Genomic DNA, 72,089 nt, shown 5'->3' on the forward strand with positions numbered 1-72,089 from the left:
TTTTTGAATCCTGTTAATTGATAGTTCGGAGCATAATAAACATGGGATTTTAGCGCCAGACTCGTTAAAATATTAGTAAAGTAATATTAACGAACGATGGTATCTAGGTAAACAAATTAAAAACATTTTATCGGAATATTGATTGATTCAAATTTCAAACCTGAAATGACCTAATCAAAATGGGATCAATTAAGTACATGCTTTATAAAATTGAATTTTAAAATTAGATCCTCTTGAGAATTTGGACAATTTGGTGAAGGTCGCGGGAAGTACCTGGATGCGGGCAGCGCAGGACCGATCTGTATAAAAATCCTTGGGGCAGGACTTTGTCCAGCAGTGGACGTCATTTGGCTGAAACGAACGAAGGAATGTTGACATTTCTATCTCCAAGTCGCCTTTAGGAAAAGTGGGAGTGGTCCAGTTCTAATATGCGGTATTGATGATTGTATGAAAAAGATAATCGGAGGGAACGATAAGCCCGTTCTAATAGAGCCTATCCTACAATCTCTAGCCTACAATCTCTAGCGTCAATAAAGCCTGCAGCTAAAGCAATGTATACGAGTAAATCATTTACTAACATCTCCCATCGCAAAACGTTTCTTCCAATCCAGAAATCCAATAGCGGAGAGTGGCGTGTGTATCTCAATTCTCAAATACCCGAAGTGCCCTGACTCTGCAAGGCTTACTTTTCGTGCCGCTTTGAGAGACGCCATGGAACTAAAGTATATGCCCTTTATGTGAACTTAGATCCACATATGAGCTGGTAACGTCTCATCGGGAAATGGATCTGTATAAATTTCAAATTTGCCGATCCTATGCAGCCCCGGATCTAAGGTTTTTCAAATCTTTTTCAAATTAGAGTAGACTTGGAATAGACGCGCCCCCTTTACAGAGTTTTGAGATAAATTCTTAAACACTATTGAATGGGTGGAAGTTTTTATATTTTAAATAAACAACTCGAAAAAATCGAACTGCCTAAGGCGGGAATTGAACCTACGACCTTCCGCTTGCCGGGCGACTGCTCTTCCGACTGAGCTATTTAGACACTGGATGAACTCGTCGAAATTTTCAAGCGTAATACGCTGTTATGGCCGCGTTTTTATAGTCTAAATAAAGAAGCCTTTCATATATTTGCGTCTACTGAATGCTAGTTTTCCACTGAAAACGGCGGTTTGCTTAAAAAAAAGAGATAAACCTAAAATAAAAGCAGATTTAATCATGTTTTTTAAGATTGATATTTGAAACTAAATCAAATTCTCCAATAATCCGATTCTCATGCAAGCTTCAATAAAAATACTGTTTATTGTCAAAATCAGACTAAGTACTTTACACCAACAAAAATAAGGTCTCATTCATCCATCAATCAGCGCTAATCTCATCTCTATATACCATTACCATACGGAGGCGATCCGATAGCCGAGAGTGGCGTGAGTCGAGCAACCCTATGCTCTGTATCGACTCTTTGAGTGAAGACGCAAGGAAATAAACTGTGAGGCCTTTAGTACTTTGTAACTTGGAAAGAGACTAAGGAAAGGCTGGTAAATAGATAAAGGCAGAATTGCCAAAATCAAGTGGCAGTGGGCGGGGCACGTAGAGATGATAGCCGTTGGGGCAGAAAAATTCTCGAGTGGCGACCACGGGCCGGAAGACGTAGTGTGGGGCCCCCACTAGGTGGACCGACGACCTGGTGAAGGCCGCGGGAAAAGCCTGCATGCGGGCAGCGCAGGACCGCGTTATGGAAATCCTTGGGGGAGGCCTTTGTCCAGCAGTGGACGTCATTTGACTGAAACGAACGAACGAAATAGAGAGAGATGTTTATTTTCTGTTTAATGTCTGTTTAGCTAACTTAACTACTAATCCGATTTGAAAAAATCTTTTTGTGTTAGCCCATTTATTATTCACACGAAGTCGCGGGCACAGCTAGTCTACACTAGTATTATAAAGAGGAAATCTTTGTTTGTTTGTTTGGTTGTAATGAATAGGCTCAAAAACTACTGGACCGTTTTTAAAAATTCTTTCACCATTCGAAAGCTACATTATCCACGAGTAACATAGGCTAAATTTTATTTTGGAAAAAATAGGGTTCCGTAAAATATGTAGATAATGTAGTCCACGCGCGCGAAGCCGCGGGCGGAAAGCTAGTGTTGTATAAAATCGTAAAATGTTTTTTTTTTCGTTAAAAAAATAAAGCAAAGACACCAAGGAAGTTAATCAGTGCCTCGATGACCTCTCCCAGCTCATTACCGTTTAAAGCCAAACTTCCAGCAGTCACTGTCCAAATTGAACTGTAAAAGTGTTAACTCAAGGCTCTCAGATGACATTGTTGTAAATTACGCTTCTGTAAGACTGTAAAAAGTTTAACTGCCATGGTGGAGTTACGATCAAGCAAGAGGGTTCCGTAGTTTAAAATAAAATTTATTGTGTATGAATTCAATTTAAGATGTTTTTATGATGTAATTTTTTGGGCAAATGTTTTTGTGCAGCAGTGAACTTGTCGTGTCTTTGGTGAAACGATGGTGACTTACCCCAAAGATATTTTTTAACAATTGTGATTCTGACAGTAGGATGTTTATTTACACGTCCGTATTTTAAAATGACGTCCAATTATTGGCCTGAATATGTTCTTGAGCGTATTAGATTCAATTTTGAGGGTATTTTTAAATTAAGAACTTTCCGATTTATATGGTGAAAAACAACTATGTAGTTACATACTGTGTTGTTACTGGTGTTTTGTCAGAGAAATAAATCCTTACTATTTTATTTAACACGTCATAATGTAAGCTTTAAAGTTTCCCAAGAAATTGATACGGAACCAAAAAATCACGGTAATATAAACTGGAGACCTCCGGGCCCTCTGTAGTTCTCCGCCCGAGGGACCCAACTCTTCCGAAGTAACTCAGAGTTACGTCCAGGAAAAACTGTCATTGCGCAGCGGAATTAAAATTTATTTCGCCCCACTAGGTTTCCAGGCGGAGTTTTAGTCGTGTCTACCAATTTTCAGCAGTTTTCAGGCCCGAGTTATAAAGCAATGATAAAAAGCTTAGGCTTTAAGCTCGAGCGAAGAATCTAGGCTGTGATTGGTAGAAATTAAATCTTCTTTAGATATTTCTTCTCAACACTAGCCAAAATGATTGTAAGGTATGCTATATTGGAATGCACGCAGAAGTCTTTGAATAGGGCATACCTACACTACTTTTAAAAGTAAAACTTTAAAAAAATATTTGAACAGGTTTGACTTTGGTTCAAATGAGCGTTTCAGCGAACTTGAAAATTCTTTTTTTTTCAAAAGTACATGTTTTGTATAGAGGAGCTTACGCTTATACACTGTAAGGCTGAGTTGCACCACCTAAAGACCGTAACTATTACGATAACCGATGTATTTTGTATGGACTAATGAAATTCTTCTGAAATACAAATATCTACTGGATTTTTGTATTTCAGAACTTGACCAAAATATTATGCCTTTTTACTAAATTAATAAATCAATCGAATTATGTAATGATGTTCATTCATATCCAACATCCAGATCGATAATAAAACGAAATTGACTTTACCTATCAATCGTTTAGTTCGCCCAACCAAAGTTCGCCGAAACCAGCTGAACCATGATTAAATTCCACGTAAGATCGAAATACACAGCGGAAAATCAAAGAAGATACACATAATCGAATCTCAGCGTCCTGAAATTCCAGAATATTCGATACTGCATTGGCGTGTATGTATATTAGATTCTGGAACGACTCAAAGCTTCAGGGAGCTTTTGACTGTGAGACCGTTTGGTTTGGATCGGGAGTCAAATTAAATGTACATCTGAAAGGATTCGTATGCAACAGTCACTCAATACTATTTAATCGGGACTGAGAGATACGTTGCTTAGTTACTTTTTAAGGTACGAGTATTAGTCTGGTTAAGGTGATTCAATTTGAACCATTTTCGTAGTTAGTAGAAACGATCAAAGTGTAGCGGCTGCGATTTTGTGGCGACTGGGGATCACCAATGTGAAGCAACCGTCGTGGTTAGTTGATGGGTATTTTGAGCATATTTAGTGGCATTTAACATCTCTAGCTTTAGATTAAAAGTTGTTACCAGCTAATTAGAAATATAAATATTTATTTGTCTAGGAATAGAAGATCGAAATATATTGTATAGGTAATTAAAAATAAAAATAGAGACCATAGGGCGACTTTTTCACAGCGTTTCGTAAACGCGTGTTAGTCGCATTTGCAACGCACTACAGAAGTGATGCCAACGCGCTACTAACGCGCTACTAACGCGCTATAGCAGCGCGACTGCATCGCTACAAAAAGTCGCCGTGGGCTGCGTGGGCAGGGCCCTTAGGGCGGTTGACGAATCGCCATATTGCCGCAAACATCTGATTGTAAGGTAGGTCAGTTAATTTACTTTATACGCCACTTGACTCTGGGGAATAGTGGAGAGCCTTTTACTGTTGCAGTTGTTAAAAAGCGCCTAGTAAAAAGTACAAAGAGAGAAAAAAGTTTTATTCAGTGACTGTGACACATAGTAGGTATCACTGCGCCGCGCTGGGAAAACGTGGATCAGTGTTGAAAAGTAGTAGCAGTTGTCAGCCTATTTTTAGTAATTATACAGGGTGGAGAATTTTGTAATGCCACCTGGAGGGAAAGTACTTTTAATACTGTAGATAGAAAATTTTACTGAAAGAAAACATTCTCTACCATTCCATACAATTTTCTGTAATAATAATTTAAGATTTCATGGTTTTCCTTTCATTTGATTTATCAAGTTTGTTAGAGAGATTTCATCCTTAATAAAAATACAGGGTGTATCCTTAATAAAAAAAATTTTTGAATTTCAGTTGGTTCGAATCCCGGGTGTGGCAAGCAAATTTTTGGAAATCTTTGAATGCAGTTCTATTTCTTGTAAAAAATAAAGGAATGTTTTCTTTGAGAAAAATTTTATATCTACAATATTAAGAGTTCTTTCCCTCCAGGTGGCATTACAAAATTCCACCCTGTATATTGAATACGAATGCGTTTTGTGAAATATAGAGTCAGTCCATTATATCATCAAATGTAGTGTATAAAAATATGAAAACTAAAATAAAACCCTCAAATCCTTATCAAAGCAATACGTCTTCACATTCCCACTTCCCCATAACCCCAGCTCAAATTGCGGAGCGGCACAAATAAAAGCCGTCCGTTCCCTGGATCGCGGGAATCATGTTAATATCCCGGGCCGCGAGCGCTCCCATGGGCGCGCGGACGCTGTGTATCGCAGCCCTTCAGCGAGATTGCCCGAGCTGATTGCGACACACGGACGCGTGAAATGGTCAGCAAAATAAGTATCTTTAGTCGTATTTTTTTGAGGGCATTATTTGTGTTAAATAATTATGTATAATCTGGGATAAGCGTCCCTACGTGATTGAATCAGAAATGAGGAAAACCCTCAAAGGAAGAACCCTGCGAGGAGATCCGCAGATGAACCAAATTGACCGACATTGCCCGCAGAATTGCTAAAATTAAGTGGCACTACCACTTAATATAGCTCGCAGAGCATGGCCGCTGGGGCAGAAAAGTTCTCGAGTGGCGACCACCTGGCCGGCAGACGTAGTTTGGGCAGGCCCGCCACTAGGTGGAACGACGATCTGGTGAAGACTGCGGAAAGTACTTGAACGCGGGCAGCGCAGTAAAGGTCTTTATGGAAATCCTTGGGGGAGGCCTTTGTCTAGTATAGGACGTCATTTAAATAAAACGAAATGCACCTATATTGTAACTTGTCTCATATTTCAGAGGCATTAGCTCGCCATCCTCCAAATCCGTATACCCCACAAATAACCTCAGATAAGAGGCTAGAAGTAATATCGACATTTGCTACTTGTTTGAGGATAAACAGCGGAGCTCATCACCATGATGGACTGGCTGGCTGCAGCAGACGTAGTGTATCTTGGTTTTATTAGGATACGCACGCAATTTCTTGAGATACGTAAATGGTTGGCTTAAAGATATACTTAGTTCTGGGCACGGAACTTGGGAGCTGAGGGGAACTTATGCTGAACGTTTTGTTGATGGTATTAATATCAAACTTGTATGGAATATGGTACTTCAATGGGCTGGTTAGCCAGTGCAATTAAAGTCACCAAAAATAGAGGTAGGTTATTTCAAATAAATCAAATATTTATTTTAAAAAGTGACTCAGGTTAGCGCTCAAGATCTGTGGCACTCTGGAGTCGATTTTTTTTATTAACGGGTTTAAAATAGGTTGAGTGTAAGTGTCTCTTTAGGTATCGATTGTTGTTTCAATAAATACTTCTCTTAAATCTGCAATCGTTAAGACAAATTATTTTTTGAAACATTGATTCATTAATTAGACATTTTTAAAACGTAGTATTGGTTCACTTTAAATTTAATGAGTCCACAATGTATTTAGGCATAATTAGGTGAAACTTGTACTTAGCATGAAAGTACCTAAAGAAAAATTGATGGAAAGTCTTCATATACAAAATCCATTACAGAATGAGCGCTGCGTTTATCAAATAATACCAAAAAGAAACCCAATTCATTTCTTATCATAAATACTTAAAGAGGTTCTGCAATTCCAATAGTAACCCGAGGGTCAAACTTGGACAGTTAAAGTCGCTTCGACTGAGAAGTGCTGTAAATCAGCTAAGGCATGGGGGCGACTTCACATAACGAGTTAGAAATATTGACTATAGCCATCTCTGTCACACATGCCAGAATCTTATGTTGAGAGAAAGAGTCGGGAGTTCAGAAACTATTCAGGATGGAAAGTTTTGTACGCATGCATTTGTGATCAAATCTTTTTGGTCGTCATGTTTTAACTGGCTGGTATTTGATACCATTTATTTATAAGATTCAATTATGGTTGGTAAATAGTACTTATTAGTACTTTTTTGACTATAAAATGAGCACCTAACCTAATGGTTTTTATTAAATACTAGCTTTCCGCCCGCGGCTTCATCCGCGTGGAATTTTGTCTGTCACAGAAAAACTTTATCGCGCGCGTCCCTGTTTCAAAAACCGGGATAAAAACTATCCTATGTCCTTTCCCGGGACTCAAACTATCTCTATGCCATATCAAAATCGGTTCAGCAGTTTAGGCGCGAAAGCAAGACAGACAGACAGACAGAGTTACTTTCGCATTTATAATATTAGTATAGATAGATTGTTTTCTATTCGAAAGGAGATGAAAGTACGAATATAATAATCCGTTTTTTTATAATTTTGAAGTGCTAATGAGATTTAAAAAGTATTGTTTAACCCTCCCGTAGTGAGAGGGTGGAATTCCCTCACCCTGAGCACTCCTAGCCGTTATTACTCCTATCACTCACTCCTACACTGACTAGGGGTACTACTAACTAGTGAATCAAACACCGTCTTGAGGTCAACTGAATTCAATTTTATTCTTTCCTCGGTTATATATAAAGGGCGGGCAAAAAATCTGGACACCGCGCGCTAATATTTTGCCTTAATCTAAGAGGTGCCATCTATTGGCCAAACTACGTGAACTACCTGTCATCTAGCGCGCGGTGACATCTATCGGTAAACCACAAAACCTTAAACCGACGTCAACATAATCGCCCACCAAGGACAAATATGCAATTTGTCCTTCCTTAACTAACAAAATAAACAATGTATCTACCCGATAACTGCTAACTTAAAAATCAAACTATTCAACTACCTTAGAGTATTTATCTTATACCTATTTACACATCAGTCTCTATTGGAAGCAGACACAACTTAGATATTGGGCGCTTAATTGTCCCATTTTTTGTTTTAAGCGTTATTACCCTTACTAACTTGTCCTGTCCCGGATGGACAGCATGAACTCTACCAACGACAGAGCGGTAATCCGTCCTCCTTCACCAACACGACATCGCCCACCTGTGGCTGAGGCTGCTGTGATGACCACCTGTACCGATTATAAAACTTTGTTAAGTACTCACGAGACCATACCTTCCAAAAATCTTGCAGCATTCCCTGAGTATACTGCCACCGCCTTAAAGAACTAACATTATGAGACTCGTGACTCTTATCAGGAGCCGTGACAATAGTCTCTCCCACAAGGAAATGACCAGGAGTCAAAACAAAATTCTCATCTTGGTATGTTAATTGACTCCAACAGTTTCAGCTCCTCCCGGTAAGTAAACCACTCATCCAATATATTTGTCGGTACAGCTTCATCCCATTCAATTCCTGCTAACCATAGCTTCTGAATTAGTAATTAAACTTCATGATGCTAGGTCCTACCCAGCCCAATGGATCATAAAATCGTGAAATGAGTCGTCTAGTTTCAAAACCCGCTAAAACGCTCCTGCAACTAATTTCTGTTTATATCTCTAAATGATGCTACTGCAATTTTCTCATCATACTGTTCAATCATTTTCGATCAAAATACACTAAAAGACTACTAAACTAGCACTTAAAATTAGGTTTGTGTTACAAACTCCGCTAAAACGCCGTCCGTTTCTTTCAAAACCCTCTAAAAGTTGATTGACCAATGGTAGCACGGTATTTTGGTCACGTGACTGCGAAATCAGTATGGAGATTTTTTTATAACGTGGTTGCTTCATAATTTGCACTTATCAAATCCCGCTAAAATACAACATGTCCGTTTCAAATCCCATTAAAACCGAATGTTCGTAACAAAATACGCCAAAATGAAAATAGTTTTCATTATAATTCAAATTATATTTAATTTAAAGATAAATAGCAATTACTGTTAGTATTGCCAAATGACAATAATAATTCGTATCATATTTTTTTTTGCCTAAGGCCAAAGCTATTATGGATAAGCGGTTTTTTTCAATTTCTCGAAATCTTATCAAAATCGTTTTAGCGGGATTTGAAACTAGACGCCTCAAATATCACTAATTATTTTCCTTTTAGTTACAGGTTGTTCCAGCGTCGGGAGTTTGACAGCGTAACGGAATGAATCTTCACTGCGGTCCCAGGTAAGTCCAACTATCTTCATGGTTTCATCCGACTTAATCTTCAATCCCTCTTGAACATCTTTCATCCCTGTTTCTCTTCTCATCTCTTCTATTAATTCATCGCAGTTACTTGTCCATTTCATTAACTCGAATCCTCCTTTTTCCAGGAATTCATTCATTTCTTTAAATATCTTGAATCCTTCTTCTTTGGTTTGACATCCCGTCAATAGGTCATCCATGTAAAAATCTCTTAAGAGTCTCTCCGCTGCCATAGGATAACTCCCACCCTCATCAATAGCCACTTGTTGCAATGTCTTGACAGCCAAGTAGGGCGCAGATGCAGTTCCAAACGTGACTCTTAGCATTCTATAGTGCTTTATCTCAGTTTCAGGGTCATCTCTCCAGAGTACCCGTTGATAATCCACATCTGATTCCGAGATCTTCACTTGCCGATACATTTTGGCTATGTCAGACGTGAGACAAACGGGGTACGTACGCCATCGCATCACCAAGTGCCGTAGCTCTGACTGTAAGGTAGGTCCCACTAGAAGGTTATCATTTAGAGACATATTATTCTTACCCTTACAGGAGGCATCGTACACTACCCGTACCTTCGTCGTTTCCCTGTCTTCTCGTATGACTGCGTGATGGGGTAAGTATATCGCCAATGGATTGTCAACTTGATCATCAGGTACAAGTTCCATGTGATTCAGATCTATGTATTCTTGCATCACTTCAGAGTACTTCTCTCTCAAGGCTTCATTCTTCATGAATTTCCGTTCCAACGAAAGAAATCTCCTTTCAGATATCTCCCTGGAGTTGTCTACACAAGGAGGATCATTCTTCAAGGGAAGTCGAACTACATATCTCCCTTCCTCGTCTCTTGAAGTTGTCTTTGTGAATATCTCCTCACATCTTTTTTCTTCCTCTGTAAACATTTTTTCTCTTTTTATTTCAGGTTCCGCTTCCAGTTCCCAGAACTTCTTAAGGAGATCATTTTCATCGATCAGTGCCCGAAATGATCCAGCCTAAAGCTGTAGATTGTGCAATCACTCCACCCTGGATACCTTTCCTTAATCCTTCTTGCAGAATCTGCCCGTACACATCTGCACCTAACAAAATATCCACTTTGTTGGGCGTGTGGTACTCAGGGTCAGCCAAGGTAAGTCCCGTTAAATCCAAACCTTCCAGGTCACCAACCTTTTTCGCTGGAAGAAAAGCTGTGATCTTTCTTAACACGTACGCCTTGACCTTGAACTTGATTTCAGGATTGACCCGAGACTGCAAGTTGATGTTAACCGTCGAGTTGATGATGACCTTTTTATCTCCTCCCAGACCTGATACAACGTTTTTCGTCTTTGTCTTCTTTAAACCCAAACCTTGTATCGTCGCTTCGGTCACAAATGACGCCTGCGATCCTTGATCGAGCAAAGCGCGTACCGTTCTCCGTGTTCCGTTATTAGCTTCAATATTTACCACAGCTATAGCTAATAGTACCTGTTTTCCCGTTTTATTCGCCGAAAAACACGAAGTAATATTTCCTTCTGCACCTCCTGCTTCTTCAGTAAGCGTACAACTGACTACTGCCGAAGACCCTTGCTCCTTATCCTCACTGGCTTCTGAAATAAATTTCCCATTAGAATGAAGCAGTGAGTGGTGCTTCCTTTTGCAGATCTGACACCTTGTTTTGATACGACAATACTTAGCTGGGTGACTTCTACCTAAGCAATTGAAACAAATATTATTGTCCTGCACGAAATCTCTACGTCTGTCAACTGTTTCTTTCGCAAAACCCGGGCAAAATGCAAGTGTGTGTGCTTCCTTACATAAAACACAACTGTGGTTATTTACATGGAGGGCTTTCAACTTATTTGAATTTTGAGTCACGTTTTTCCTAGGTGTGTTGGATCCAGAAACCAAACATTCGATTGCGCGGTATCTATTTGTCAAAAACTCCTGAAACATTGAATATGTTGGTAGCTGATCCGCCGAGCTATGACTATTCACGTAAAACTCCCAACTACGTTTGGTTTCTGTGTCCAATTTCTGACTCAAAATATGTCCCAGCTCCCCACGTTGACACCAATATTCAGTAAAGTGGACATACAATCATTCGTGGTGTCAATCAGTTCTTTGAGTATGGGTGCGGACTCATTAACCATGGTTTTCTGATTGAAAAATCTAATCAACGTTTGTTGGCATATGTACTTCTTATTATTGTATCGCTCCTCCAGTAATTCCCAACATCTGTCATAGTTACATTCTGCGGTCGAAATGTGCTTCACAAGCTGTTCCGCTTCGCCTTTGAGATAACTTTTTAAGTAATGGAACTTTTGAACCTTTGTTAAGTCATCATTATGATGCACCAATGAAGTAAACAAATCAAAAAATGTTGGCCATTCCGAATATTTGCCAGTAAATAATGGTATTACAATTTTGGGCAAATTAAGATGACTCGGTTTCGAAACCACTTGAGAAGCACCATCTTGGGAACAGCAGGGATTCAAGTTCACAGTAAATTTCAGTAAACTGGTTTTTAACTCACATTTATACCATGTATACATTTCTTCCATTTTATCATATAAATCATCTTTCACATAAGAGGAATCAGTCAATTCATCAGACCCTGCATTACGCATTAATTCCCGGTGGCCTGATGCAAAGTCTACCCATAACTGTTCAACCAACTCTATTATATTTTCTACTAGCTGACCCGGCGAACTTTGTTCTGCCTTAATGGCAATAAAAAGTATCCTATGTCCTTCTCCTGGCTCTAAACTACCTCCCTGACAATTTTCAGCTAAATCGGTTCAGCCGTTCTTGAGTTATAAGTGGAGTAACTAACACGACTTTCTTTTATATATATAAGATGTATTCCTTTGAAATTTGATTTGCCGATAATTTATTGAAATTTACTTTATTTTTCTCAAGACGTTTATAAATGTCATACTGAAAGCGCATTACGTTTTCTATTTCAGTTTTGAATTCCCTGCGTTTCGCCATTTTACGAAATTTAAAAAAACAATAAGCAATAAACAAAATAAATCTAAATTTAAAAATAAAGTCTTTAAAAAAGTAAATCGCTTGTCAAAATAAATTCGAACCGCACTGACACTTGACACTTGACACACACTGACAATTAAAATTTTACTTACAGTGACAACTTCACACGAATTATGCCGAATCGCTACGTAGAGATGACGAACCTCCTTCTCCCTCTGGCAGGAGGGCTGCTCTGAGGGCGTTCCTCCGTCCTCTGGTCACCAAACCTGACGCGCCGACTTGTTGCGCTGTCTGAGGTCCTCACGACCTCTGATGTGACCGGCGTCCTCCTCCAGCTGCAGCCTCTGTAGTAGGGCTGCAGAACTCCCCTCTGTCCTCCCACGTTACTGGATCCTGACGCGCGCCGAGCAGCAAGCCAAGCGCTGTCTGAGGTCCTCTTCTGGGCCTCTGAGTTGAACGTGGGGTACTCCCGTTGCAGCCTCTGAGGGCTGCCCGAGGACCCTCCTCCGTCCTCCGATGGTACCGATCCTGACGTACGCTGGCTACGCTCAGCGCCGTCTGAAGTCCTCCTGCGGACCTCTGGGGTGCCCCACAGCAGCAGTCCACTGCTCGTGGAGGAGGAGTCCACTCCTTCGGACACTAGTACTTCCTCACTAGCATCCGGCTCGAAGGACCATGTTTAACCCTCCCGTAGTGAGAGGGTGGAATTCCCTCACCCTGAGCACTCCTAGCCGTTATCACTCCTATCACTCACTCCTACACTGACTAGGGGTACTACTAACTAGTGAATCAAACACCGTCTTGAGGTCAACTGAATTCAATTTTATTCTTTCCTCGGTTATATATAAAGGGCGGGCAAAAAATCTGGACACCGCGCGCTAATATTTTGCCTTAATCTAAGAGGTGCCATCTATTGGCCAAACTACGTGAACTACCTGTCATCTAGCGCGCGGTGACATCTATCGGTAAACCACAAAACCTTAAACCGACGTCAACAAGTATTAAATTAATTCTGACGTTCCAAGAACAACACAACATGTCCGCTCCATGTACTCTCATGTTGTTAAAGTATCGCACCCATGGTTCAAGTCACAAAGTTGTTTAACTTTTAATTAGGCCCATGCCACCCCATGGAGGGTTGTGGATATACTGACCTCCGTAAACGGATTTACGCTGATTAGATGTGAGCTAGTCAAAGATGAACATACTTACGCCCGTATTCACAAACATTACTATGAGGTCTCACAGTGCGCGTGGACGTACAGGGTGACACACGAACTAATGACAGAGCTCTATTTAGCGCTGTTCGTTCGATTTGCTGCTTCAATTAAGCAAGTATCGTTTGTGAATACGGGCGATAGCCGGGTTCTTACTATGTCATTACCTACCCAACGAGGGCTATCGTTTTTATACTTAACAGTTGGCACCCCTGGCGATTGACAGGACCTTACTCTACAGTGGCGCCATCTTGATGAGTGCAAATGCGATAGTCCTCCTACCACTTTCGCGCTCACCAGTTGGTGCCACTGTCTTCGCTACTAGCAAGTGACAGGACCTTACTCTACAGTGGCGCTAACTGGTGAGCGCTAAAACGATAGCCCTCATTTTAATGGTTTACCATTGAATGAACAATTTAATGCAAAACTATCATATTTTTGATGTTAGAAGGTCGATCTTGGAATCAAACTCCTCTTAATTTCTTCTTATTAATTTAATGTTAGGGCTCCAATGACAGTTTTTTCTTTGGGACAAACTTGGCTTCCACAGGGTGGGTTTATATTAGTCAACTGTAGGTCCTGGCTAAATACTTATACTTACGAGTCGCAACAGTTGAAACGATATATGTGGGAATAGAATTGGCATTGGCTACATACTTAGATCCTGGATACTTACAAAAGACTTGCAGAAGTGGGAACGAGAGGTGAATATAGTCCCACAAGCTTTTACTCCTTACCCACCTACCTTAATTTCGAGCTCCTCCTATGTTCTTCTGATTAATTTCGTTGCGGGTCCAATGACAGTTTAACTTTCCCCCGGGACAAACTTGACCTTCATTGGTTGGGTTTTATTGGCGGTCAAGCTGTAGATCCTGGCTACACAGGAGTTGCAGTGGTGGGAACGAGAGGTGGGAATAATCTCATAAGCTTTTACTCGTGGTTCCGTGTGTTTTTTCTTTAGAAAAGTGTACAGTACGTTATACTTATCAGGCTCATTATTATCTCACAGTATGAAGAGAAAAGTCCATAAAACATATCGTGATCAATCCAGACCAATATTATAGTTCTGTCTGTGTTACTTTTTCAGGCTTAAACTATTTAGTAGATGAATTTGATGTAGCTCTAGAGATAGTTTTAGACTCAAGGAAAAATAGAATAGATTTTTATCCCGGTTTTCGAAAACGGGACACGCGAGCAAGAGATTTCTATGTCAGATCGAAAAGACCGGTACGGCGGCTTGCAATAGTACCTATGTAGTATATTCTTGGGACTCACAAAGTGTACATGCACATAACTATAGTGTAATATCTATCAAAACTTTTGAAAAACGAACAGTCCTAGCCACCGCACATGTAATTGTAAAGCTCACTCGCCTTCATTATTTGCAACAACTATACCTACTCCCTTAAGTAGGCTATAATTACATAGACACTAATATAATTTAGCACATTGTCTCTTGAATAATTAGATAGCCACGATTGAGATTATCAGTTCAAAGGACATCTGCTTACTACACGAATAACTTTGTATCTGGAATAGGGATGTTATAGATGTAGTTTCGGTTATGGATACGGTTACGGATATAGGAATAATATTATACCGGTTTCGGTTATGGTTACGGATATTTTATTTATTTCGGAAATCCGAAAGTTTCGGTTACGGTTATCTGTGCTTTAGAATGCAATATGCAATAGTTGTCCAACACGGTTCATTCACGGCCGCGCACTGTACATCGAATCAAAAGTAATCGAAAAATAAAAATTGATACTTGATGAAATTATAAAGGTAAATCAGTCTATTATGCCTTTACATTATAATGCTATACAATAAACAATTTAAACTGCCTACATCCGAAACTATCCGAAACTTTTGAATCGGTTACGGTTTCGGATATTTTTTTATTTCGGATATCTGAAAGTTTCGGTTATGGTTACGGATATCCATAACATCCCTGATCTGGAAGTACTAATTGGCTGTACAAAACTTAGTAATACCAGCATTGCCAGCCCAGCCGTGAACAGACTGTTCAAAGGAAACTGGACTTTATAAGACGTACAAAGATACTGCAATTAAGTCCGCTTTTAAAATCGCAAGAAATATTACTTGTCAGCGAAATTGTAACTTTATTAACCACTTATTAGTACAAGCTCTTTCTTTTGAGAGAACTTTTCATTTATTTAATTTAAAAGAGTAGGTTTTATTTTGTTAATAACCGATTTTATGAAACAGTACCACTACAAAAAAAAAAAAACTATAAGGCTGAGTTGCACCACCAAATTTTGACCGTAACTGTAACGATAACCGGTGATTTTCGTATGAACTTTGACAGATTTTTGACGTCTGATACAGTCAAAGTAAGATGTTGCAACCCAGCCTTATACTTCAACAAATGAGATAAGGGTCTACATGACATATTACTGATGACCTATTTCAAGATACTAAACAAGTCGTGCTCAAGACTTTGTAACAAGCAACATTGCTCACAAAACTGACATAGCAGTTAACCATTAATCATTAATTGCCAACTAATTCGTAGATACCGGATGAGTTGACCCTAATTTGCGTGAACTTTACCCGAATTCTGGTTCAAATTAACCAGAGCCGTGACACCGGCACCAACCTATCACGATCAAAAAGGCAAAGTGGCATCCTGGGGGTTAAGGCGGACGCACACCAGCGTAGCTGTGTGTAATGGATGTGGAGATGATTTGTCAGCGAGGGAAGAACGTAAAATACGTAAAAGTCTAAGAATAAAAAATATTCACGACCAAAGAGAACTTTTTGAAAAATATTGAGACCGTGCTTTTCCCGTGAAACCTGAGCGACTAAGGTACAAAGCATCAGGTACAGACGACGGAACTTTAAGGTAAACAGTATGGGATATTAAGCAGTAGTTAATTCAGTCAAATGATGTCCACTGCTGGACAAAAGCCTCCTCCAATTTTATGCTCCACCCTTCCCTACTTGTATTTATTTAGTTTCAATTACAAGTAGCTCTATCTACAAGAACTAAATTAATCAAAAGTGTACGTGTACCTTAAGAATTACATTAGGTGATATTATTTTATTGCCGCGAAAGGTCGGGGATCGTATTTACGGGATGAACCATTCAATGCTAATACGTTATGTAAGGCGATAACTGAATAACAATGCACATAAATTGCACTATCTCGAACCTGCGCTAAATGCATTGAAATAACAATGGTATAAGGTACGTTAGACACAGATTGGAAACATAAGTCAGTGTACTGAGTAAAACACGACTTCTTACTAAAATAGATAAATAACTAGCGAGCTGTAATAATGTGTTTTACATATTTTATACCTTCGTTTTAATCACTCCGCCACTTCTTCTCAACACCAGCCCATATGTTGTCCCGAAGTGGTGGTAGGGCAAGCTATTTTTTGGCTCGTGTAAAAGTGCCCTGGAAAGGACTTAGGTACCTACTGAATAATTGATTTGATTTGACTCTAAAATTAAAACCGAATTGTAATCCTTAGAACCTAGGCTGAGTTGTACCATCTTACTTTAACAACAAAAATCTATCAAACTGCATACAAAAAACACCGATTTTATCGTTATAGTTATGGTCAAAGTTAGGTGGTGCAACTCAGCCTTATGCCCGTTTTCACCATCAATCCCTAATTTTTAAGTGACCTATATGAAAAAAAATCTTGTTATGGGTCACTTAAAAATTAGGGATTAATGGTGAAAACGGGCATTAGTGTCTTTATGTAACGTAAGATTAAACACACAAATTGCATCATCTATGCCACTAAAACCAAGCGACTAATTAAAAGCCGTTTGAGCCAAAAATCTGAAAATTCATTACAAGCAATGAAAAACTTCATTACATGATGACACACCGGATTGCCGTAAAAAGTTTTTAGCGAGCACGCGAACCGAATTCCTGTTAATAACAGAGCGTAGACAACTTAGCATTGTAGAGTCTTCACTCACAAAGTTAAACGCATTGTAGAGCTGGTCCAGATGAGGGCTTGTTCCCACGGCAATCCAGCTAAACTGGACTGTCGTGGACACACATAATGTGTTTGAAACTCTAATAAGAAATTCAAACGATTCAGTTTTTTGCGGTGCGCTGCAAACGGAATGTTCGTGTGAAAGTAAATATTAAAACACTTATACTACTAAACGGGATCCTGCAAAAAACGGGATGTCTCGGTAGGTATAAGTTCGAATCACGCAATATTGAGATAGTTCATACAAGCATACGTTTAGCTTAAGATTTTAAACTTTCTACAATTATTTTAAAACTGAGATTAACGGAACTCACACGGGACATTGAATGAAGCCAATAGTAAGTATTAACAGCTGCATGTTTCGGTTGTGTTACAACAGCTTACCTATGTCTGCTTATGACCACATCCCCGGGACAAACTTGACCTTCACTGGTTGGGTTTTTGTGGCGGTCAAGCTGTAGATCCTGGCTACACAGGAGTTGCAGTGGTGGGAACGAGAGGTGGGAATAGTCCCGTAATGCTTATGACCACATCTAGTCATGTCATAAATTAATGTACTCATCAGTTTACAACAATCTGTATACTACTGACAAATTAGGGCTAAATATTTTCCACAAATGCTAACTACAAATTCTTTGTCTAATCATTGAGTAATGTGGTGTCTATCCAAATAATTTGTCTGCAAAAAGCTTATTGTTGGAAATATTCCAGAAAATAATACCATGACAGTGGATACCGTTTTTGTTTCGTGCAAATTATTACGAGTTTACAGCTGTATTGGTAAAACATGGAGTCACTTACTTTTAGCTTTTATTTACGAGGATTTTCTTTCAGTGTTTTTATTCTTTGAGGAAGTTGGCACCATTGTTTTCGAAACCATTTCAAACAGGGGATTAAAAGCTAAAGTATTTTAGAGCTTTTTTTTATTTTAATGGAGTTTAAATGTAAGGAATTATGTTAAATGTGACAAATATTTAGATTTAGTAACTATAGGACATAAAAATAAAATACTACAGCCACAAGAACCACTAGGTGGACCGACGATCTGGTGAAGGTCGCGGGAGGTGCCTGGGTGCTGGTGGCGCAGGACCGGAACTTTGTGAAAATCCTTTGGGGAGGCCATTGTCCAGCAGACAGCAGTGGACGTCATGCGGCTGAATCGACAGCCACAAGGTGGACCGACGACCTCATAAAGGTAGCAGGAAGGTGCTGGATGCTGGACGCATCAACCAGACAATGTTCGGGCAGCGCAGGACCGAGTGTTGTGGAAATCATTGGGGGAGGCCTATGTTCAGCAGTGGACGTTCTATAGATATAGATAGATAGATAAATGGTTTATTTGCAAAACACATTGACACACAAGAAGCAAAAAGCAAGATTAATAAACACAGGAGTAGCAGGAAAGATATAGTACATTACAAAGAGTAAGAAAGAAAATCCTGCGCTAAGGTATAAGTGTGCCGCAGCGATGCAAAAAAGCAGAGAGCTCAGTGTAGACACTGCTCTAAAATGAGCAGAACACTGATTTTCAGCTATTGCTTGAAAATAGAAGGAAGACGCACGAGAATGGTAGAGAATAAGGTGGTGAAAATGTTGTAGGTACTATAGCTAAAATAATGATGATGATGATGACTACAACTAATGTTAAATTAAAAATAATAAAAAAAACTATAGTTAAATGTTACTACTGATTTGAATTTATCATAAAAGTTTCCATAAATGCACAGTTTTTTACGACGCTACCAGAGTTTTTGGCTGCAATAAAGAACTTTCACGTTCCCTAAGTTATCCTTTCAGGCTGAAGCTGCAAAGTCTATGTACTATTAGACAGGCCGTGCTGAACGTAAAAAATAAGGCTTATTACAGAAAGTTAAACGCCCGTTAAATACCAGTTTAAATTGTCATTTACTTACAACGTGTGCTGCACTTTTTTGTAATAAGGCCCTTAATTTTTAAATCTACAAATTATTTAGAATTTTAGATGATTGCGACCGAATGAGAAGGAAAACGCAGCGTGGGACGTCCACCCACAAGGTGGACCGACGACCTGATAAAGGAAGGCAGGAAGGCGCTGGATGCAGGCCGCTACCAACTGTGCGATGTGGATATCATTGGGGGAGGCCTATGTTCAGCAGTGGACGTCTTGTGGCTGAAATGATGATGATGATAATGATGAGGGAGTGAGATAAGCGGCCGCAATGGTTGAAGTCGACAAGTTTGTCGACTAAACGAGTTACTAGTTAGTAACTCGTTTAATCGCTACTATCATGGAGGCATTTACAAGAAAGTTATTTAATTATGTTTTTAAATCCGTTGTCTGGTACCTTTAGTACAAAATATAGTACACATGTTTAGGACTAGCGCAAAGATAAACAATTTAGAACTTAAGTTTTGTAGGCCTACCTATTTCAGACAGATAAAACGTCATTATTTTTGTGCTTATTTTTGTTTATCTGAATTGAAGTTATTTCAACCAGTGCACGCACGCAATATCTATCCATATAATATTCTGAACAGTGACTGTCTAGTAGTTTACTTGGAAGTCTATGTTCCAAGAATGAGTCGTTTCAGGGAAGAGTTTGAGCCTTTGTCCCGGCTAATTACATGCGGGCGTTATCAGTAACTTGCCGATTGATGTGTTTAGCCGCGTTGGGCCCAGAAGGTACGGTTAAGGCACGTCAAGGTACACACTGGGTCCTTATGTAGTCGGAATACTGAATGCTGATAGGTGCTGTAATACAAGAGAAGGTACAGGCTGATGTTTGGTTTACGGTACATTCCAAAAGTGAAATACACAGCCAAGATAATGTGTAATTATCTACTTAATTTTTCATTTAAATAGGTTGACATTCGGCTGACAATATTGACTGAGTTTCTTGCGCTGGCCTATTTGTCCTGAAGCAGTGGTAGGGTTAATACTGGGACGTGTAAAAGTGCTTTTTAAAAGCCTACTTGCATAAATAATTGAGTTTTAAGAGATTTTTTATGAAGAAAAAATCTTAACAATAACCCAATGACCTACAGTTGGACATTAATAAGCTGTAACGGTGAAGCTTTAAAAGCTCGCTTCCATTGCTCGTAGTTAGCGCGAATTCGCTCTAATGTGCTCGTTATGTCGAATAGTGTAGGCTCCGTAACGACGCTCCCGCCAATTTCTAGCGTTTTGGAGGAAACATACGGGGTCTTATTTGACGACTAAACGCAGCGTTTTTTTTAATAGAACAACCGAAGCGCTAAAATGGGGGTTACGGCTATAATACCGCTCACTTATAATCTTATTTTCGTGTTTCCTAATAACTTCTGTAGAATGCAGTTTTCTTTCTTGAATCCCTCAGATTACGAATAGGCCTATTGTAATGGAACTCGTGATTGCGTCAATAAATATTATCAAAACAAGAATAACAATGAATTTATAATTTCTTAACTGGTGAACTCCAATATTAAGCACTACTCTACCTTTCGTTCCCATCATTGCAATGTGTACTTTAGGTCTAAATCGTGCGTTCACCTTCTCACAATATCAATTTTTGATAATTTAATTAAGCTTGATTTTGTTGTTATATAGGAGTTTTTAGCTAGTAAATCCATCAAAAAACTCCTCTAAAGTTCAAATCTCAAGCTCTCTTGTTTGCCTACCAATGGAATTCAACCAAAGAAGGCCGAGTAGTTGAATCCCCTGGATAGCGGACGCGTGCAGCTATCCTCCCGTATGCACCCACCCTCCGTTAGCTGAAGATTGCTAAACATTAGACAATTGTACGTATTTACATCCAGCTCAATGGCCGCCTAGACAAAATAATAACGTCCTGAACTGGATAGGATGATATTTTACTGGGGATTTCTATGACTTCCTTCCTTAGGGATAGTTGGATGCTTGTTTGTTGATATGTAAATTGTGTGGTAATTATAAATGACAGTTATACCTAAAGACAAAGTGTATTAGGCCAGTCTCTGATTATGCCTATAAAGTGTTTAGTAATTATTGTCAGAATTAGTCAAAATTAAAGAAGACATTCGATTAGCAGCAGTTGCATCTTAACTGCTAATCTATTGTCGAAATTATGAGGTTTTGATGGCAAAAAGAAGCTTAGAAGTGCTAAGAAGCAGCACAAGAAACTAAATATTTACCCCCTTCCTAATAAAAATTAAACACTTGTTGAACAGCGTTTTATAGACGTGTTTAATTTGGAAATCTTATATTAAAACAGTGTGCAAAAAGCGCGTAACTTTAGACCTTTTCCTTTATGTTAATAAAGGGGTTAGTATTGTTTTTTTCCAGTCGCAAAAGTACAACTAGTTTTAAAATGTGAAAGCACTCATAATTTATGATTTATTTTAATTAGAATTTCGTCTTTAGATTTAGATGGATACGAAACTATCCCACCTCTTTTCCAACCGCTGCAACTCCTGTGTAGCCAGGATCTACAGCTTGACCGCCAATAAAAACCCATCCAGTGAAGGTCAAGTTTGTCCCGGGGGAAGATAAACCCGCAACGAAATTAATCAGATTTAGATGGATAGTCTTGACATAAACAAAGCATCAATTAAAGATTATCATTTCATAATAATAATATGGACACCCTTATTTTACTCCAACAGTTTCCCTTTAACACCAAACTATCGTAAAACGGTGATTACTCCACGAACGTTACGTCCACTTGATCATAACTTCGGCATTAATACCTGAATCGTATCCATTAATTAATTACTCGGCCAGTTGCTAATTGAATGGTTATATTATTGTTTTGGTCCCTTCGGATGTGAGGGTAGACAGGTACTTAGGTACGTTTGAAAGTGTAAGGCTGAGTAGCACCAACTTATTTAACCGTAACTTTTACAATCCGGTGCTTTTTGTATGGAGTTTGACAAATTGACGTTTGTAAAAGTTAGATGAACAACTCAGCAACTCAGATTTAGTGTGTTGTAATTTATTATTTATTATGTTCTTGTAATATGTTATAAATAATTAATTACTTTTTATTAAAAAGAGGAATGCGAAAGTTTTTTCACTCTTTCTAGACTAAATAAACCCTCTGTGAATGTTTGTTCCTTTATCACGCTTGAAATGCTGAAGTAATTTTGATGAGTATGGTACTACTTACGACTATAGGAAATGTTCTTAGGAAGCTGCTTGCAGAAAAAATGAGTGGCAGTTACTTACCTGCAACAAAACCAGGAAGTTAAGTAAACAATAATTCATTAATTACTATTCTATAATCTACAAATATTTACTATTCTATACAAAAAACATCTTAACCAAAATTGAGTAATTACTGTTATAAAACAACACCGAGAAAGAATGATTCTGGTAAGCTATAAAGAGCTTTCATCCAGACGCCTATGGTGACAGAATGCTTTTTTCAGTAATTTTGCTTAGTAGTTCCTTAAGGCTATGTATAAAGAAGAAGTCTCTCTTAAAATAGCATGCAAAAGAGTCTACATGAGCCGCTAATCGTCCGCCATTCACGTCCCGGACGCCTGTCCCGGACGGTTTGTCCCGGACGGCTCAAACCGCACAGAGCGTCGTTATCATCGATCGCGCGCCTCAATCTATAATAAGATCTTAGCACAATGCGGCCGCGCACGGAATAATGGTGGGCCGTAAGATGCTGCTAGGAACATCCTTTTTGCCCGTTTTCAAACTCAGCAAGACGTATTGAGCTCATCATGGAAAGTTTTTGTAATTTATATAGTAATTAAGTTCTCTTAAAATGGCAAAATCCCTACTTTTTCAGTGTATTCTTAGCAAATAGTCTGTTTTACAGCGCTAGAAGATTTAGTCGTATCTCAGATAACCAGTTCTATACCTAGCCATAATAAGAAATGAGATGTCTCTCTATTCAAATGGCATGCAAGAGCCTAATCGTCCGCCATTCACGTTCCGGACGCGTTTGTTCCGGACGGCTCAAAACCTCAATCTATAATAAGATCTCCTGCACAATGCGGCCGCGCACGTTATAATGGTGGGCCGTAAGATGCTGCTGAGGAACACCATTTTTGCTTGCTGTTCCGGACGGGACATGATTTTAGATCAATGAACATGCATTCTGCGTTAAGTATTTAAAATGCTAATGTTTATTTATAAATTGTTACTTAGTAGTAATTTAGTTAGACTAAGGAATCACCAAGATTAAATTCAAAATTCAAAATACGTTTATTGTGAACCACAGGTACATAGGTTGTCAAATTAAAAATGGATATATTAGCAGATAGTTTTTACTCATTTACCCAAAAATTACAGAACAAATTATGATGAAACACATTATGGCAAAGCTAGTGACATCGACATCGCCTTGATAGTAACATTTTTAAAACTAAGTTATTTGTTGCCAAGTTGGTAAATATTGTGTCAGAAAACGTACAAAAACATACTTATAACGTATTTTGAATAGAACTTATGTCAATCAAGTTTGAAGAACATTTATTTCTCATTAAAACCAACACTTACCTACATGATAAATTAACCATTATGTACTTAGGTATTTCATAAATTGTCCAAAAGCCAAAAACAAGCTGCTGTACTCCAGCGAGAATTCCAATTTCCAGCGATGTATTCGTCTATTAACGCAGCATTTTAGGTCCCCAGTTCAATATAATAGCGATTCGCTCGCTCATTAGCAATTTTCCGCTTGCTTGGGCGGTGTTTAACGCTCACAGCCTAGAGCTTAACGACGGAATTAATTAGAGCCCAACCAAACACACAAGATTCGATGTCTAGGTGGGGCAGTTAGAGGTAAATACATTTTGAAACATAAGAGAGATATTTCAAGCTTACGTGTCAAACGGCAGACATGTTGGTTTTCCGTTTCTAGTTGAGAAATGACTGCTAAGTTTCACCCCCGTTTCACCTCTCTTTCAATTTCTTTGGGTAAAGGTATCTAATATCCTTCTACATGGTTAATCTAACTCTCTCTATATTCATCATCATCATCATCATCATTTCAGCTATAGGACGTCCACTGCTGAACATAGGCGTCCCCAATGATTTACACAATAGCTGGTTGGTAGCGGCCTGGATCCAGCGCCTTCCTGCTACTTTTATGAGGTCGTCGGTCCACCTCTCTATATTCAAATTAATGAAAAAAGGTTCAGTGGTTGTCATTTTCAAAAGACGTCCACCGCTGGACAAAAACCACCCCCAAGTATCTATTTGCATAATAACTGGTAAAAGTATGATGTCGCAAAAGGCGACTAAGAAACAAGAAAGCCAACATCAGGTCTTTTCATCCCATCTGGCCAGAGGGGGAGTGTCTTCCATTTGCTTCTTATAAAATAAAGAAGGTCGTGCTCCTGCAGTGGACACTAAATGACGTGATGATGATGCATCATTGTTTCTAGTTTCAATATAACCCACAAGGCACAATCATTAACATAAAAAGCAGAAAACTGCGCTAAAATGTCCCACGGAACGAAATACAATAGGTACCTACGCCGCCCGTTTTCACAAACATTACTATGAGGTCTCAAAGTGCGCGTGGACGCACAGGGTGACACATGAACCAATCACAGAGCTCTCGCTGTGCGTTTGATTTGCTGCTTCACTTAAGCAAGCATCGTTTGTGAATACGAGCGCTAGACTCAATCAAATCTCTCAAAAACAAAACTTTCTCCAGCCGTTTCCGCCACATCGCGTTATAGATTTTGGAATAAACCCTTGGTTATTTACGTCTAAAGTTTTTTAGGCTTAGCCTCGCGAAGTTTTTCAATTTCGTAAAAATATAAACGGCCCTTTCAAGAGTTAAGTGTTCGGACAAGAAACGGGCGCGCGTCCATACAGGTACGTGTGCGGTGGCCACGCGGCTGGGAAAATAAAGGACAAATATGTAAGAACTATTTGTGAAAATTATTTTGGAAAATGTAAAGGTTAATTAGTAATACTGTAAATATGCAATAAAATTATGTTTGTTTTGAGTTGTTTTGTGAGAATGAAATAAATAAAATAAACCAAAATATGCAAATACAATAAATTATGAGGAAAAGCGTTCCCATTATCCCGTGATACTAAACTGTCCTCCCAATAGGAATCCTTGGAGAAGGCTTTTATCTAGCAGGGGACGTCATGAGGCTGAAACGAACTTAACTATCTAAAGAACTTTCCAAACAAAAGAAAAGCACATTAGTCTTCTGTCACAAATTAGCAATTATTATAACTACACAAAATGCCAATAAAGGACTGGTTTTCATTTGTTTTTGTTTACGGGACTATTCCTACCCCTAGTTCCCACCGCTGCAACTCCTGTGTAGCCAGGATCTACAGCTTGAACGCCAATAAAATCCCACCCAATGAAGTGAACAAAAAAAGTAAGAGCATTCTTGAGATTTTCCCTTAACTATAAATCAGTTGGACACCCTACACCCCGTTCAAAACTGTCCCTTGCTAAACCACATTATTTATTTAGGACACTCTGTATAAAGAACTTTTTTGCTACAGGGTGCTCAAGAGTGAAAAGCATTTTTTCACAAAACAAATACGAAAATTTCACTGGTGTTTCTACTCTAATTATGTACCTCACTTAAATTATAATAAAGATAAAGATAATTGTCATTTTTAGATTATTATGTAAGTCTGTTTCAATAAGTTTGAACCGTGAAAAATTAAAAGTATAATTATAAGTCTATTCATTTTATTTCTTTTAAACAGAGTTGTACCATCTTATTTTAACTGTAACAATAACCGGTTCTTGGTGAGTTTGAGAGATTTTTGACGTTTGTCAAAGTTAAAGTAAGATGGTGCAACTCTGCCTTAAGCACTATTAAAGGTTGACTGGAAGAAAATGCCATAACATTAGATTAAGTACGCTTTTTGTACTATGATATCGTGTGTAATATACCTAAGTAGTTGTAAATACTAATTCTATGAGCTGTCCCGGTAAACTTAGAATATAATAGAATAGAAAACTTTATTTGCAAGAAAGGTATACAAGCAGGCAAGACATAGATTCAAACAGAGAGAAATAAACAAGTGGACAATTAACTACTTGTGCCCAGCGTAATCAAGACCGCCAGGGCTTGTCTTGAAGCTTATTTTCAGCGGGGGCCCTCTGTTATCACGGCGTACCCCTTCGTAAGTAAACTTCGTAAGTATGTTTTTAAAACATTTAAGTAAATCCTTTTTTCAGGGCAATAAGTAATTAATTTATATCTAAAGTAGGTATTTATTTAGTTAAGTAGTGTAGTTAAATTACACATGCTGTTAGGCTAGGTATTTATAAAGTTAAATTAGTTTGATACCAAAGTTAAAATCCACAGCCAGCCCTGGAACATCTGGAAACTTATAACAAAGTCGCAAAATGGATTCCAGACGGAAGTTCGTGATTCCAGCCGCAACTATTCCAGTCTGGAAATTATTACGATTTACCAAATTACAGTAATAGAGGTAACGTTAATATTTATTTAGTGTTACGATGTACTGTTGTGGTAAGGATAGTATGGGCTTATAAATGTATTATTATATCTCTTAGAACGGGTTTATATAAACGGTATGATGGTACTAGAAATATCATAAATACCAAAAATATTGATAGGAAGCCTAACTTATACTATAGAAAATAATTATTAGAAATACAATTTCTTCCAGACAACTCGTGGATATGTAATTAGATACTTACCTACCTACCTTCTTCAGATTTTACTTAACCGGATTTTAACCCAATTGAAATTCAAGTATGTAGGTGAGTGTATAAAATTAAATGTTATAAATAAATCAGTTTATTTTCAATATTTCCAGTAATACTTTGATTTAGGTACATCTGAACAAGATACTTAATTAATTACAGTTTAAAATTGGAATTTTTAATTAAGGTATAATATTTGTTATAAAATACATTGTTATTCGTTCGTCCGTTTCAGCCATATGACGTCCACAGAAAGAAAGAAGAAAGAAAGAAAGAAAATAACTTTATTTTGGCAACAACAAATTCAGGCAACATAGACATAAGTACACAAAAAAAAAAAAACTAACACAGCTGGACAAAGGCCCTAATAAATATTAAATTAATTATTAATTCGGTCACTTTACTTCACATCACATAACATTCCATAATAGTTACTTTCTATTGTCAGAGAAATTCCTGAAAGTTCAGCTCCGTTTAAATTAGCCTTAAATATTCAAATGTAAGCCCCTCCAGAGCGCGTGTTCGTAAAAATGTAAATAATTTATTACATCGCATAAAATTACACGTCTAATTTCATATTAAAAGGGCGCCTAATTAAGTGGTAGAGTGAAGCCCTTTTGAAAAATCAAGAGCGGTTCGACGTAAGCCTTTAATTAGTTAAGGGGATCACGTAGTACACAATTTGAGAACGGATAGAAGGACCGGACCATAGAGATATAGAGAGATGCCAACTAATGCGCTGAGTTCGAAACTTAGTGTCGCATAAGAAATTCAGGCACACAAACTAATCAAAAATGTGCTCATTCAAATCCAAATTATATATTCAGTACATAGGCCCTATGCTAGGTCACTTATATACGTCCCAAATATAGCTTGCCCTACCACCACTTTGGGACAACATATGTATGTCTGGTGCTGCGAAGAAGTGGCGGAAGAATGACTGAGTTTCTTCCGCTTCTTTATCAGCCTCTTTTTCAATAAAATACAGTAATTTATAGCTTACATGATACGCAATAAGTGCGAGCCAGGCAGGTAAAATCCACGCACTCTTGTCATCATTATCCACTGCGGTATCAGTACTCAACGTTCGAATACCTTTAGTACTACGCAAGCAATGTAAACTGTTTACATTAAGACGTCGCTGCTGTCATCATTGCTGTTACGAGTAATGTGTTCTGTTTTTGGGCATATTGCTGCGATACCGGCACCGCCCCCTTGTCACATCGCCCTTTAGTTTCTGTGATCTTTGGACTGGACCCATGCGTGGGACTGACCAGGCCAAAACCGCACTCAATGGTCCACTGTGTAATGTTGTGTAAATTAAACAAATAATTCTGTAGTGAGCTAGCTTAGTTTGGTTATAGTTAACACTTAGTTCGGTGGTCACTTTTGTTGTGTAAGCAAACATTTTTTTCAGTGCAGCGGTCTAATCTGTTACCGGCCATGACAAGGCAATCCTTCAGCGTTGCGCTAGTTTAAATTATGTTTATTTTTCAATTACAAAGGTTTATATTAGTGTCAATTACACCTCACTACCATTAAACGACAGAGAAACCTATGCACAGCTCTGTAACCACCGATTCAGCTCAGTCACAGGGCCGCATTCAGGATGGTTGTGGTCGCGTACGTTGCAGGGCTCATTTAAATAAATGTCTTCTAATATTGTTTTTTTAGCTTTCATTACGCTAACTTGTTGTCAAGATTTATTTTATTTATTACTAGGTAAAGTTACAGTACATAGAATACTACTTATTTATACCAGTCATTTACGTCATTGCAATAGTATACTACACTTATACACAGTTCTGTAACCACCAATTCAGCTCAGTCACAGGGCCGCATTCAGGATGGTTGTGGTCGCGTAATTGACAGATCGCCGCAGCCGGCTCGGCCCCAGTTGCTAATGCGCGGTGGACAGGCTAATTCGTGCACGGAGATATGGGATTAGCTTGGTCAGTGCTGAATGCTGAGTCATTATTTTATATGTAACTTTGATACATAACGAAAGCATTGGTAGAAAAGAGACTTCATAAAGGTAGCAGGAAGGCGCTAGATGCAGGCCGCTACCAATCGGGCAATACGAAAAATGTTCAGCAATGGACGTCATTGATGATGATGATGAACAAGACTGTTCTCTCGTTCCCATCAAAGCAAAGTTTAGTTACGATTTTGTCCGCACAATAAAAACCCAACAAATGAAGACCAAGTTTGTATTTATAAGTAAGCCATAAGACAGCTCAACTTTGTTAATATGACTCCATGAAATATGTCTTGCAGATACCTACTCGTAGCTTCCTAGTAATAATTTCCTCGAATTGAGCTTTGTGTGGTGTGTACTCAATAAAGAAGAGTTGCTCAGGTAAATAGATAAAATTGGAGAAGATTTATCTTTAGAACAAACTTTTATAGATCCAATTTTTGGTATGCTGCTCTTAATAGACTTGGGGCATAGCAGTCATCTATTTTGTCCTAGTAGAAGTAATAGCCTTAGTTGTAATACATTATTTTCCGCTAGCATTTGGCTTGATCGGATTCGGAGAAAAATAATTTGTGAAATAATTTACATAATTTTACCTTCAGTCCCAACATTACACGGTCATTAGATTCCCTCGCCGATATAAAATAATTTCGATTCTCAAAAACCCGAAAGATAATGAGTAGAGTTAATCTTCCCATTTCCCCGCGTTATTTCCCAAACACCCCACACGCGGGGAAACGCAGCGTCCGAATGTGTGCCGGCCGTAAGGTTGTAGCAGACTTGCCACTTTTAATAATTTCAGCGATTGCAAAATCCACCGCATTATACTAAATCGTTGAGACTCTATGGAGACTACATTTCTAACTAAAAAGAGATGGAAGAGAGAAAAAGAAGGTGTCAATAGCATCACATCGTGCCTTGCCACATGGTTCGTAAATAGATCTGTAACTAACATTGCTAATAAGCTTAACAGTCACCTAGTAAATAAGGATACATACTAGTAAATAAGGTTGCTGTAAAGTTGAGGGAGCTTCTGAGAACAGACTTTGATAGTGATAGGCGAATACAGGGTGTCTTATAAGATTGTCTATTTGGTTTCGGCCGAAAAGACATTTCATTTTTGAAAAAATAATTAGTTTATTGATTAAACCAGTTGGCAGATTAAAAAAAATCATTAAACCAGTCGATATTTTTAATAAGAATTTAATTAATGTAGTCTTATAAAGGTAGCAAAAGCGCTGGATGCAGGCCTCTACCAATCGGTCGCTTTGGACATCAGAGGAGGAGCCTATGTTCAGCAGTGGACGTATTATGGCTGAAATGATAATGATGATAAAATCAACATTAAACTTTCTTTACAATAGTTACAATACAATAATGTACAATTCAAATACTGACTATTGTATCTACAATGCTAAAAACTGCACGTCTGCAACATCCATAATAAGAAATTAAATCCATTACGCGAACAACAAAACTGGAAAATGAAAATTGGATAACATAATTGCGAACAGAAGGAATTAGGATGTATGTTGTTCCGTATAACTCAATTAGTCAAAGCTGGGAGATGAATTCGAATTTAATGTGTGTTGGAAGGGAGGCACTGGCATTGTCGGGAACACGTAGTCTAAATGAAATGTACATAGCAATGAACAAGGTTCTATCCTGGGTACTGGGTTCTATTCCCAGAAAAGGCATTATGTAACTAACCAAACCAAAATGGCTCAGTGGTCTAATGTGTGTTTTGACTTTCGACTATTGTTGGATTCTTATTAAATCTCCACAGTTTATGTCATTTATAGCAGTTTAAATACAAAATAAGGTACCAAGGAAATTCGCAGTTTGATGGATTTAAAAAATCATGAAATGGAAGTAGAGCCAGAGTCTAAAATAACATTCATAACGTATTGATGATAGCCATTAAAAACTATTAAATTTTATTTTGAGAATCAGATCTGCATAATATTTTTGAATTGACATTGCATCAGTTATACAATATGTATGTAGTTAGACATGCATTGATATAATTTACAGCATTTCAAGATTAAAGTCATCTCTTAGAAAATACATTAATTAGATTACACCCTGTATAGCGGCGAACTCATCAGCGCGATACGGTGACATTTCAAATTCCTTCAGCGATCCGAATGCAATCCTGAGAATCGATACACTTTTCTAAAGAGTGTGGGAATTGTGGTGGTACCATAGATATAGCATAAAATGATGAGGCAAGTAATTTTTTTGTCTATTTAGCTTATTTTTTGCATGCTGTCTAAGATGGTAAAGGTTTGCTTGTAAGTGCGTATTTACTTAATTTATTGAAAGTTAAAATAGGTATGAACCGTAAATTATATTATAGGTCCTACCGCTACTTCAGGATAAAATGTAAGTTGCGAATCAAGAAGTGGGGTAAGTAAAGTCATTAAATTGTAATATTAATAAAATCTATTGTTTACTGCAGGATTAATCTTGTAAAGTTCCAAAATAATGTCTCTAGGCTGATAAATAATTAATATTTCTAAAGGCATCTTCTAAGTAAAACTTACAGACTTACTTACAGAAAATAAATGAGTTTTTTGAGATTTTGTTTTGAGTTTGTATTATTTAAAACTGTTTTCATCATCATCATCACAAGAAGATGTCCACCGCAAATAGCACTGCTACCGATATCCAGCAAAAAGGATAAGGTCTCTTCCAGTTAATTTTATCGCAGCTGCCATATCGTAAAAGCCCCCCTTCATGATACAGGGTGGGTTGTGTTTGGATTCATTCACTCATTCGTTCAGTCACGTGACAAATCGCTCCCGTAGGTGTAATTACGAGAAGCGTGATCCCTTTTAAGGATGTTAAAGCAAGCCCGATACATTTTGTTTGCTTTTCAAAAGCGTATGTAAATTCGAGGGGTGCAAAGTTGGTGACTGAAGTGTATTTGAAATTTTTGAAATGATACAAATAGCTTTTGTTTTTATTATCGTCTCTTGATAAAGTGTTTTGTACGAAACTTGGGGCTGTAGTGTTACGATTGCATTCTTGAATTGTTATTAAGAAATATAATTAAAAATATTTGCGGCTGATGATTAAATAGACTGGATAATCATATAATTTACATTTTAAATTAGAAAAATATATCTGCCTTTAGGCTTAGGTTAGACTAGAAGCTTCGCTCTACATGAGATCTGTGTGCTTACCATGAGCTTAAAATAACACTAAATGTATGACATAATGTGCAGCGCCCCTAGCGGTTACTTTCAAGAAATAAGATTTTCATAGATTTTTTTGACGTACTCGCTAGCGAGCACACCTAACGTAAACTCATGGTAAGCACACTGATAATTTTTTCAGAGTGCGAGCCATACGTTTCGTAAAATATTTTTGGTGAGAATAGTATTCAGAAGAGTATAGATAACTAGCGGCCGCCCGCTACTTCGTACGCGTGGATCCCGTTTTACCCCCTTCATCTATCTTACGCGGTTTAGATTTTTCATACAAAAGGATTTTCCCGCTAATTCTTGTTTCCGTGGGAATTTCGGGAATTCCTTTCTTAGTGCACCTCTACGGTACCTAAGCTACGTCCCTTCCAAATTTCAAGTGCCTACGTTTAGCCGTTTAGGCTGTGCGTTGATATGTCAGTCAGTCAGTTTCTCCTTTTATATATTTAGATTCAATCTTCAAACATTTCCACCCGGTATACTACCCAGATTTAAATCCAATCTCTAGCCTGTAGTAAAGTGGATGTGTCATAATAAAAGTGGCCTTTTAAAAATGTCTGCCCGAAAAGAGTTTTCCAAAATGGCGGAAACAAAACAGCTGGCAGCACACGAAAGACAAAGCTTTCGCGATAATCCGTGCGGCTGCACACAGTTTACACTCGTCAAAACGGAATGGACGTATTTGTGTACAAAACTGGGCATGTCTGAGCGAGCGCAGAAGGTTTGGGTTCCGTAGTTACAAACCTAAAAATATGTTCATAACAATAGAAATGTAATCATACCGCGACCTCTCATTGGCCTATGATCACGCCGGCGATGGCGATCTGCACGCGTTGGTGTAGTTGAAGCATAAGTATCATCATTAATCATCATTGGGTCATTTAGTCATTGAAGGAGTGCAACTCGGTCTAATTTACCAGAGGCAAATGGAGGATTTGGCCTCCACTGACGCTTCAGATTGAGGAGGCAAATGACTATTTTTTTAAGAACATTGGGCTATTGAGAGGCATTCTACATTACGAGTATTCTAACTGAACCGAAATATCGGAATCTCAAAATATAATAGCTAACTAACTACAAATCTCTTGTTTTTTGACGTAATAGATGCTCTATTAGTACCTGCTATATTTTTAAAAGACAATAATTTTAAACTGGCTAGTCTGACATTAGAGTAACTCACGCCCGTAATCACTAACGTTGCTTGCTTAAGTGAAGCAGTAAATCGAACGCACAGAGTTGAATAGAGCTCTGCGATTGGTTCGTGTGTCACCAGTGCGTCCACGCGCACTGTGAGACCTCATAGTAATGGTTGTGATTGTGAATACGGGCGTCACTTTCCTTCGTTGTTTATTATTAGTCCTAGCAAACGATGTTATAGGTATTTGGGGCATGTAAAAGTTCTTTTTAATAAAAGAAAAATGAACATTTTGCTATTATGTTTGTGAAAACATTTTAACGTGAACATCTGAAACCGCATTGTTATGGAAAAGATTCTTAATATTAATAAATCATGGAAAAGTACTAAAAAAAGTGGTTTAATAAAAACATGCAAAAAATACGTCTTAATACTGCGTGTTGTTGCCATTCTCGGAAAATTGGGACGAGTAAAATGCTACATTAAAAAAATACGTGGATTCAATAGATATTGGCGACAGACGTAGATTTTTTTATATCTCTGAGACCAATCAAATATTTCTGTATATTTTATTGGCTTCGGCAGGTGCTAAAATTTTCCGTTCGTTTCTCATTTTTCTTCTTCATCAGAATATATTTTTGGGGAAAAATCGTCTTTATTGCAACTGCATAAGATTCTCTTCATTCTTTGGCTTGAAGTGCCTTACGTTAGAGTTATTGTTAAAAGAGTACTAAAATTTTACTAATCTTAAGATAAAAAATCGCAATAAATGTTTTATTACTTTGATCAGTTTTATGAAAATCTGTTTTAGAAAGACTGAAGGAGTCGGCATTATGCCGTTTGCATACCGTCACCGTCATCGTTACGTATCGAGAAAATTAAATTGGGAATAACGTGTCTCAAACGCGACATTCATTAGGTACCCGAGAAATTTTTTATTACTAGATTATGTAATAACAACTAGCGGCCGCCCGCGACTTCGTACGCGTGGATCCCGTTTTACCCCCTTAGGGGTGGAGTTTCGTAAAATCCTTTCGTAGCGGATGCCTAGGTCATAACATCTACCTGCATGTCAAATTTCAGCCCGATCCGTCCAGTAGTTTGGGCTGTGCGTTGATAGATCACTATGTCGTCAGTCAATCAGTCAGTCAGTCAGTCACCTCTGAGTAATTATATTTAGATAACCGTGTGAACTTTCACATAACTGGAATCCGTAGAATGCCAGTTTACAAGAGCGGATAGTACTGTTTTTTTAGTACGTAAACGGGTTTGTTATTTTAATCATAATTAGTGTATTGTTTTTTTGTTATACTCTTACTTACATACCAACTTTTTGACTTGGCGCGTGCGTGAACGTAACAATCCGCGCGGGGAACCCCAAATTGTGAATATGTTGTTATGAAAGTGCGCCTGCACAAAGCTTCGATTTAATGCAGTTTCGATGTCAGCTAGCGGCAGTAATAGGAATAGACGAGGCGGTTAAATTTACATTGCTTTGCCCTTTGCTGTGGCCACTGGGGACGGTTTTTCCAAAAATATCAATATTGACCATGACGTAGGTAAGCGACGCTTCTAAATCTATTAAATGGCAAGCTGGTACTTTTTTATTTCTGTTAAATTGTGAACCATTACGATAAAGAATGGAGTCTTTTTAAGATAGGTAGACACTTTTTATAAGAAAGTGTAAGTACCGTACCTACAATCAAACAGTAGAGCCACATTTGACTAATTTTAAACTTGGGTACAAATAAAGTATCGATTCTTTCTTTTCTAGCAAATGGACAGCGATGACTAGTGTGTCGATTTAACTTATAATTTAACTCTACATCATTTTTGTTACAGAATCCTATCCTATTAACCATATATGATGCCATACCTGGACGTACCGTCGTCTGTAAATTAAGCTACATACTCGTAGAGCTGTATGATTACCACTTCATTATATTTTAAAACTTACAGCCTAAATCTTTAGGTATCAATTTCATTCAATTTTAACTTACTTTGCCATTAAAAAGGTTAAAAGGGTCACATAATAATGAGATCGCGTTACATCGCCCTATTCAGGATGTAAAAAAAACATAACTCTCCCTTCTGAGTCGGACCCTAATGAGCAAAGATCAAGCAAAAGTCAAACATCGCTAAGCACTTAGGCGCTGGAGCTGAACACGCTCTAAGATGCCATAACGCTGTCTGCAAAAGCTGGCTTTTATACGCTAGGTCAGTGGTTTTCAACATTGTTCACATGATCCCCAAAATGATGGGGAGATACAGCTTCATGACAGTGTGTTTATATTTTGATCGCTTCTTTATGCATCAATTGTGTAAGGATTTAGAATGAAAATTCGATGGGTGCCGGGAATAAAGCCACAATCGACAAAACACAATTTTACAGGAGAAGAGATTTAGTGTCAATTTTGAATAATTCTAAACTACGAGGCGTATCAAAACGGTTTGTATATCAAACGATGCGTTATTTAATGTGCATAAGGTTATAGTGTTTAGAATATACTTTAAAAAAGGTAGAAATACATATTGCCGCTTCATACATTGAAAGTCGGTTCCGTAAGAGTCCATTGTGGTTTTATTCCGGTAAAAAGTGTGCAATTAATCAAACAGCAATAGCGTATTGCAGCCTTGGGCGCTGATCTGAAGGATACAGTAATAGCCGTTTGCTTGTAGAAGATTTAAATAAAAGCTTTAACATTGTATATGGCACGATTATTCCGGTCAACAAATTTTAAATGATGAATGGGAATAACGATTCAATATCCATAGTGCTTTTGGTAAATCAGGCAGTTTCAAAGATAAAATACTGAAAAAAATTCAAAAGGTGTATAGGGACCCGCAGTTTACTAAAATCACTTAATCGGAAAACTGCTGCTATGGCTATTACGGCTTTATTCCAGGCACCCATCGAAATGTGTTTTTGCTGATAGTAAAAAATAAGTGACTGTTAACTAGGCCGCTACCAATCGATCAATAGGAGCCTATGTTTAGAAATAGACGTCCTATGGCTGAAATGATGATGACTGACCTTAGCGCTTTCTAATACCATATAGGTAAGTCTATTATTTATTTATTTGTAAGTTAAATCAATGTAAAAGAATTATCAAAAAGGATTGAAAATAAACAAAATATATCTTTGTATGAAACTTATGAAATAGGTAATGTAATCTGAGGGTGACGACTAATGATATCACTCATACTGACTAGTATGTGACGCAGCTTATTATTTTAACGTGGCAAGTGAAATCACTGTACAGACTTCGCCAAAGTTATTCTGAATCTACACTTTCGCAATATTTGCATGAAATTGGGCAGTTCTGAACTTGTCCAAATAGTAAAGCTGTCGACAAGGGAAATATTTGAAGCAACTGGGTCAACTCCTGAGTAAGTTTGGGAAACGCTGGCCTGGACAAAGTGCATTTAGTGCGCTCTAGCTAATTGCACCGCGACCTGTGGGTATTGTGAGCCGCACGCCACTTGTTTTTCTTAGTAAGCATATACCTTCGTGTGTATGACAATTATTATTAGTATGATCATATGATGGAAAAAATGAAAATTTGGACTGTTCCACGTTATTGTTTTACAGTATCTGGTAGTCTATTAAAAACGTATCTGTTTAACAAACTACAGCTTTTGATAATAAAATAAAAGTAAACAATAATAAGCGACCTTATTTTGAAAGGTATAGGTTTAACTGAGATAGAGATACAGGACCTAAGTATATTATAACGAAACTAGAATCAGCCCTATACAGCAACTGGGTCAACCTTATAACGAAATTAGAATCAGCCTATAAAGCAACTGGGCCTATAAAGCGGGCACAGGGCAACAGTCATCGACTAAATTGGCTACTATTATCATTCAAAAACAGAAATGCTAGCCCAATAGGTAACTCTAACTCTTTGAAGCTTTCAAAGTAGATACTCATAGGATAGGATTAGGAACTAAACCCATAGTTTTTGTTGATATATTGATCTAATTGTGTGGGTAAATATCAGACTTGCATTAGTAGGCCGTATAAAACCAACAGAATTAATTTTAAACCTTCACAGAAAACTCAACAGTGGGAGATAGCAGCAATCAAAACTCTATTTCGGAATTCAATTAAACAGCTTATCCGAAATCTAATCATTTCACCGCGAAATTAGTTCAAGCGCAATATTTTGACTGAACGATACAGGGTGTTTCGAAGAATAAATGGATGAAGAACTAACTGAGTTATAGCGTAATACACAAAATTTTGTCAGGTTTACCCAGCGGCCGATGGGGCAGCAAGGTTCTGGAGTGAAGGCCCTGGAAAACGCGGAGTGGGACATCCACCCACAAGGTGGACCGACGAATTCACAAAGGCGATGTGGACATCATTGGGGGAGGTAAAATAGAGGGTCGTGCTTCTTCAGTGAAAAACTAATGACTGATGATGATGACTTTGTTGGGGTAGGCTGAAGTCAGAACTAAATAATCATCCTACTAATATTATAAATGCGAAAGTTTGTATGGATGTCTGGATGTGAACATGTTTGTTACTCTTTCACGCAAAAGCTACTGAACTGATTTTGATAAAACTTTACAGTATTATTGTTTATAACCCAGAATAACACATAGGCTATAATTTATGACGATATGTGACAAAGTAAAAGCTAGTGAAGACAAATTATTTTGGCCTAAAATTGGGCTTAACTGGTAATATAATGTATTTGCTATCAAGACAAGTGCGAAGTTATCGAGAAATTCTAATAACACGCAATTAAACCACCCTGTGAATGGGAGACTTGGTAGTTAGCAGCGCCAAGTTCCGACTGATAAAATTAAACTTGTCTCAAAGGCCAAGTTTCGGATAAAAGCCAGTCGGCGCCCGTATTGCAATGTTCGAAGTGATGTACAAGACAAGATAGTGTTCTGGTGCTGGTGAATTTTTGTTGTTGAGGATTAGTTTTGGAGTTTGTGGATCGATTCTGGCCATGTTAAGGATTTCGTACGTCAATTGTTTGGAATAGTGTGTTTAAAACCAGCTCCACACGTTGGCCCCAATGTTGGTCCCAACGCCATTTGTCCGACGCGTGGATCTAAAACGCTTGACCCAACGTTGGTACCAATACTTTTCTAGAACCACACGTTGAAAGAGTGGTGTTGGGACCAATGTGTGGAGCAGGCCTAAGTTCTCTTATACATCGAAGAAGGACAAGCCAGCCGATCGTCTCATGATGCTTCTTTTAAGCTACTATCATTTAGTAAAAGTTAGTTATTGTAGAGCTCACTTTGTGTCGTCCTGATATTAATAATTGGAATTTTGAATTTATTTTTGTAGATTTTGTGTGGTAACTAACTCTGTTCTATTCTGGAGGTTCTGGAGTGGAGGCCGCGTACCGGAAAACATAGCGTGGGACGTCCACCCACAAGGTGGACCGACGACATCATAAAGGTAGCAGGAAAGCGCTGGACGCAGGCCGCTACCAACCGGGTAACAAGGAAAGCATTGGGGAAGGCCTATGTTCAGCAGTGGACGTCCTATGGCTGAGATGATGATGATGATGATGATGAACTAACTCCGTTCAATGAAAGAATTGATACAGCTTTGGAAGTTTTAATTATGCGAATTGTGTGATATAAAATGTATCACGATAAAGGTTTTGAAATAACACGAAACCTACAAAAAAGTTGAAGAGCAAAATAGAAAGTTATTACCAACTCTTCAATTATAAAATATGTAAACTCTATGCAAACATTCTGATTTCTGATATACCTAAAGGAAATAAAAATTAAACTGTCTTATTTTAATAGACTGGGCCTAAGCCGGGCCATAAATTAGAGCGAGATAGCAACACCCCAGATTCTATTACGATATGTGATGTTTGCTGTAAGTCGACTACTTTGGACAGAACGATGTTAATGTTGAAACCAAGTTAATTATAACTAATATTAGAACAAAAAACTTTTAAAAACATTTGACGGAGTTTAGTTATCAGTGTATAATGAGAGGAAAAAAATTATTTTAGAATTTTTCCAGTGTTCTATGATCTATTCTTAGGCTGAGTTGCACCACCTAACTTTAACGGCAACTATAACGATAACCCGTGCTTTTTGTATGGAGTTTGACAGATTTTTGACGTTTGTTAAAGTTAAATTAAGATGGTGCAACCCAGCCTAAGTAGCCCCTAATTACCAGGTTAATTACAAAGTTGGCCACTACTTTTTAATTACTTTGTAATATATCTATCTATAGCTATGAAAGCAAAACCTTAGTAGTTTTCATCTTATTAATATTTTTTTTAAATTAACCACTCAATTAATAGGACACTTATGTGAGCTCTATCAAAAATATTTTGACGAAATTGTTTCATCATTAAAGATCTTAGGCACAATATCTTTACTGTTTAATTTAAGTTTATATTTGCAGCGTAGCTGAAACTCCTATTCAGTGTTTACAGTGGCATTTTGCAAGAAATACCGTCAATTCTGGTAATAGTGGCTGTACGATATGGCCGCCTTAAACGATACTGCTTGAAATGGCTAAACTGAAATGGTTGGGGGGAGAACTCTGAAATTGGAGTCAGGTCAGGTGAACCACTAACTGGACTGGATGGGAATTTGTATTAAAATACACCTGCCATTTCTTTTTGTACTTTTTGAAAGTTGATACCTAGCTAAAAATCTGAAATTTATTTTTACAGGGAATGCAACTAAAATATCTTTTTGGGCTTTTTGAAACTATTCTATTGTTATAAATATCTATTGTTATTCTAATGTTATAAACAAGTAGTCCCCGAACTGTTACTTTTTTGGAAAACACTAGAACATGGAATGGTTGGCCCAATCTGAAATTAAAAAAAAAGTATAGAAAACTGCTAAAGATTCTCTGAGACTCTTTTTTTGCAGTAAAAACTCAAACGAATCATTAAAAAAGTGTCTTTATTGCTTTACCATGTGAAAAAAATATTTTTTTTTTTCTTAGAAAAGTCTACCAAATTGTATAGTGACATTACTTAAAAGTAGTCGCGTAATACCAAAGCGGCGAAAGAATTAGAAAAGCGCTACAATAAATTAGGCGCGAATCAAACGAGTGCGCCGGCGTCGATCTACAAAGGCTTTGAAGGAGATTTATAAGGGTTAACTGTACGTTGCTTTTGTTCCTTTGCTTGAACTCCTGAACACGTGCTACGATTCATTATATTAAAGCTAGAGTGGCGATAAGTTCTTGTAGACAAAACATGAAGACAGTCTGCGCCAATAAAACTCATTTTACTTTTGCGAGTTGGGCTTTTACATGTCCCAGTACTTATTAACCCTAACACTGCTTCGGGACAATAAATGGGCCAGTGCTGAGAAGAAGCAGCGCAAGAAACTCCACTAATGCTGATATTTGACCCTGGAATTTTTCTATAAAGTATGGTTAATTGGCCTAAGTGTGGTCGGCAGTGGACGTCCTGTGACTGAAATGATGATGATGATAAATTATAAAACCAGATCAATATAAAAAGATGTCCATGTTCTCAAATGTTTTTATTGTGCGAGGATCGAACTCTATCTTATAGAAGTCACTGGGTCAGGAGGTCATCATTTCGTCCTGGTTCCATTGACGGTTGAACGTTCCTCTGTGAAAAACTTCTCCTCTGTGAAAGACTTGGCCTTCACTGCTGAAGATTTTAATGTCAAGCTGTAGATCCTGCAACTCCTGTGTAACCACACAGGAGTTGCTAACTTCCAATACCTCCTATGTTCTGATTAATTTCGTTGTGAGTCCAATGACAGTTTGATTTTCCCCCGGGACAAATTTTACATTCAGGTTGGGTTTTTATTGGCGATCAAGCTCCTGGCTACACAGGAGTTGCAAAAGTGGGAACGAGATAGTACGTTGGGCGTTCTTCTATGAAAAACTTTGCCGTTAATTTATTATTGAAAATAAATTTTTTTTTTTCTTTTTATTGTTAGGTTATAGAGTCTGACTACAGAGAAGTTGCAGCGGTGGTTATGAGAGATTTTAAACTCGTTTACGCCCAGGTCAAAAATACACAAATTGGCGTACTTTCAGGTGCTAATAAGATTTTCTCTCTAACTATAGCATAGTAGAATATACAAGCCTCGTCCTGGGCCGATCTACTAATTAATCCTGTTGAAAGAGCGGCCATTTTGCCTTCATAAAGGTAAAATAAAACACGAAACGGCGGGGCCACTTTCAGAAAGAGCCACTTAGCATAAAATGCGGCGGAATTCTTGGTCTTGTGGGTATGAAAATGACTACTTGCGATTTTAAATTACTTGTAGTATATTTAGATTGCGTTATTAAATCTTTTGATTTTACATTTTATGTTAGGAGACCATGAATGAACGAGTTTAAAATTGTAGGAAAAAACTTTTGGTACTAGGAACATTGAAGTAATATTACTACGTATACATTATAACTCAATGACTAGGAACAGTTCTATTTTATTCTCTATCTATTTTTCATTTAGAACAACGCCTTTGTTATGTCTAGTGGTTAGGGAGTTGGACTTTTCGGATCTCGGAATCCTGGGTTCGATTCCAAGGCACATGCACAAATTGATCATGCGCGTTAGGTGTGTCATTGTGAGATTTTTTGTGTGAGTGAACAAGTATCTACATGGCATAAAAACTAATTATTTTGTAATAAATACAAATAAACCTCCTACTAGGTGGACCGACGATCTAGTAAAGGTCGCGGGAAGAGCCTGGATGCGGGCAGCGCAGGACCGTTCATTGTGGAAAACTTTGGGGGAGGCCTTTGTCCAGCAGTGGACGGCATTTGGTTAAAACGAATGAACGAACAAATAAACCCTATAAGTAGGCTAAACATACTTGTTTTAGGAGTGGGTCACAACATTAGTCTAACGTTCCTCCAATCTCGAATCGGCAGTCCAATACCGTTGGGCTTATTGCCTTAATAATTTGTCCGCAGTTACATAAGACCCCCTAGGTAAAAATAAATGTACATGGTCGGTACTACCTACGTACTTATGAAAAACTAGCGGCCGCCCGCGACTTCGTACGCGTGGATGATGGTCATATAAATGGTATGGTGAAGTCAGGAAATTGATATCTCCAATGTTTTTTTTTATTTTTCATACAAATCGGATTTTATAACATTTATTTTGTATGAAAATTTAAAAAATTAAAATGATGATATCAATTTTCTGGCTTCACCATACCATTTATATGCCCATGTTAACATGGGCTAGTGTCGGCTCATATACCCATTTACCTAAAACCCTGTATATATTATTTATTTAGAAGATTTACATTAGAATGACAAGGTCAATGACAATATTCCTAAGAGTTTTCCTTCACTGCATTGATCTTGTCTTCAGATGATTCCGCGAGCGTCTCGGTGAAATAACTAAATCATCCGGTCCACCCAACTTCGTCTAATCGCTGGATTGGCCAACTTATGATTACCAGCTCCTGATCAAAAAAGTTTTCTAGTTACTGTCACCGCGTTTGACGAGTCGAGCCCTCTGGTATCTAGCCTTAATTTGAAACTACATTCGACGTTTTGCCTTGGTGGGTGGCTTAGTTTGGATGACTTAGCTTTGGAGAATGTTAGTAAGTTATTTGCAAGAGTATGAATTTATGAGTGGACAATTATCCTACTAATATTATAATTCCGAAAGTTTGTATGGATGTCTGGATCTTTGTTATTCTTTCACGCAAAAACTAATCAACGGATTTTGATGAAACTTTACAATTTAAAACCCAGAATAACATATTATAGGCTATAATTTATGACGATCTGTGACAAACAAAATTTCACGCGGGTGAAGCCGCGGGAAAAAGCTAGTTTGTAATAAACCTGTGGACTGAAAGTCTGGCAATACTTTTGGTTCTGTGCTTGTTTTTGTTTTTGTATTCTGTGTACCTACAGCTATCTTCATCATATAAACAAATTTTTAGTTTATATAATTTAATAACATAATTATATCTATGTAACTTAATTGAAAATACATAGCATAGGTAGGTAGAGCTGTTAAAACTATAAGCTCACAAATATTCGTTATACGATTAAAGTTTGTATGGCTTCGAATATAAAGTATTTATTTTGTTTTATTATCTTTTCATTTACTATTGAGAGAAAGAAAGGTAAATCAATTTTATTGAGTTTACCCAGAGAATGAAACAACATAATTCCCATTTAGTTTGAAATCCCGCTCAGGACAGCGTTCGCAATTAGTGTGTTTACATATTACGCGATCTCAAACGTCATTATTTAGAGTAATTCCGATTCAATTATAGCGACAACAGTCGTGTGTGCACGCCACCTAGCGTGTAATTATAACGCGATTTCAGATACTCGTTACGCGATGTGTTTACTGTTCTAAGACGGGGTGTGGTTCCATTGTTGCACTACATCCGTTATTTAATAAGTAACAGTAAAAGCTATTTAATAAGAGTAACAGTAAAGTAAGTGAAAAGAGTGCTTTTTAAAAGCCTGCTTGTAAAAATACAATTAGTTTTATGAGTTTTAACACAACGAGAAAATACTCGTAGAGTTAGAGCTCTACATAAAAATATTGGCATTCTGTAGTACAGCTTCTAGTTGAAAAGTCGACTTCATTTCATAACATAATAGTGCAGCATCTTTGGGCCCTCGCCCACGGCAACTTTTTGTAGCGATGCTGTCGCGCGTTTAGTAAACGCATAAAAAGCTGTGGGGCCTTTAATGCCAGTGATTGGCTTAATCTCCCTTAGTCATCTTTCATATTATAATTTAGTAGCTGTCCCTACGAACTTCATACTGACCTACTTGAACTAATGTAGGATTCCAATGGTGAAAGAATCTTTCTGATTGGTATAGTAGTTTAGGGAGCGGAGCGGTTCCTCCGGACCGCATTACTCTAAAACGCTCCCTAGAAGTTCATACAGATTGGCCGTGCGGAGCGGGTCCGCACCGGACGGTCCGCGTGACACTAAAACCAGCCTACGAATCTATAAATTCCCGTATGTTATCGGATGGTAACGGACACGAGCCCGCCTCGCGACGTCTCAGGCCGTATTCCGTACGTGACAACGCCACGGCTGCGTCTACGCAAACATTGCTCGGCGGAACACGTTTCGTATTTCTAGTTTCGGCTGTTTGGCCAAATTTTATCAACGGATAAAACAAGGCAGATGTTAGGTTTAATAGCCATTAGGATCATATTAAATTTAACTTTTATCTTTTACTTTACCCCCTTCTTCTTTGCGATTAAATATGCCTACGTCTTTCTTCTCATTTATTGATGTTTTTTTAATACATTCTAAGCAAAATTCAGCAAAACTCTATATCTTCCTCAAGACGTAAGCAAAATCAAAACCCTTCGAAGGTCAGGAGGTCATAAAACTAAATTTTACGATCCGGAAAACCTCCCGTTGCAATAAACTCGTCATCCGGAAAATGGCACTTACGGAAGTTGTTCTTTGTTGAGGATATACGAGTATCGATGACTTAGCCTTTTGCGAGTGGAATTTTAATCGATTAATCATTCGAATGTGGTTCTTTGTTACAATTCGAGACAATGGACGGAAAACTGTACTTTAAATAAATATCATATAGGTATACATTATGACTGTTATGGACTCATTTCGATGCGGTCAATTTGTCATGTACCTAATTCGAGAATGAATCGATTACATAAATTTGCATATTAATAACGAATTTTAAAGTATTTAAGTTTTTTTCTTGCGACCTGCTATCAAAAATAAATACACTTTTCTCAATCTAAATACAACGTGCTCTTTTTGATTTCAATACTCAATATTTTATTGCATCCATTATGTACTTAAAATTAGATTAAATTTCCTGGAACTGGGTATTAATAAGAGCACTTCAAAGAATGGAATGGCATTACATTTTTTGTTAAATTCAACAATTTTTTTCGACTTATTTTGAATCATCATCATCATTATTTCAGTCACAGGACGTCGACTGCTGAACATAGGCCTCCCCCAATGATTTCCATATCATGCGGTTGGTAGCGGCCTGCATCCAGCGCCTGCTATCTTTATGAAGTTGTCGGTCCTCTAATAATAAAAATATTGAATACTAGCTTTTGCCCGCGGCTTCACCTGCGTGAAATTTAGTTTGTCACAGATCGTCATAAATTATAGCTTATATGTTATTCTGGGATATAAACAATAATACTGTAAAGTTTCATCAAAATCCGTTTAGTACTTTTTGCGTGAAAGAGTAACAAACATCCAGACATCCTGACATCCAGACATCTAGACATCCAAACTTTCGCATTTATAAATTTTATAATAATATATTAATAATAATATAATTATAATCGATTAATCATTCGAATGTGGTTCTTTGTTACAATTCGAGACAATGGACGGAAAACTGTACTTTATATAAATATCATATAGGTACTCTACATTATGACTGTTATGGACTCATTTCGATGCGGTCAATTTGTCATGTACATAATTCGAGAATGAATCGATTACATAAATTTGCATATTAATAACGAATTTTAAAGTATTTAAGTTTTTTTCTTGCGACCTGCTATCAAAAATAAATACACTTTTCTCAATCTAAATACAACGTGCTCTTTTTGATTTCCTGGAACTCTAGGGTATTAATAAGACCACTTCAAAGAATGGAATGGCATTACATTTTTTGTTAAATTCAACAGTTTTTTTCGACTTATTTTGAACCATCATCATCATTATTTCAGTCACAGGACGTCGACTGCTGAACATAGGCCTCCCACAATGATTTCCATATCATGCGGTTGGTAGCGGCCTGCATCTAACGCCTGCTATCTTTATGAGGTCGTCGGTCCTCTAATAATAAAAATATTGAATACTGTCAATAAAGTTTCTTCTATTGTTATTTCTACCACTAATGTTAAGTAAGTACTTAGTACCACTAATGTTAAGTAAGCACGTTGTCTGACAAACAAAAGATGGTCACCGAAGGCTCTATTCTATCAGATATTTCCAGAGTCCAGCGAAAGCAATAGTTACTTGACAGAAAACTTCCTAAAAGGCTATCAGAGGGCCTAATGTGAGTTTAAATCAAACGCGCCCACTACTGAGCGCGTAAAAAATGACATTAAATGTATGACGGATTGTACAGCGCCCCTAGCGGAAAAGTTCAAGGACTAAAATTTTCATACATTTTTTTAACGCGCTCACTAGTGAGGACGTTTGATGTCAAAGTCAAAGTCAAAATTTCTTTATTTATATAGACTAATAAATAGTTCTTACAAATCGTCAAATATTTTGCTCCTAAGGAGCCTCTACGTCTCATAATCTTTTTACCCTACCAGCGCTTCGAGACCAACATTTGGCAAGTGCCGAGAAGAAGCGCCGCAACAAACTCAGTCACCACTGTCTGCCGGTTAATATAAATAAATAGAAAAAGCAGTAGTAGGTACATTTGATTCAGGAGCAGTTCACTGAATTTACCACGCATTCTTGTATGGTGTATCTTATAAGAATGGGTATACAAAATTGCGAGGTATATTAAACAAGGTAGTAACGTGCTAATATCTAGACTTACAGATTAAGATACTATACTTGATGTAAACACTCAGCCCACAGGGGTACCAGCAAACAGGCCCTTTATTTTGATAATCCTAAGGGCCTATACTGAACCAAGGCGTATAAAATGGTACGAAACAATAGCGCGGAAGATGCACACTGCGCGTGCGCCGCATACCAAACGCGCGCGGGCAAAGACATTGCAACGGGGTACGCGAGTCGAGGCTTTGGAGAAATATATTTTATGTATAAAAAATGTGAGACAGACAGACGACTATATAGTCGTCTGGGATACTGCAGAGCGCAAAAAATAATATTATTTTTTGCGCTCTGCTTTTTATATAATTGAGCATTAGTTAAAAACAATACTAAAATCGTTCTTTGGAATCGATTCCGGTGGTTCTGGGAGTTCGATTATCAGATTCCAGAAGTTCTGTACAGGTTCCACTACTCTCAGCCCTCGTTCCCACCACTAAAACTCCTGTACAGCCAGAATTATATCTTATTAAAAAAAAGCTGAAGTGGCAATAGGCAGGGCCTGCAAGCTTTCAAGAAGAGAGCGTATCTTCACCTTAAAGGCCGGCAACGCACCTGTAATGCCCCTGGGTCTATAGGCGACGGTAATCATTTATCATCAGGTGATCCGTCTGCTCATTTGCCTCCTGTCACTTAAAAAAAAAGGTCACGTAGTACGTAGTAATGACTGCAGATAGGGCAGTACGGTTCTGGAGTGAAGGCCACGTATCGTAAAACGCAGTGTGCGACGTCCACCCGACGACCTCATAAAGGTAGCAGGAAGGTGCTGGATGCAGGCCGCTACCACCGGACGATCTGTAAATCATAGGTAGGAGGACTATGTTCAACAGTGGACGTCCTGTGGCTGAAACGATGATGATGAATGGTTAAGTACTTCATTGTAGTTTGATTTTGCAACAATGTCTGGTTGGTTTTAGATCCAAACTTTGCATTCGACACTACCTTTCTCACACCTTTAATTTTGTACTGTTCATTATTGTCCTAATTATATTGGCATTATCTTCCCACGGCAAATTCGCTGCTTTGCTTGCAGACTTGCAATCAATCGGGTATTGTCTTAATAATTACTAATTATAGTAGCTCGTGAGTTCTGATAATGACTCTGACTACCTTTACTACTATGGTGGGCTCTAACGGCGTTTATGTCTAACAAAGATTATTTTTAATGGCATCGTTAGTTCCATTTGCATTTACAAAATATTATCCTTGAAAATCCAGGTTTGTTGGGTTTTTGATCCTTTAGAACTCCTGAAGGAGACAACGGGTACATAAATAATTTTCAAACATTATTTTCCAATTTAACACAATTTACTGCCTATGGTGGGACTTGAACCAACGACCTTTCGCTTGCTGCTGCCTGGTCAGTTTCTAAGACATCGAGAAAGACAAGTCCTGAAGTCCATATTATTATGAAACAACAAAACTCAAGTACTGTGTTTTTGGCAAATAAACGTTTTGAATTTGAATTTGAATTTGAAAGTTTAAATAAATAATTTTTTTAAACCATTGATTTTTATCAATAAAACACAACTTTCCATCACACGCCCCTGAATTGCATTTCATAAATCTGAAAATTCATCTCAAGATGTCTAAAAAGTAAGTATCAACGAAGATTTGAAAAACGATTAACGGAAAAACACCTCATATCAAAGCAGTAAAATTTTCTAAGACGTCATATTTTTCTAGTAAAATCCAGCCCAATCTACCACTACAGTAGGGGGGACAAAACTAGATAGAACTAGTTTTTGTTTGTCAGTATTATAAATAAATATCAAAATATCATTTCAATCACATTAAATGCTAGTTCAATTATGACCACGATAAGCTTGAATCGCCCGAAACTGTAATTTGGTGACGACAAGCAAAATCTTGATAAGGTAGAATGAGCGCTTGTAATTAATAAACTTCTTAGTTTACATGGTTAATCGACTAAATTATTAGGGACCAGCAAAGTCTATGAATATATTAAAATTATGACAATATTTTAGTGAAATCTTTTAGAATGATAGTTTTTCCTATAATGGCCAATTTTTAGACCCATTACTTCTCTTTTTTTTAGCGTTAAGAGTCGCCTTAGGCAGTTCGATTTTTTCAAGTTATTTATAATCTTAGACCCATTGTAATGGAACAATAAAAACAATTCAGCAAAGAATCCAAAAATATCGATATTTCAAAAACTTTAGTGTTCGATTTGGTTTTCTATTGAGATTTTTGTATAAAAAAAGTTTATTGCAAAACTCAAACTACGAGTACATTAGAAAGTCGTAAGGAACAAAAAAGCTTTTTTGACACTTGTGACATTTGAAATTTTCACACAAACGTGTAAACTATGACCATAGAGAAGAAGAAGAACCGAAAGAAAGAAATTGTGTTCATTAATTTCTCAAACATACTACAAAATATGATGAATTTCTTGACGTAAAACTGGTCAAAACTTGCACCAGAAAGTACTAATGCACACAGTACATTTTCAACACATATACGGATCCCTCACACTAAAATATGGTTCAATCGTACCGTTTTCACGAACGGTTGCGTGTGGAACCACTGAGCCGAGACTGTTATTGAATAATAACAAAGCGGGTTCAAATGCACTAACCACGGTTAGTTCACAGCAGTTTGTTTGGATCGGGATTGGGCAGTGTTACGAGGGCTTGACGGTTTTTGATAATACCGGTTATTTGGACATCATGGTATACGGTACGTTTGATATTTTGATATTTTCGGTTTTTTGACCAAGTTTTTCTTTTAATTATAGTTGTTACGGTCATGCAATGTTTTTTTGGCTTTGTTTGATGTCATGATTTTATTAGGGCTATTTCCCTTGTTTTTTTGGTGAAAGTTTTGACAAAATTGGTTTTCATTTAGGTACCTAATTCTTGAAAGAAAGAAAAGGAAATAATTATTGTGGGACACTAATATTTTTATGAACCTGTTGACACAACTTGCACAAGGGTTTGGGGGTTGATAAGTTTTACAAAACAATCAGCAGGCCGGGCATATGATAGGTCTACCATGTTTTCTTCGTATCCCTTTCAGACCCGGCTTAAATAAGCGTGCGCATTGACTTAAAATAAAAATTTGCTTGGCAAAATTTTAGTACGAGAGCCCACGACCAAAATTTTTGTCTCATAGCAATACGGCCAAAACCGCATCAAATCGATAGATACGATTATCCTGAACTCGAAAATACCAATATCAGACATTTTCCGCGTAGCGTTTGATCTGACCGAATTTTCAAAATTGTCAAAGAATTTTACCGAAGTGCATCATAGCAATATGTCTGATTTGCAGACTGTAGTTGAATGATAGTTCTGAGATACCGGAAACATATTTTTCAGACGTTAGTGGTGTAGCGCAAACCCGTAAAATCACTTAAAAAAAATAAAAATGAGACAAAAAAAATGTCTCATAGCAATACGTCTGAAAATCTTTTTTATTAGTAAATTTTGGTTATTTGATGCGAACAAAACAATTTTCAGACGGAAATGTGAACGCATTAAATTTTGAGACCGTTTCGAAAATGTTAACAAATTTTACCGATCGGTATCATAGCAATATGTCTGAAAATTGTTGGACATGATAAAATAAGTTGTCCACATGTGCAAAAAATTTATATCAGACAAATTAAGTGTAGCACCTTCTCTATCATACAACTTTTTGATACACTTAAAGTGTCTGAAAACAGGTTTTTGGTAATCATGGCAGCAATACGAAAGGTTGAAAAAAAAAATTATCCGTATTGCTATGATACAGGTCGGCTAAATTTGTTGACATTTTCAAAAATGCGCTCAGGCTATATGCTACGCGCAAAATGTCTGAAAACAAACTTTTTCGTAATACAATTATAAAATCTATGTACATTTTGACTATCAGACGCATTGCTATAATACCGACTGTCTTTTTTTTTTGACACAGCAGAAATGGCCTCCCCCACGCAGTTGCTACACTTTCGACCGTTACTACACACCTAGTCGGGTTCAGAATCATACAATCTAACGATTTTATAGGGTTTTTGCCGTATTGCTATGAGACATGGTTTTGGTCGTGGGCTCTCGTACTATTTTGTTTTTCGGAACGAAATCGGTACGCGGCGATCGTGCGTATTACGATACTTTTAATAAAAAATATAGGACCCTCTTGCGGGCAGTTGGTCGCCGGATAGCGATTGTGAAAGTTGTCAGAATTTTTCGGCGCGAACTCCCGGAGAGGTACGTAAACAAAAAAATAGTATTTTGCTAGTATTTTTGTTAAAATGTTATTAATTATAAAGTAAACATTGTATTCTAATAAATAAATGAAAAACCATTAAAATAATTTATAGTATTGCTTACTTAAAACTAACTTAAATGTAATACGCACTATCGTAACAGTTCGGTTTAAATTCATTTTTAAAGGGATAAAACGGCACGCTCGTGCGTATTGTTTTTTTGGATATTTAATTAAAATAATAGTCATTTTTTAATTTAACTCTTTAATGCAGCAGTTTAATTATCAGAAAACATTATCTTATGCTTATTAGGTGATGAAAATGACTCAGACATAAAAAAAATCCATACGAAAGGTACCTTCTGCACCATTTAGATCAAAAGAAGGAAGTAGTATGAAATGAAGTTATTTTATGCCAGCAATCCATTGATTTGGCTAGATCTGAGCCTTCAGAGCCATCAGGGAGTACCAGTAGTGCTCAAACCTCCGTAAAAATAACTTCACCATGTATTACGCCAATTGAAGAGAGAAAAGGGCTAGGATATGGAGGCAAAGGGCATATCTGTAAAATAAATGAAAGGTATTGATAGATAATCAATATATTCGACTGTACAGACTCCAATGAAGTACTTTGGAAACTTCCTTGGCCATAATTTTATAGACTAGGAGCCAAATGCTTCAATAACTACTACTTGAGAAAAACTGGGCGAGCCGTTAATACCTCCGTTGATGAAATGTGTGGTATGCTTTCATACATGGATTTTTTTCTTTCCCCAATTGTATCTGTTCTGGTGACTAAATATACGATAAGTAGTCATAGGTGACATTCTGAAGACATTAGGATTCGCAACTTTGCAAAGCGTATTGAATTTTGTTCCCTATGATCATCCTACTTCTCTAGAGGACATACCTTTTGTGGAAAGTACAGCCTTCAAAGTCTTGCAAGCTTGTCAGAAAATGGATAGAGTGTCTAATAGTTACTAAATAGATGAGTAACTGTTATATAATGAGTATATGTTACTGACAGATGCAGGTTGTAAGAAATGAACCTTGCTCTGTTTGGCTTTTAACAGCTGGAAGACTGATGCTTGATTTCAGTATTTATTTGGATGCAAGTACAGCTTTTGCTGAGCAAGTGCAGGGTATTGGTGCACTAGTAATTATGTATACATAAGCGGTTTCTCCACACAGATTTATATACATCGACAGTTATTTCACCAGCGTCCGTCATGTTATTAGAAATTTGACAGTAATTGCCTTTATATGGAACTAGCACCATTATCATGAATGGTATTATTCAACGAAAAACGGTAAATTTCATGTCTGACCATAAGATGAAAAGAGGAGAGTCAGAATAATTCGTGTTTGATGACTTGGGTCTCTTAAAATGGAAATACAACACATTTGTTATGACAATCTCCAATTGTTTCACCAGGAGCTCATAACACTTCAATGGTCATGAGTTGGAATGGTTTTATTCAAGTAAAAGCTGATTATTATTAATTTTTAACAATAATATCCAAAAAAGTTAGTCTTTTCTTAAGGATTTCCTCTAATTTATTAATTATGCACGAGCGTGCGTATAGTGCACTTAGTCCTAACACGCACAATAGTGCGGGTACTTTTCTGAAAAATTGGAAAGTCGGAAAATTTTTATATTATTTTTCTTGTCTTCCTTATGGACCAAATGTTACATAAAATCCGAAAAAACATAAATTGGAAAAAAATTTTCAGGTCTGAAAGGGGTATTGTTTTTCGGCGAAACTTTCTATCAGCCAACTAAGATACTTGGCCTAGAGTTATTTCGTGCTTACGTTAATAAGATGACGTTTATTGTCCGTGGTTTTTCTTTTCACAAAGGTTTACTAAACCTTTGTTTGTCACCTGTCATCCGCTTTGCAATGGAGGGAAGTCGAACCTTAACTTCGAACTCCTATGTTCTTCTGATTAATTTCGTTGCGGGTCCAATGACAGTTTAACTTTCCCCCGGGACAAACTTGACCTTCACTGGTTGGGTTTTTTATAGGCGGACAAGCTGTAGATTCTGGCTACACAGGAGTTGCAGCGGTGGGAACGAGAGGTGGGAATAGTCCCGTTTATGTTAATCGATGCTTCGATGAACAGTTTTATCATCATCATCATTTCATGTCATCGTTGGGCTGTCAGCGACTTTAGTTCGTTTACGGATCTCCTCATTTCTGATTCGATCTCACAGTTTCAGTTTAATCGGCGTTATACGGTCCTTTTCTAATATACTCGTGTGATACCCTCAACAAAGCGATTCTACAATAGCCCAAGCAAAGTCATAGACAAAAACTAGTAGCATTCCACGACTCGCGTACCGAGTAGCAGAATACGTGCCAAAATGCCTCCGCACTTGACATACAAATGGGCCCTTGTTTTCCTGGATGGCTGTACTCTAGTGTTAGTTGCGCCCGCGCATCGCACGCAAGCCCTAGTCGGGAGTTGCGCACAGACAAACCATAGACAAAGTGCTGAGGGACTGGTGATTTTTTTTTTATTTGAGGAGGTTTTGAAAGTGAGTTTGCTGTTCCAAAAAGTTTGGTAAATTATGAGTAATTATGATTGAGTTTTTAATTTGGACATTGTTGAGTGTAATAGACAAATCTGCCAAAGGCATGAATAACATACAGTTTTATTTAGGGATGATTTTTCAATCATCGATTAAGTTTTAACTGAAGAATCACTTTGGGACATTGACAGTGTCAGGATGGGAAATATGTTATGGCAATTTTATTCTTCAGTTAAATAAAGATATCCGACGATTGAAAAATCTGCCCTTAAAAGAATAACATTAAAGGTTTCTTAAATATGTGTCAAATTAAAAATTCTAATAGAGGTAACAATTAATTAGTATCAAACAAAAACAACGTTAAAAATCCATTAATAAAAATCGTTAGCCCAATTTACGGTCAATCAAAATGATATCAAAGGATTGTTGTTTACATTTTAAAAAACAACATTTTAAAAATTAAAATCAAATACAAAGTAAACCAACCTACAGTTTGACCCAATAAAAACTTATCAAAACAAAAACTGTTATGTGAAAGTGCGAAAAGAAAGTTTTTTGTTTTTATTCAAACATAGTATTCCTTTTTGCTTCAGTTTATGCGTAAATAATAAATATTCATTGAAAATGCTAAAAATATCAGTGTATTTCAAACTGTGCAACCGTAACAGCAATATGGCAAAATATACTAAACAAGTTTTTATAATTTTATTGTTCGCAAGACCTCAACGTGAAACTTTTGAAATAAAATAAAAAGTGCATAATACCAAACGTTCCAAAGAAAAGAATACTGGCATCTTTTAATGCAGCCAGCCAGCTTTCAGACTCAAAAGACCCTGTGCCAGTGCTAGAGAATATAAAATTCAAAACTAGAACACAGAACAGAAGCAATTCTAATTTCAAAGGATGATGGGCAGAAATGTATGGAAAGTGGTACCCGCTCCAATAGCCATAACCAATATATATTTCAAAAGGCCTTTAGATGTTGGAAAATGTCTGCTATGGGGCCAGTTCTAATTCACGTTTTGAAAGCAGTAATTCCACTAAGTATTTTATATGAAAGTATAACACAATCATCCATGTATACGAGTATGTACTATGACTACAATCTATTAATATAACTAAAAGAAGCATTGAAAAGGAAAGGATTATACCTACGATGGACTACCCAAGCTATTAGCCCTTTATTCGCTTTCATCATCATCATCATCATGATCATTTTAGCCATAAGACGTCCAGTTGAACATAGGCATTCCCCAATGATTTCCACAATGGCCGGTTGGTGGCGGCCTGCACCCAGCGCCTTCCCGCTACCTTTATGAGGTCGTCGGTCCATCTTGTGGGTGGACTTATTGGGTCTTGTGGGTTTATTCGCTTTAGCAACCCATAATAAAACCCTTAGGAAGTAATAAAACTCCAACCCCTTTATTAATAAAAGTTACACCCTAGTTGAACTCTGGCTTAAATTGTCATTTGGTATGGAAATGTCATTTTAATCCAAGGTTCATCCTAGGGATAACTTTTTATTAATAAGGGGTTAGTAGTTCTTCAAATAAATACATTTATTTCACAATTATCCCTATCAATAATTATAGAGTTAAAGAAGTATGCTGGAGCAGTAAACCCTTCATGCCTCGTATAACCTACGTACCATACGATGGACACGTATGATACTTCGGTTACACAAAAAGTATGTTTATCTTCGATCGCAACCAGATCTGAGGCTGGTGGCCATAGTAAATGTTGTTCGTCTTGTTAAGACCTTTCAAATGACACTACAAACATAACTATTGGAGCCGGGGACCATTTTGCAAAAAAGTATGTTTATCTTCGAACACAACCAGATCTGAGGCTGGTGGCCATAGTAAAAGTTGTTCATCTTGGTAAGACCTTTCAAACGACACTAGAAGCATATCTATTGGAGCCGGGTACCATTTTGCCCATTGTCCTTTGAATTGAAAAGGAACCCTGTAAGCAATCTCGCCGCGGTCGTTGGACGAGAACGAAAAATTCACACCAAGGAATTCAAAATTGGAACTTCTGTATAACGTTACTTTACCGTTACGTGTCCCTTCGAAAATCGAACTTTTTTTGGAGCGGAAAAAACTGGACTTTAGCGTGCAGTATTTTAGGTTTTAAATGTTGGAATATTTTAGTGCATTTAATGGCGTTGATACGAGCGTCGACCTAAAAAAGAGTAGTATTTTAAGTTAAAAATCGTTCATTATCTAAATAAGCAAATTAAGAGCCGTCTTAATTTAATGGTGGACTGAGAGGTTGACAGAACGGTGGTATCTTTTTATACTTATTTTTGGCCTGATTTAGTGATGGATGGTGTTATGCAAATAACGGCATGCGATGATCGGAGCACGATTAGCGGTCGAGTTATTTATGCATTGTTTGTTATGGAGAGGTTGTAATTTTAAATTGATAATTCAAAAAGTGGACGATATAAAAAGGTCCATTTTAAATTTTACAAATACTTACCATTAAATTATAATTATTAGTTTTACTAGTTTTGCTAGGAAATTAATAAAATTAAAAGATGAAAATTTTAATAAACAATAAATAGGTGTAATATTTTTCTATCTTGTAAATACAGGAGAGGCGGGAACAATAGGTGGGATAGGATCCGCTTTGTAATTTAATAACTATGTTTATATTTTAGTTCAATATTTTAAGTAGAGTACGTAACCATTTTAAAATGTTACTATGTCATTCAATATAGACCAGTAAATATCAGTGAAAGTATTTTCAGAATTGGATCACCATAGATTATCTACACGTGGGTACATTTGAATATTTAAATTCAAATCACTTACTGGCCCGGTTATAATATTGTCATATCCTTAACCTACTTTTTATGTGTTTAACATTTCTATACTAATATTAAGAGGAAAGAGATTTTTTTTATTTGTAACGAATAAAGTAAAAAAATACTTCACCATTATCTTCCATTGTTTGTTTTATGTCACCTCCTGTCTTATTTGCTTTTTTTTATTTACCTCTTTTGTCTTTTGTGATGTTTGTGACTTTTTTCCGATGAACATAGGCATATTTTTTTTATTAACAATCTTTAAAATATTTGTTCTGTGCGAAGTCGGGATGGGCCGCTAGTCTAGTATATTTTAACAATAACAAAGAGAACATACTTACCTAATTGTATTTTTGACACAGATATTTTATAAGTATGTCGTCTATGTACAGACGAATGAGAATTTCAAGCTAAAGTGGTACTTATGTAATGGTAATAGATGCTATAGTTCAGTAGGCTGTACTGTACATTAGTGTACACTCGCCCTAACCTTTGCCTTGCACTATTCGACCCGATTCCGCGGGTCGATGACACGAACTTGAAAAAAGTCCGCCATTGTATGCAAATGTACAGTCCACCTCGCATTAATTTGCTTATTTCTCCTTAAAACAATCACTGTAAGGACCATATTAGATTTTGTAACAGCTTAAAGACACCTACGTCGTTAATAAAATGGAACACGGTTTAAAATTGTATTTAATACGCCAAAACAGTTTGCGGTTCAACCATACATTGTATCGTGACACATTTCTTTGTAGGAATTTGAATTTTATTGCATTTAAGTGCAATAAAGTTTTGACAGCGTGATTTAAAAGCCTATTCATTCCGAAAATACAGTTTACAGTTTAAATTGCAGAAGTAATAACTAATAACATGTGCAAGATATTTTTACCTTTCGAAGTGAAATGTCCAAATAAGTTTTTACTTAAAAAACTCGACTCAAAGGCACGCCTTCAACAAAATTGGATTCATTCAAAAATTCAAAGCAAATACGCTAAAATGTTTTATTCATTCATTAAAAAGCTCTAAATTAGATTGAAAGAGCTTTCTAAGTTAGTGGGCCGTGTTTTTTAAGACGTAAATGCGATGACACATTATTTAAATTTTATTTACATGTTTCTTAATGAGTCAGCTATTTTTGTGGTTTTCCTCTTGTTTTTTTTAACAAAGGACTTGTTAGTGTAGGTCATGTACTTAATTTGTGATCCAAATACATTCTTATTTTTACTGTCTTAAAAAAAGAGGTTATCTATGTTCTATGTTTCATACCAAGTATTTTTATGTAAATTAACCGTAATGCCAATTGTAAAAGAATTTTCAAAATTGTTTTTACCAACTTAATCTGGTACTCACAAGTTTAAAAACACTGATTTCTAGTATTTTTTTTATGATAGCCATTTCTTGGTTAGGTACATGGGCACCGTATAACCGTAGGCGAACAGGTTTAGGACTAGAAGACGAATGAAAAACCTTAAACTTGCGATTCTATTTTACTTATGAGAGACGATTTAGTATCGTGACTTTTTGAAAACTCTTGAAAAGGAGGCTGACAATGGTGACTGAGTTTCTTGCGCTGCTTCTTCTCAGCACTGGCCCATTTATTGTCCCGAAGCAGTGGTAGGGTTAATATTGGGACGTGTAAAAGTGCTTTTTAAAAGCCTATTTGCAAAAATAAATGAGTTTTATGAGTTATTAAAATCACTTATATCAAATTTTACCTGTTAGACTTAATCATAGACTAAAACTGCCTCTAGCTTTCTTGTTTCAAACAACAATTCTGTCAAAAAATTGGTGCATGAACAACACTGATTCACCCCGCCACACCTTTACGCGGCTTACTGTACTCCAAATCATTGTTAATTGTTTGATTCGATGACACATGGCTTTGTGTTTTCGATATGTATGTGGGGCAGTTATGTAGAACGGTGGAGACTATGTTATACTGCGACTTTGCATGTTTAGAAAAATAGGCTTATCGAAAAAAGTAATGTTTTTTTTGCAATAATAAGCAAACGTCCTAGTCATTGCACAGTATTTCCTCGTATTACAAAACAAAATTCGCCGCCGCGTCTGTCTGTCATTCAGAAACTACTGAAAGGATTTTCATGTGGTTTACACTTACATATAAATATTTGCTCATATTTGGTCCTAATATCTTATGTAGGTAATTTTTAATACTTTATTTAATATGGATATTTTTTTTGTAATAGTTGAGACAAATCCAATTTATTTGTCAAACCTTTTTAATATTGTAAATATTTGTATAAACACAAAGTTCATTACCGGACTAGCTAGACAATTCTTCCACATTAACATAAATTATGTAACTGTATCATTATGCTAGCATGAAATACGGGCGAAAGCTACGGATTCCACGCAAAATGTAGTTATGGAAAGATAAGCGCATTTGACATACACAGACACACATTGTACAAAGGAATTTATATTTGAACTGGCTTTTGCTCGCGGCTTCGTCTGCTGTTTTTTCACTGAAAGATTTTATTGCGGAACTTATCAAGTACCTAAAGCACAATAAAGCTAGTACCCATAACCCAAAACTACAATCACGATAAACGCATACGCAACGCAAACAAATGAAGATAGGTATTATGGTCAACACTATGGAGCGGAGTAGTTGGTACTAATTTTCAACCCAAAAAAAAATATTATAGGAATTTTAAAGATAAAATACCTATTAATTTTCATTTTTCAATATTTTATGATAGTTACAACGATTATTATAAACCCACTAACCTGCGCAACTAGGATCGTCTTCGTTAGGTAGGGTAGGTACCTACGGAGCGATGGCACTATGATACACACAGGGTAAAACGGTCGAGTATAAGAGATCCCCTTGAATGCTTAGAAAAACCGTTTTCAAGAGCACATTTATAGTTTTCACAATGCACATCACAATATTGTAGAAAGAATTCACAATTCAGTTTTAAAAATCACAAGAAAATTTTCGGTTGCAGACTGTCATAAGAATGACTTGATTTTCTATTGGCCAATCGGATTGCTTTAAAAAGATGACTAGCGCCATCTTTCCCGGTATTGAAATTACAACGAAACGGTGGAAAACCAATGAGGGTTTTCGCGATTGAAAAATCCGCCAGATGGCAATACGTAGACGGGAGGTCCAAATGCTGCATGATTGGTGGATTTTGACATATCTGTCAATGTCATGTCAAAAATAACCAATCATGCAGCATTTGGACCTCGCGTCTACGTATTGCTATCTGGCGGATTTTTCAATCGCGAAAACCCTCATTGAATGTCAATTGGAAGTCAATACAAAAATTATTATTAAGAGATAATTAATTTAGAAATTATTATTAATAGAAATTACCTACTTACCAATGAAAAATATTATTATATTTGGCTACTAAAAATTAGTAGCTGACGCAGTTTTCCATAGTGTTTGCAGTTTGTAGTCTCTACACAACCTAACCTTTGGTCTGATCATCACTTTCCATCAGGTGAGATGCAGGCCAATAGTTGTGGATAAAAAAACTGTGGAAAACTGCGTCATCTATGCGAGTTATGCTAAACTAACTTAGTGCTAAAAACTTAGTTTACGAGTAAAACAAGAAACCTTAATAAGTAATAGTATAAATGCGAAAGTAACTCTGTTTGTCTGTGTCACGCCTAAACCACTGGACCGATTTTGATGAAATTTGGAATAGAAATAGTTTGAGTCCCGGGAAAGGTCATAGGACCGTTTTTCCAGAGGTTTTTATCCCGGTTTTTGAAACAGGGACGCGCGCGATAACGTTTTTCTGTGACAGATAAAATTTCACGCAGGCAAAGCCGCGGGCGGAAAGCTACCTAATAGGTACTTTCTTTAGAATAAGGAAATAGGGAAAATGCTGTAAAATAATGAATCATTCACTTTCACACTTTCCTGCCACTGAAGAGTTTCATACTTAATGAATCATACATAATATTATGTAGGTATCATGTACTCACATTCCCAGGAAATATTAGTCTAAATAATTAAAATATTTAATCGGTGACAGTAATGTTTTAATGAATAATGCGATGAGAATTTAGAACATATTTTATTGGGAGCAGCTTAATTAATGTTTAAAAAAATGTTTAATTATCAAAGAATGTGAACTAGATCATCAAAAATTAGTCTAGATTTTTTTAATTCAATTCTTAATTTGATAAAAATTTGAAAATTTCGAAGTGGATGCTGGATATCTAGAATCTTTTCTTTCAGTAAACCTATTCATAGAATGTTAGAATCGATAAATCTTATTTTTACTCTGTATTAACTACTTACTTCCCGCGGCTTTACTTTTGGGTTCAATCAAAACCTAATCTGAAAAATTAACTGAAAAAAAGCTTAGGAAACAAACGTTTTTTTTTTAAACTGAAAAAATATACCTCTATTTCATGAAAAAATATACATCTTTTTGAAAAATCTGTTGTAGGTATATCTGTTAATATCGAAATTAATTAATGTAGTTCAGCAGTGTAGAGTTGTAGCCCTGAAAAACATCCTATGTACTTTAGAAGTACTTTCGCATCGTATGTAATATTATAGAACGCAAATCCAGAAGTGATTAAATCCTGAAATAACTTGCGGATTATTATCTAATAGCTGATAAGATTATGTAGTAACTGATAACGTTATAAAAGTAAGTATAAGGGCACTATACTCGTAGTTAAGTATACGTTCTGTCATCAGTAGAAGAAATCACTGTGAGTTGTTTGCACATTTAATAACTGGTTTGTAAATAAAATACATAATAATATGTACTTTGTTATCATTTGCATTGTTATGAAAGCATTACAGTCATAATATAATTTATGGATTTCATTATTTACATTTCATGAAGTATAATATTTATTACCATTATCCTGGATATTGGTAATTTTTACATTCTAATACATATCTTATTTATTTTGCTGTTGCTTAATAAACTAGATTAAATCAGGTTTGTAGATTTGTGTCTTTGTTTTTCGTAGAGGCGTGCAGTGCATATAAACTGCCTACTAAAACGATGCACTATTGATTAGAATTTTTGGTTTAAAATTTGGAACTAGGTAGGTACATACGATCAGCAATATAAGTAGTAAACTTTAGTGACATGTCAATATAAGGAAATTAGTTTTTAGGATATTTTTATGGGGAATTAAAATGGTAGAGTCGCTAATTAATTATTGTATGATGCAGACTGTACTACTTCTAACTTGAATTAAAACTATATGCAGACATTCTGCTTAGGTCATTGAACTTCGTTTGAAGATAATATCCAAGTTATTAAAATGATATAAAAATATTTGGCAGAGTTTTTTGGGCACAAGAGAAAAAAACTAAATCAAACTATGAAGACGTTGCATTTGATCCCTTATTTATCTTTTTAAAATATCTTTTGTAATTAAAAAAAAAAAATTCCTCAAAAAAAAACGCAATTGAAAAGGGTTTAGAGATTGTAGAGAATAAACATGATTTCTAACTCAAATAATTAATTTAATTGTTCTATTGTAATTAAAGGTTCTGGATATTTTCTATTTCTTAAAACTGCATTATGGAAATGACATTAGAAGTTAATTTAAATCAAATCAAATCAAATCAAATTCGTTTATTCGTGGAACATAGGTAAATAACATATTACTTAAATTATTACTATTTATTAAAATTAATGCCTCCACGAACTTTGATAAATCGAAGTGTTTTACGGAAATGTTAATAAAACTGATGATTTCTAGAATAAATCTGTGTGGAGCATTTTTTGTGGTCTCAATCTCTTTTATTTAAATGTTATTTTAAGCTTCGGAAATATAGGTAAGATTTAGATCTACATCGATGACACACGAAAAATAAACAGATAAACATATGTACGTATGAGATAACATGACTACACCCACCTTTGACTCACCGGTTCATTAGACTACTCGTAAAAACTTCCAAAACAATTTATTAAAAAACAATTAAAATATCTGTCACCTTGACCGTCCTATTGACCGGGATAAAAAACGGTGCTAACGATTTTTATTAAGCACTTCAAAATCATTCCAGTATCGGCATACTGTACAATACGGGCTCCTCTGTTAGCGGTTGGCCTACTATGGCTGCGTATATAAAAGTTACCGCCGAGGTGCATAATCAGTACGGAGGTGACGCCTCCATGTGAAGCCGTGCCCAACTTGATATTTTTGTTTTCTTTTTAGTACCACCATGGGGCGGCTTGGTATAGTAGTGGTTGCTACGCTCGCCTTAGCAGCGGCTGCGCCCCCTGGCAAACCCTCCCTTGGCTGGGGAGAACGCACCTTCGCAATCGTCGAGGTCAACCAAGCAGCCACCGCCTACAACCAGTTAGTCACCAAGAGGGACTCAGCAGATGTCTCAGTAACGTGGAACGTGTGGTCCGGGGATCCAGCGGACAAAGCCAGAGTTCTCCTGAACGATAAGGAGTTCTGGTCGGGCACTGGAGGAGCAGCCGGCTCCGCTAGCTTCAAAGTCAAGAAGGGAGGCCGATACCAGATGGTCGTCGAGTTATGTAACGCCGATGGGTGCAGCCAGAGCGACGCCACCGAGATCATAGTCGCCGACACCGACGGCAGCCATTTGCCTCCTCTAGACTACAACATGGGAGAGAAAAACAAGCCTTTCAAGCAAACTTCGGGGAAAGTCGTCGGAGCCTACTTCGTCGAGTGGGGTGTCTACCCCAGGAAGTTCCCAGTCGACCGCGTGCCAATCCCTAATCTCACTCACCTGTTGTACGGTTTCATCCCAATCTGTGGTGGTGATGGCATCAATGACAGTTTGAAGGAAATCGAAGGCAGTTTCCAAGCTCTGCAGCGTTCATGCAGTGGCCGCGAAGATTTCAAGGTCTCCATCCACGATCCGTGGGCTGCTCTCCAGAAGCCCCAGAAGGGTCTGTCATCCTGGAACGAGCCCTACAAGGGTAACTTTGGACAGCTGATGATGTTGAAACAAGCTAAGCCTGACTTGAAAATCTTACCCTCCATCGGTGGTTGGACCTTGGCTGATCCCTTCTTCTTCTTCACTGACGAGACCAAGAGGCGCCGTTTCGTCGCTTCAGTTAAGGACTTCTTGCAGACCTGGAAATTCTTCGACGGCGTGGACATCGACTGGGAATTCCCTGGTGGTAAAGGTGCTAACCCCAACTTGGGCAGCCCTAAGGATGGAGAAATCTACGTGCTCCTGATGAAGGAACTCCGTGAAATGTTGAATGAGCTCTCAGCTGAAACTGGAAGGAAATACGAGCTGACTTCGGCTATCAGTGCTGGATGGGACAAGATCCAGGTCGTCGACTACAGCGCGGCTCAGAAGTATATGGACCATATCTTTTTCATGAGCTATGACTTCAAAGGAGCTTGGTCTAATGACACTTTGGGACACCAGGCGTCTCTGTACGCGCCGGACTGGAACGAGAAGGAGACCTACACGACTGACTTCGGCGTCCAGTTCCTATTGGCCCAGGGTGTGAGTCCTAAGAAGATCGTAGTGGGTGTTGCTATGTACGGCCGTGGTTGGACGGGAGTTCATGGGTACAAAGACAACAATCCTTTCACTGGGAACGCTACAGGGCCTGTGAAGGGGACGTGGCAGGATGGTGTGGTGGACTACAGAGAAATTGCCACTGAGATTGCTCAGGGAAAATGGGAGTACCATTATGACAAGGTTGCGCAGGCGCCTTACGTGTTCAGGCCAGCTACTGGAGACTTGATAACATATGATGATGCGAGGTCAACTATTGAGAAAGGCAAATATGTGAGGGCAAATAAGCTGGGAGGTCTATTTGCGTGGGAGATAGATGCTGACAATGGGGACATTTTGAACGCTATGAACATGGGTCTAGGTAACAGCGCGTGATTGGATATTGTGATAAAATGCTTGTGTAAAAAGGTCTCAAAATATAAAAAAATGTGAATGTATTATAAGGTGATAATGTGTTCCACTGAACTGCGTCTGATTAATAATAAGGATAAATTAAAAATAATTTAATTTAATGTTGTTGTTTCATTTTAAGCGTAAACACAAAAATAACGAATTAGTAATATCAGGTAGGTCTATAATTAATTTATGAAATGTGATATACCAGTGAATATAATATAGTAATTATTGCAGAAAAGTAAATTAATTTATTGCTAACTATTTCATGTCACCAAATTAAAGCAAGAATAGTTGGAATTGGCTTGATTAGCATCAAATTAATAAAATTAGCAGTAATTCAGAAGATAGCGTGTTTGTTAGAAACTTGTTATTATTTTATTTCTTTAGATAGTAAAAGTGTGTGTATATTAGAAGGATATTTAGATTTTCATGAGACTACACCGATAGGAATTCAATGGAAGGTTGAAGAGGAGGTCTATGTTCGAAGACGAACCCCAGAGGCTGCTATAGATAGATGGATAGATAGATATATCTGTATATATGTATGTATGTATGTATGTAGGTATATGTATCTTAAATATTATATCAATTAAAAATTTAACTTCAATTTTAACTTCTACCCTTCTACCTCTACCGTGAGGGTAGCTTAGTAGAGCTTTCTGCATAACCCAGGGGTCGACTGGCTGAGAATGCTCAAATAGCATTAAGTCCACCTTTTGTACTATTTTATTGTGCAATAAAGTTTTATAATAATTATAATAATAGATAGATAGACACCAATTTGACAACTGTAACAATGCAATAAAATGCCGCGTGCAATTTTATAGTAATCTTTACTCAATTTTTGGTAAAATAATCTAACTGGTTGTAAAAAATAGTTTGGCCAATAATGTAAATATTTATTGAAATGATACATTTTGGACAGTGATATTTTGTTGTGTAACAAATTATATTTTGATACATAAAATTAATGGAAATTTTACATCACAATCAATATTACTCACTGTGTTTTGTAGCTGTGGATTGCTATTTTTGCGTCTTGAAGACAAACAATTTTAGTGTTGAATGACAAATAAGTATTATAATCAAATCTATAAATAATGCAAAGGATAGCAGCCAGACTGGTCTTAAAAACCAGTTTCATTAGGCGATTATTCTTTTTATTTGGACGCTTGCATCTCGCTAGCTTTATATCTTAGACAGATACCTAGTCAAGTAAAGTTTGTAAAATTAAATCAGTTTAGTGACATTTCTGCTGTCACTTTCTGCGATAAATTATTTATTTTATTCATAAAAATGTATTACGGTCATTTCTATTTAGTTTGTGTGTATGGATAAGAAATCAGAAGTCAGTATTTATTAAAAACTGGACTAGAACTGTGTTAGTCAGTTGACTTAAAAATAGTGACGTCACAATCCTCTATTTCCAATTTCCCTTTCTTTACTAGTTCTAGCAGGCCTGTTCATCTCCGCGAGTTTTATCGAAAACAAAACACGCACGATGGCCCACCTACAGGATACTATTCGACAAGGCCTCACATACGAGCGAATATTGACTCACTCTCTTAAGTTGCCTCAAGACACTGAGAGGTAAATAAGTAGTTAATATTATTCATGATAATTCATGCTAAATCATGTATTTCCTCCGCCATTTTCCGCAGTTTGGCACCTCACGTCACATCATTTTACCGAAGTCAGCCCTATAGCTTCGGCGCAGTGCCGATCACTGACGTTTGTCAACAAAATGGTGCTTGACTCTTGAGACAGGCTAAATTACACCATATTGTTAATGACATTGAGCATACATTTTTTTAAATACCTTCGCGAAGTAAAACTTCTGTACGTAGTACTTATTATTATTCTGTGGTTCTAGTGCATAACATAGTCATTGCCTGAGGTATAGGAGCGGCACGGGAGGGGTGACATTGACATATTAGGACGTGACAGAGCAACCTGCAGGTCTCCAGATTTCTCATTGGCCCTAGAGCAATTCCAAGTAAGTATAATAAATAAAAGCCTAATTAGAGTCATCAAACGTCTCAGTCATTAATTTAGAGCCACTAGAACTTCATAATTATGTGTTGTTCTTGTGTGTAGACAGATCGGGATTATTCCCACCTCTCGTTCCCACCACTGCAACTCCTGTGTAGCCAGGATCTACAGCTTGACCGCCATTAAAACCCAACCAATGAAGGTCAAGTTTGTCCCGGGGGAAAGTTAAACTGTCATTGGACCCACAACGAAATTAATCAGAAGATAGGAGGAGTTCGAAATTAAGGTTCGACTTCCCTCCATTGCAAACTATTGACAGATCATAAAAAGTAAGCATGTCTATTGATTGGTGGTGTCAACATGGCTAATAAAGCCCTTGAGGAGTCCCTCTTCAATTTGCCTTTCGCTATACACCTTTCACACTATCACTTCTAACCCTCGCTCGCACACTCCCCCTTCCTACATAGCTGCCATTGCTTTTGAAGGTTCTAAAAAAACGACGCTTTAGAAATTGGTGCTGTCTTTATGTTACGTCCAGTGGCCAAATTTTTGTCAAATAACGATCCAGCCATTGATGTATTGGCTCCAAGACTAGTAAGTAGGTATTACCAATGTGGACACGCTCGAGCGAATTAAAGTAATATGTTATAACGTGAAATGAAAAGTCACATCCTGAAAGATGTTTTTTATTTACAGGGATGTCAAGGAAACAAAACACGAACTTCTGAAAAAATGTAAGAATGGAAGAATCACATACCTGCTCTTTTAAACTTTTTATGATTTTTCCCAATGGGTTTGCTTTTAATCTAATAACATCCGAGAGTTGTACTATGTGTAGGTAGGTGATGTTTAGTTTATCTACCTAATTATGCTTTAATTCTTAATCAAAAGCCAGAATTTTATAAAATCGGGAAAGCTGTAAATATTTTTACTAATGTTCTGAAAAAATATAAAACTGAAATGAGAACTAAGTGCCTATTCTGAAACCAAAAGCAACTTTTACTATTTAATTCCTCCACTAAAGCTTTCGTTTCCTCTTGTAGTTACCTGAAAAAGCTCAGTAATTATTTCAACACTGCTCCAAATGTAACAGCTAATGTTTTTAGGCAGCTCTTTGCGTTTGTGTTAATATAGGCGCTGGTTTAACAATATGAATAAAAGTAAGCCTAGGCTGTTTTTAAATAAATAATTTACAACTTTTTCGCAACAGTGTTATACAGGGTGGAATTTTGTAATGCCACCTGGAGGGAAAGTACTCTTAATATTGTAGATAGAAAATTTCTCACAAAGAAAACATTCCTTTATTTTTGTAAAGAAATAGAACTGCATTCAAAAATTTCCAAAAAATTGCTTGCCATACCCGGGAATTGAACCAACTAAAATCTGTTAAAAATTACACCCTGTATTTTTATTGCATCGATCGTTAGGGTTAAGTATAAGGATTAAATCTCTCTAACAAAGTTGATAAATCAAATGAAAGGGATACCATGAAATCTTAAATTATTTTAATTATGTACAGAAAATTGTATGGTATGGTAGTAAATTTTCGAAAAAAATTCGAAAATCTTTGAATGTAGTTCTCTTTCTTTTCAAAAATAAAGGAATGTTTTCTTTCAGTAAAATTTTCTATCTACAGTATTAAGAGTACTTCCCCTCCAGGTGGCATTACAAAATTCCGCCCTGTATAATTTTCTTTTTTCCTATCTATAATAAATTAGGGAGTATTGTTTGTTTTCTTGATCACGCTAATCTCAGGAATTACTAAGATATTTTTGTGCTGGACAGCCCATTTATCGAGGAAATCTTTAAGCTATTCACATCACCCCAAAGTCAATACGGGCGGAGGAGTAAAGAAAAATGTTTTGTTTAAATACCAGTAGGCACTAAGGCTGGTGGTTCTTTGCAGATTATAATACCCTGAAACTGAAGGTATGTCAACTATTTCCCACATCAGTAAACGATGATTGAGAGCTGAACCAGATGTCAAAATACCCGCATTTGAGATGATAACCAATCGGAACTGTGTCGTTGTAGACAATACGCATTCTAGTCCACGATTCAGTCTTTAGTATTGTGGCCAGGGAAACAGCGGAAAATGTTGCTACTTAAATTGAAGTTTTTTTTTTAATAAGTAGGCACATAAATTGTCCCAAATGAGCTGTATTTGCAGCAGAGCCAAACATCACGTTGGGAACTTGGGACTATAATTCGATTTTTTTTTATGGTTTAATGTTATTAATTTAACATAACTCTCCCCTCAGGATAGATGGTAATTTATGAAATTTTAATTTGAACCAACAATTTTTTTGAATATTCCTACGTAATATTTTCTAAATAAAAAATTTTGGACTTTATAAAATTTGACATAGTAAAACGATGCCACATGATAATTTTACAAATTAAATGAATATTATGAAAAGTAAAGCTAAAGTTTAATTTGAGAAATGAAACAGCTTTTTTACCAATCAAGTATAAGTAGTTTTAAAAACTTTCTTTAATCAACTTCATAATTAGACCAATCAAAACCACCATTGCTTACTATTCGCTGGTTTCGTGGCCGCACTGCTATAGTTGTGCAACGAGTTTTCATTGATACCGGTATATGGGTATAACGGCACCTCTCGCACTGCATTGTGAGAAGGTCGCAGCTTCGAGTCCTGTGGCGACATTGTTCGGAAGTCCCGTTGACGTGGTAGAAAGCGTTTACGTTTGTTTGAATGTTTAATTATTTTTTACACAGTGGTAGTGGTACTTGGTGTCTTTTTATTTTTGTAAGTCATCGATCATTCTCACGATTAGGCGTTCTCAGCCTAATTACCATATTATTTTTGAAATTTGGCTTAATTGACTTAAACGCATTTAAATATAAAACACATGAAAAGTACGAATTTAACAATCGTAAAGGCGTCAAATTATTCAAAGCGGTTTTCGCGTAAATGAGATCCAAAAATTTTATGGTTACGGTAATTAGATAAGGCTAATACTTAATCCAACGGTAATTAGAAAATATATGTAAAATAGCAAAAAAACAACATCATGCATTGATAAATTTGTACACAAATAATAGCGTCATATCAAAAGCTGTAGGTACTCTTAGTAACTCTTTGCAAAAAGAAAAACACTAATTTCTATTATTTATTGTATCATTATATTTTCAGTATACTGCAAGAATCGAGGCTATAACAGGAACACTTAGTTTCAGTAAGAAGGGGCTATGTGTCACATTTAAAATGGGATCATTTAGCTGAATCAGAATCTGAATTTTGCAATTTGCTTTAAATGTGGTACAAACGATGGATACAGATAATGGATCAGGAAATTTGACTTTTTGGATATGCATAATCGACGGCAGAAAGCGGAAATGTCGTATCTCAAAAATTGGCTAAAATGACTTTTAATTGTATTGTATTAAGAAAAAAAAGCCGCGTCGAATGGTGTATGTATCGTCTTTCTACGATGAAAAAAAATATAGATACGTCATAGAATTTTTTCCAGTTTTTTTACAATTTACTTGACCAATTTGTTGTAACTGGTCAAAAAAACGCAACTTTCGAAAATAAAATAGATACGACCACACTACTAGTATGTTAAACAGTTACAGCACTCTTTTTCTGAGTCGAACATTGATTTTTAAGGAGATACAGCATTTCAGCCGCCCTAAAATCTTACGATGTCGAACATACAGCAAATGCGCCGAACTGACGTGAGTACTTATAAAATAGTTACTGCATTTCAAACGTAATCATCTAATAGCGAAAATTTTACTAACATCATTAGAATAGAGTCTTGTTTTGTGTACAGCAAGTAATACGTCACTCTAGCAAAACAAACCCCCTCCACCCGCTGCGTCATACGCCATTCTGATCGCGCGGCAGTTGTGCGTTAGCGCCGATAGTGAGAACGCAGAATTGTAAATTCTTAAAATAAATATTAATTAGCCCGACGGATCAGCAAGCTGAAGTGGCAGTGGGCTGGGCACATAGTACGCAGAACTGACGGCCGATGGGGCAGCAAGGTTCTGGAATGGAGGCCACGTACCGGAAAACGCAGCGTGGGACGTCCACCCACAAGGTGGACCGATGACCTGATAAAGGTAGCGGGAAGGCGCTGGATGCAGGCCGCTACCAACCGTGCGATGTGGAAGTCATTGGGGGAGGCCTATGTTCAGCAGTGGACGTCCTGTGGCTGAAATGATGATGATGATGATGAAAATAAATATTATTTTACATTTTTATTTGTTGTTTCGTTTCAGCCGAAAGACGTCCACTGCTAGACAAAGGCCTCCCCCAAGGATTTCCACAAAGACCGGTCCTGCGCCGCTCGCATCCAGGCCACGCATTTTGTATTGTCCATGTTCATTTTAAGACCCACTTGTTGAGAGGCTCTACTGAGGCTATCGAGCATTGTGTTTAGGTCCTCCACGGTCTCAGCTATGACTACGATATCGTCCGCGAAACGAAGGTGGGTGATATACTCGCCGTTGATATTTATGCCGAATCCGCTCCAGTCCAGAAGCTTGAAAACATCTTCCAGGGCGGTGGTGAACAGTTTCGGAGATATGACATCTCCCTGTCTCACTCCTCGCTGCAACTGGATAAGTTTCGAGTTCTGATCCTGGAGGCGGACCGACATTGTAGCGTTTTCGTACAAGCCCTTCAGCACTTCGATGTATCTATAGTCAATTTGGCACCGTTGGAGAGACTGTAGCACTGCCCAGGTCAGTCGAAGGCTTTTTCATAGTCCACAAACGCCTAAGTGGCTGATTATAATCTGCCGTAGCGTATGTATGTGGTATATGGTACTAAAGCCTTTTCGGAAACCGGCTTGTTCGGGAGGCTGGAAGTCGTCGAGCCTGCGTGCGAGACGATTCGTGATGACTCTCGAAAACAGCTTGTAGACATGGCTCAGAAGTGAGATAGGTCTATAAATTTTTCAACAATGTTTTGTCGCCTTTTTTGAAGAAAAGTTTCACCACACTTCTGTGCCATGCCGTAGGCGTTTTTCCCTCAAGTATGACGGAATCGAACAGCCTCTGAAGAGCCTTTAGTACCGGCGTTCCGCCTGCTTTCAGAAGCTCAGCCGTGATTACATCATCACCCGGTGCCTTGTTGTTTTTCAGCAGTTTGAGAGCCATTCTAATCTCATACAGACTGACGTCCGGGATATCTTCGGTGTAGTGTCGGGTGAATCTAGCTTTTGGGTCTTCAGTACACTCGTACTTCAGTACACTCGTGTATAATTGTCCGTAGAACTTCTCAACTTCTTCCAATAACTCAGGCCCCGACGAGATGTCTCTGCCATCCTCGGTCTTCAGCTTGGTCAGTTGACTTTGGCCAACAGACAGATCCCTTGCGAACACTTTAGAGCCTTTGTTACGCTCAATCGCCTCTTTAATACGATCTGTATTAAATTGGCTTAGGTCGCGAGTCAAAGACTTGGAGATCTGTCTGTTAAGACGCCGATACTGAGCAGCATCTTCAGAGGACTGCAGAACCAAGTTTCGTCTCTCTTCTATAAGTTTATTGGTGAGGTCAGAGATCTTTTTGGTTTCTTTTGAACGACGGGTTTTAAAGAACTTAGACCCAGTCGTTTGGACAATTTCCACGAACCTGTCATTGTATTCGTCCACAATTTCGCAGTCTCCCAAGAGTCCCAGGCATTCGAAACGATTTTGCAACTCGAGCTGAAAGCTTTCGGGGTTTTGGAGTTGGATGGGCGCTGGGCGGAGCGTAGACTTCATCAGTCGACGCCTCTCGAGCTTCACAACGGTAAAATGGGACCGGGAGCTATGTATGGCTCTGGAAATATCCTCATATACATATAGTCTCCACTTCGTCGTCGGGGTGTTCCGTGGTCGGTGCGTATACCTGTATGACATTCAGCGAATACCGTTTGGTGATTCTGAGTATCAGGTACGCTACCCTCGCCGAAATACTCTCGATCTGGACCACGTTGTTAACAAGGGACTTGTGGACGATAAACCCGACACCACCCTGGGACTGTTGGTCGCCCTCCCGGAAATAGAGCAGGTTTCCGGATTTCAGGATTATGGTGTCCTCCCCCTCTCTTCGGACTTCGCA

At 37.3% G+C, this 72,089-nt stretch overlaps 2 protein-coding genes and 1 long non-coding RNA gene across 5 annotated transcripts; 2 read left to right on the top strand and 1 right to left on the bottom strand.

The window, feature by feature from the left end:
* The first annotated feature begins 8,888 nt into the window (after nt 1-8,888).
* On the top strand, nt 8,889-9,912 carry LOC135081811 (uncharacterized). The gene is made up of 3 exons (XR_010259282.1): nt 8,889-8,950; nt 9,315-9,417; nt 9,518-9,912. It is a non-coding gene; the product is annotated as an uncharacterized LOC135081811 (long non-coding RNA).
* A 16-nt stretch (nt 9,913-9,928) lies between these two features.
* LOC135081903 (uncharacterized) lies at nt 9,929-13,013 on the bottom strand. The gene is made up of 3 exons (XM_063976684.1): nt 13,010-13,013; nt 12,136-12,562; nt 9,929-10,610 (listed from the first exon to the last, which is right to left on the bottom strand). Exons 1-3 carry the CDS (start codon nt 13,011-13,013, stop codon nt 9,929-9,931), a joined length of 1,113 nt encoding a protein of 370 aa, XP_063832754.1.
* Nucleotides 13,014-53,218: 40,205 nt separating this feature from the next.
* On the top strand, nt 53,219-64,133 carry LOC135081656 (chitinase A-like). 3 transcript variants are annotated; one of them, XM_063976420.1, is made up of 2 exons: nt 53,219-53,364; nt 62,328-64,133. In XM_063976420.1, exon 2 carries the CDS (start codon nt 62,335-62,337, stop codon nt 63,994-63,996), a length of 1,662 nt encoding a protein of 553 aa, XP_063832490.1. In that variant the 5' UTR covers nt 53,219-53,364; nt 62,328-62,334; the 3' UTR covers nt 63,997-64,133. The 3 variants fall into 3 exon arrangements, with proteins under 3 accessions (XP_063832490.1, XP_063832488.1, XP_063832489.1); XM_063976418.1 differs by having other exon boundaries at nt 53,219-53,338; XM_063976419.1 differs by lacking the exon at nt 53,219-53,364 and adding an exon at nt 60,811-60,854.
* Nucleotides 64,134-72,089: the final 7,956 nt, after the last annotated feature.

The sequence above is a fragment of the Ostrinia nubilalis genome, chromosome 20, assembly GCF_963855985.1.
Source record: "Ostrinia nubilalis chromosome 20, ilOstNubi1.1, whole genome shotgun sequence".
Classification (NCBI taxonomy): Eukaryota; Metazoa; Arthropoda; class Insecta; order Lepidoptera; family Crambidae; genus Ostrinia; species Ostrinia nubilalis.

Excerpts from the sequence above, each read along its gene's own strand:
- LOC135081656 (XM_063976420.1), top strand. The coding sequence starts at position 62,335 with ATGGGGCGGCTTGGTATAGTAGTGGTTGCTACGCTCGCCTTAGCAGCG.
- LOC135081903 (XM_063976684.1), bottom strand. Across the intron at positions 10,611-12,135 it reads CCTGCCAGAGGGAGAAGGAG|GTGTCAGATCTGCAAAAGGA; the intron begins GTTCGTCATCTC and ends TATCAAAACAAG.